The 72,089-nt window shown below is 38.5% G+C and overlaps 1 protein-coding gene and 1 long non-coding RNA gene across 3 annotated transcripts in view; one reads left to right on the top strand and one right to left on the bottom strand.

Annotated features, from left to right (window-relative positions):
* wscd1b (WSC domain containing 1b) overlaps positions 1–1,436 on the top strand; it is a 9,035-nt gene extending 7,599 nt beyond the window's left edge. Inside the window, exon 10 of the mRNA XM_084400453.1 lies at positions 894–1,436. Within this exon, the coding sequence (XP_084256579.1) occupies positions 894–1,246 (353 nt within the window). The 3' untranslated portion in view covers positions 1,247–1,436. The remainder of the gene's footprint in view (positions 1–893) is intronic.
* A 21,323-nt stretch (positions 1,437–22,759) lies between these two features.
* LOC311285310 lies at positions 22,760–70,611 on the bottom strand. Of its 2 annotated transcripts, XR_014626335.1 has the most exons (5): positions 70,272–70,611; positions 40,354–40,403; positions 23,510–23,630; positions 23,366–23,397; positions 22,760–23,007 (listed from the first exon to the last, which is right to left on the bottom strand). It is a non-coding gene; the product is annotated as an uncharacterized lncRNA (long non-coding RNA). The 2 variants fall into 2 exon arrangements; XR_014626336.1 differs by lacking the exon at positions 23,366–23,397 and having other exon boundaries at positions 22,877–23,007; positions 70,272–70,564.
* Positions 70,612–72,089: the final 1,478 nt, after the last annotated feature.

Raw genomic sequence — 72,089 nt, 5'->3', positions numbered from 1 at the left:
CTTGCCTTAGCTCGATTCAAAACGGAAAGCTTGTAATAATGTTTTTAATTCCAGTGGTACTGGTGGACTTCTGCTGGAAATTCGAGCATGTCTTTGCATCATTACGTCACATCTGTACACGTAAAGAAGGTGTCTCGACTAGTAGGCTATATTGCGTGTGAGGATGTTGGAGGTGGAGATTTATAACCTTTTCTCACAGCACTTGATATAATTAAACTTATCAATTTGACGTGTTTGACGTTCATCGGTGATGAATGATATGATAAGCGATCGTTAGATTTAATCAGCGCGATTTACTGCAATGCTTTATTTGCCTCAGTTGTGCAGAACAAAAGTGGATGTTACTTGTTCAGATGACATTTTCCGGTGAAAATTCTTATGTTGGTCATACTTCCAAAAAGTAGAATCTGTGATTCCGAAAGACAGTATCCACACCGGCGCGGTGACTGACAGCCGCACATTATCATATCATAATTCAAAACATTGGATTCATCCACGCTGTGCCGTGCCGAGGCACGTAAAGTTCATAATTCTGCGAATTACAATTGCAAATTTCGAACAGAGATGGCGACAAAGAGGAAAAACTACAGACTGCAGCTTTAAATGCTCATATTTTTTATTTTACATTTTGAATTTAATGTTTATATTTTCATTTAGTAAAAATGATATAATAATAATAATGGATTCATATTATTGTTATTATTTTACAGCCATATTGATATAATATACATATATCACAAATTGTGCAGCCCTACAAACAAGGACAGCCAACCTGGAATTTCATTTTAAATCACAATTCGATTTTTTATCCCAAATACAGTCCTAGGTTTAAGCATGTGGAAGATGCTAGTTAATTGTTCTATAATGCTGTTTTTTGTTTTGTTTTTTCACAGAGTGGTCTGAGTTTGTGGACAGCTATTCGACCTGGTGGGTGTCTCACGCTCTGGCCTGGTTGCGATTTGCCCACCGCCTGCTGGTGGTACACTTTGAAAATCTTCAGAAAGATCTAGTCCCTCAGTTAAAGACTATCGGCGCTTTCCTGAACATCAGCATTCCCGAGGAAAGACTCCTCTGCACGGAGAGCAACAGAGACGGCCTTTTCAAACGCTCTGGATCTCGTAGCCTGACTTTTGACCCCTTCACCCCTGAGATGAGAGCTCGTATAGACAATTACATCCACACAGTAGATAAAGCTCTCAGAGACAGAAGCATCAGCGGCCTACCACAGGAATACATGCCCAGGTGAGAGTACATGAACGCAGCTGCTGCCCCCTGCTGGAGGGAGGACACAGAACCACAAAGTGCCTCTGTAAAAAACATAACTGACATCGCTCAAAGTCTTTGAAGTGCGGTTTTGTTGTTTTATTTGTGCTTGATGTCTTATTGACAGTGTGTTTAGTATGTGTTATCATTAAACTGATTAATTCTCATTGTAACAGTTTCAGTCCATTTGAATATTATCCTCAAATAGCTTACACTACGGCATTTTGAGTAGCCTACCTTAATAATTAAAATCCAATATGTATTTATTTGACAATCACTGCTTGTCAACTGTGTTTCTGATGTGTATTTGGAATTGCAGGGTCAAAGCATCTTCAATTGACACAAAAAGGCATTCATTCCAGAGAGATGCATCAGGGAAAAATGTTCCTTCATAAACTAAGATAAGACAGTCTGTGTCCTTCGGTCATTTTATTACTATAATGAATCAAAAGCAAAAATATTAAAGGCTACAACTCTAGCATTAGCTAATATCAGAACTTCAAATAGACAAAAGGAAGAGCAACCCTGGATTTACCTGAGAGCAGAGGCCAAAACATAAGTGCTGAACATTCATTTGTACTCAAAACCACAATCATAAAAGGAGAAAATATTATTTTCAGCAGGGTTTGACTGGATAAATATAACTGGCGATGTACTATAAGCAGAAGTTCCTTCTTTCTTCACAGTGGAAATCAGGAAGACACCCATTTCCAAGTCGAATGTTTCAGTCTTTAGATAGTTAGTTGGAACATTAGCGCTTAATGTCACTGCAGGCCGAAAGAAAAATGCTGTGACTGCAGAATTCTTTCGTGAAAGACAGTTCACACATTACAGGCCATAACCAGTAGCTACATTTACAGAGAAGCCTAAAGAGCTGTTCACAGAGGACCAGCATGTTCCTATGTCAATCTGGGCGGTTTTAAATGGTTTATCTCTTTGATCTCAATGTTGCAAACTTGCCATCTTGACTGAACTACATTCAAATCTGCCGGCAGTCGCGAGTAATCTCCCCCTCACATTCGTCACGGTGCCACTGAGTGTAAAAACACGAAAGGCGAAGCTTGAATTTCCAGGTATGTCCCTCTTTGGCTAATGTATTTTCAAGATGGAGGCGCAACATGGCTGCCGCCATTCGAGCGACTCGCTAGTATGTATTCTAAATGGCAGATTCTACGCTTATGAGAATACTTGATTAGTTGGTACAAGTAATTACACATTAATGAGCACATATATTTTTGAAAGAACAAAGTGTTTTTTGCTAAGAATCAACTTAAAAAATTACACAGTGTAGCTTTAACAATCAGATTCAAAAATACCTTGCCTACAGAGTGCGGAATATGTAGTCATATTCATTGGGATTGGATTGATGAAAATCTATGCTTTTAATGCAACTCATGCCGTTTTTAAAAACTGCAGGTATTCTACATGAATCAAGTGTTAGCTGTAGTTAATCACTAAACTCACAAAAATAATGATTTAATTTGCAACTGGAATTTAAAACAACTGAGAAAGAAACGTGAACAAATTGCATTGAATAACAAAATATAAAAAAAGAACATTATAGATAATTCTGAGAAAAACAACTCCATGAAAAGGATATCAAATGTCAAGGCATTATGCAAAACCAAGATTTGTAATGACCTCAACAAAACATGGAAAAAGTAGCAAAAAAGTTACAAATTTCACACTTCAAAAGTCCTCAAATAAGAAAATAGCACTAATGATAAATATTTGTATTAACTATATTTTAATATTAATAATTATAATAAAAAAATTACCACTATAACATAATGAAATATTTGTGATTTATCTTACCAAAAACAAAAAACATTGGTCAATGTAAATGGTGCAAAATGGTACTTTGAAAGGCTGTCAGTGGAATTAAGACGCTTTTTTGCAGCCAGATGGTGTAGTTACGAAACTTACCAGCAGGGGCTAACTGGGCCTAACCTTGACCCTTGAGATTTGCATATTAAAGTTGCAAGTGAAAAAAGTAAGTTACAGAGGAACTTCACACTGGGTGCACTTTTTCTGAATTACACATGACTTCAGAGCATTCTCTATAAAGTCAGCCATTAAAATATGAACACGTTCCTCTCTCCTGCCGGGTGTTTGTTTTAATCTGAGAGAATGACTTAAATAACTTTGGCATATGGCTGCTGTGTTTGGTCTCTGCCAAACACATCCAAGACACACTAACACGTCAAGCAGTCCATCCATCTGTTAAATATTGCGTAGCGGTAAGCCTGCTGGAACAGTCCATCACACTGTGACACAATTCAATGATTTCATAACGTCCTGCTGTAATTTACCCCCTGCAGAGTATCAGTGCGGTCTGGGACTAGAGAAACAAATCTGTGAGTCATCTAATTACATTTTTTAATCAAAGGAATTGTGGAAATTATTATTATTCATGAGTGATTATGAGCAAATTGAAATGAGACACAATCGATCATGTACATTCATACACACACGTACCACCACCAGTGTGCAGCATGTACTTGGATGATGCGACAGCAGTCACGGTACAACGGCGCCAATGTGCTCACCAGTCACCACACACCAGCTGTAGGTGGACAGGAGAGAGAGATACTGTATAGAGCCAGTTGAGTGGATGGGGATTGTTTGGAAGCCATGACTGATAAGGGCCAATGGAAGGAATGTGGCAGGACACCCCTACTGTTAAAGGGATAGTTCACCCAAAAATGAAAATTACCCCATGATTTACTCACCCTCAAGCCATCCTAGTATATGACATTCTTCTTTCAGACGAATACAATCGGAGTTCTTCCAAGCTTTATAATGGCAGTGAACAGCCGTTTAAGTTTTGAAGTCCATTAAAGGGCATCCATCCATGATAAAAGTCCTTCACACGGCTCTGGGGGGTTAATAAAGGCCTTCTGAAGTGAAGCGATGCATTCGTGTAAGAAAAATATCCATATTTAAATTGTATCTACTAAAATAACTAGCTTCCGGCTATGCTTGAAGTCACCTTGATCAAGGGCACCAGATGACATTAAGATTCTCATCAGCTCAAAGTTTCATTCTGCTCTCTCAGCTAAACTGTCCTCTGAAACATATCTCTTCTTATTCACTTTAAATATTTAGGCCACTTACAAACAGACTGTAACGGGAAACACCACCAAAAATAATGACGGATTCTGTTTGCGTTTGTTAGGTTCAGTCGAGCGAGTAAATACTTCAGATAACAGATCAGATATTATTAGAGGAAAGCACAGACTGCAGTCTCACAGCCAATACAGCAGGTGAGGTGTGAGATTCATCCCATCCATAATGAATTCAAACTTATTTATTTGAAAATAAATAATAAACAATAAGTGTGGTTTTCGTCCCGGTCGTGGAACACTGGACCAGCTCTATACCCTCTCCAGGGTTCATGGGAGTTTGCCCAACAAATCCACATGTGCTTTGTGGATTTGGAGAAGGCATTCGACTGTGTCCCTTGCGGTCCCTGTACGACCGGAGCTGGAGCTTGGTTCGCATTGCCGGCAGTAAGTCAGACCCGGTGCGTGTTGGACTCCGGCAGGGCTGCCCTTTGTCAGTGGTTCTGTTCATCATTTTATGGACAGAATTTCTAGGCGCAGCCAGGGGCTGGAGGGTGTCAGGTTTGGGGATCACATGACTTCGTCTCTGCTTTTTGCGGATGATGTTGTCGTGTTGGCTCCATCAGACCAGGACCTTCAGCATGCACTGGGAAGGTTTGCAGCCGAGTGTGAAGCGGCAGGGATGAGAATCAGCAGATGGTGGGCCACTGAAGCGTGCCCTGTTTTAGCAAAACTGCAACAGTATGTATAGAATAATCTTATGTATAGGACAAAATGGTAATAGTGGTGATTGCAAGACATTGTTTTCACTTGTATAATCAATTGGATTTATTATGAGCATTATTAAAGTCCTCAAAAGTTTTCTAAAGAAAGGCTTAAAAAAAATATATATACATCCACTAGTTTCACGTGGATCGTTCCTTGTTGCAGCCATTTCATGCACCGAGAGACAGATTCAGCGGAGATAATGTTTTTTCAGTCCACTATTAAAGTCATCTGCAAAGATCAAAGGTGTCAAACGTATCTCAGAGCAAACGCAATCCAACTCAGAGTCATTACTGACCTTCTGTATGTGACTTTTAGTTGCAACTATTATTAAAGAGTGAAAGAGAGCGAGCATGCATTATTTATACTGCTCCAGTCACTCTGACAGTGGTCCTTTTACAAGAGAGAATCCATCAATATTGTTGCTTTTTATCATGTCCCCTGGAAGAACTTTACTGATGTCAGGAATATCGGCAGAAGAAACACTGTCCTGGAATTGAGCGTTATGGTACTCAAAAGGCCTGAGGTTTATTAAATTGCATGAGGTTCGTCCTGAACTCCCTTCGGAAAATATGCGTGACCCTTTCCAGGTCACAAACTTCTGCAAACGTCATTCCACCAAACAAGATCTGATTTACAAAGTATCTCGTCCACTAAACTTAATTCAGTCATATGGCATAATCAATCAATCTATCCATCCATCCAAGAATTTAATTCAGCAAATTTGATTTTCTGGTCAAAAGTTTGGAATGATTGAGATTGAGTTTCATTTTTTTTTTTCTCTTATGCTCACCAAAGCTGCATTTATTGAACATACAGTAAAACAATACTATTATGAAATATAATTAGGCTAAACATTTTTAAAAGCCGTTTTCTACACATAACACAGGGTGAGCACCCCCTGCTGTCCTCACTAACACCTCTTCCAGCATAGACTTAGTTTTTTCAGGAGGTCTCCCATCCAGGTACTGACCAAGCTCAACCCTGCTTAGCTTCAGTGGGCTTGGACTACAGGGTGATATGCCGTGGCGCCATAGCATCGAAAATCTGGTTAGCATTAGGACTGCACAATATATCAAAAGTATCGAAATATCTATATCACAATGGCTTGCTATCATTTTAATACTTCAAAAAGTTACGTAAAGTCAAAATTTTAGGTTGACAGACAGCAGAGAGTAGAACAAACAAAAGACCCCTTAACATCACAAGTGTTGCCGGTATTGTCCAAAAATAACTTTGTTTTTTTACATGCACTTTGCTGATCATGTGCAGTTTCACCAGAACAATTACACAACAGACAGCAGAGAGTAGACTGGACTCATGACTGTTACATAGGACTACGCGTGATATGCATAATGTTAAAAAGAGTTATAAGCCACGTAAAATAACTCAATGTGGTAGGCTACTTGCACGCACAGAAAGCCACCTCTCGGACAGCGCAAAAATCCCGAATTCAGTTCCAACGCTATCTCACGACCAATTCGTACAAATTCGTACGAGCGATAAAAAGGTGGCTAATTCGTACGACCTCACTCGTACGAATTTGTACGATTTGTCTAAACCCACGTGATGGGTAGGTTTAGGGGCGGGGTCAGGGGTAGGTCATTCGTATGAATTCTAGGGCCCTATGATTTCCGTGATGCGGAAAACGCGGACGGAATCACGGAATTTACACATGAAAACTTCTTTGTCGTTGTGGAGAGCGCAGTGCATGGTTGCATAGCAACGTCAGACGCCACGGGAAAATCGGACCGAATTTTACTATTAATAATAAAAGATAAGCTAATATGCATTTGTATTTGTAAATGTCAGTATCATTGTAAATGTTTATCTTTTTTGACACATTCTTTTTATAAAAGTGATTTAAAGGCTTAAATATGCGAGGTTTATCTTTTTATAAAACATTATTTGTGAAAAATGATTTAAAAGCTAATTTAATCTTTAATTTAATACTCATCAATCCTACCTTGTAACTGTTATTTTTGGATTCTATTAGATTTGTTGAAGGTTTGGCTGAATTTTGCTGAATTTTGAATGTGCTTTGCTGAATATATTAACAGTTTAAATAAAAAAGCTGAATTGTGAGTTTGTGTAAGTAAATTTTTAAAGGTCAATGCTTAGAAGTGAAAAGAAAACAAGAAAAATCAGAAAAATCCGAAAAGGCTAAAAATTATCAAAAAAAAAAAAAAACGGAATTTGAGAAAAAATAAAATGGATTTCATAGGGCCCTAGAATTCATACGAATTGGGCAATTCGTAAAAATATGTACGATTTAGCAAAAATCGTACTAATTCGTACGAGTGAGGTCGTATGAATTCGTACGAATTAGCCACCTCGTAGAATTTGTACGAATTGCCGTGAGATCAGGCTGCTTCCGCAGCTTATATGGCCAAATACACACAAAATTATGTCAAAATGCCTGTCTTGGTGAGTATTCACATAAACAGTCGGATTTGTCTTGAGTGAAAATAAACAGCTGAGAAAGAAAACATGCGTATAACAACATATTGGATCTGTGCATTAGCTCTTAAAGTGACAGCAGCCTAATAAACCTGCTGCTGTCTGTGTTATTATTGTTAATCAATGTTTCCATCTAAATAGCATCTAAAAATGTGGTTGTTGGAAATGGAGAAGCTGGTTGACCACTGTTCTAGTCATGCACGTAGTTATAGCTCAATGTAATGATGATGATTTAGAATCTCTCTCTCTCTCTCGGCTCACCTAATAAGGCTAATAAAGCACAGGCACCTTTTAGTCTGATATAGTCTCCCCAGACAGACGCAAACAACACATATGTCCATACAAGTGCGTCAGTCATAAATATAGCCTGAAACTGCCAGCCTTGAGATTTGCTGAAACAAAAATCACACAGCGTGTGAATGGCTGAACATGCAAGAGGTGTTTAGAGAGGTATGAGGTGAAAGAAGAGACAGTAAGGAACTGACATTCATTAACACAAGTCTCCGACACTTTTTTTTTCCATTGAGTAAGGCTTATAAAGCTCTGGGGACTGTGACGAGAGCCTGAGAGAGGCTATGCTTGAAGTCACCTTGATCAAGGGCACCAGATGACATGCAAGTCTTCATTAAGATTCTCATCAGCTCAAAGTTTCATTCTGCTCTCTCAGCTAAACTGTCCTCTGAAACATATCTCTTCTTATTCACTTTAAATATTTAGGCCACTTACAAACAGACTGTAACGGGAAACACCACCAAAAATAATGACGGATTCTGTTTGCGTTTGTTAGGTTCAGTCGAGCGAGTAAATACTTCAGATAACAGATCAGATATTATTAGAGGAAAGCACAGACTGCAGTCTCACAGCCAATACAGCAGGTGAGGTGTGAGATTCATCCCATCCATATTAATGAATTCAAACTTATTTATTTTCAAATAAATAATAAACAGATGGTGGGGCACTGAAGCGTGCCCTGTTTTAGCAAAACTGCAGCAGTATGTATAGAATAATCTTATGTATAGGAGAAAAGATGGATGATGGAAAATGTTAATAGTGGTGCTTGCAAGACATTGTTTTCACTTGGATTTATTATGAATCGGATCATTATTAAAGTCCTTAAAAGTTTCTAAAGAAAGGCTTTTAAATACATCCACTAGTTTCACGTGGATCGTTCCTTGTTGCAGCCATTTCATGCACCGAGAGACAGATTCAGCGGAGATAATGGTTTTTCAGTCCACTATTAAAGTCATCTGCAAAGATCAAAGGTGTCAAACGTATCTCAGAGCAAACGCAATCCAACTCAGAGTCATTACTGACCTTCTGTATGTGACTTTTAGTTGCAACTATTATTAAAGAGTGAAAGAGAGCGAGCATGCATTATTTATACTGCTCCAGTCACTCTGACAGTGGTCCTTTTACAAGAGAGAATCCATCAATATTGTTGCTTTTTATCATGTCCCCTGGAAGAACTTTATTGATGTCAGGAATATCGGCAGAAGAAACACTGTCCTGGAATTGAGCGTTATGGTACTCAAAAGGCCTGAGGTTTATTAAACTGCATGATAGGTTCGTCCTGAACTCCCTTCGGAAAATATGCGTGACCCTTTCCAGGTCACAAACTTCTGCAAACGTCATTCCACCAAACAAGATCTGATTCACAAAGTATCTCGTCCACGAAACTTAATTCAGTCATATGGCATAATCCATCCATCCAAGAATTTAATTCAGCAAATTTGATTTACTGGTCAAAAATTTGGAATGATTGAGATATTGAGATATGCATTTATTGATCATACAGTAAAACAATACTATTATGAAATATAATTAGCCTACATATTTTTAAAGGGATATTTCACCGCTGGAAAGATGAATGTGTATTTAAATACCCATACCCCTAAACCCATCACAGAAAACCTTCTGCATTTTTACAATAAAAATAATAAAAATAATAATCTGTGTGATTTATAAGCTTGTTTCCTCATGGGGACCTCAATTTAGGTCCCCACGGTGACTAGAGTCCCCATGAGTCAGTGTGCATTCAGGTTGAAGTCCCCACTGGGATAGAAACAAAAAACACACACACACACTTTAGGTGCAGGTACGTATCTCTGTAAGCATACTGTATGCTAAAGAAAATTAATATTCCTCTAATCTGCTGAAGATGTGAAGGGAAGAAATGTTTGGAGGCACATGAACAATAGAGCCACCTACAAACCAGCTGAAGATTAAAGCAATTCCTCCAGCGGCTCATCCCAAACATGGCTAAAGGATCTTGACACTAAGACACTGTAGAAGGATTAAGCATGCTAAGAGTCTAAGCTATATATGTATGTATATATGCATACATACACACACACATATTATATATAAAATGTTGTATCATTATTTACACCTTTAAGATGAATTCTTATAGTAGTATCACCTTCCTGAGGCAGTATCACCTCAGAGAAAAATATCCAAATGCATAATCTCTGAGCTTGAGATGTAGATATATATGGCATTTCAGCAAACGTACATCACGTCTAAACCTTTTACCAGCTCCCGGCTTAAATCACATATTCAGTTCTGCAAAGTTAAGGAGCAATGGAAAGGTATAAACATCAGACACCAGCTCTGATGCTACAAACTCTCAAAGCACAACCGCTGAAGAACAAACCACCTGCATTCAATCTAAACTCCCAACACAGGGACCACATAAGTCATTAAAAAAAGAAACAGAAGAGTTTTGAATACAAAAAACTGAATAGAACATCTGTCAGCTTGTGTAATTTCACGTGTCTCGCCTGCAACTACGAGAGCTCAGTCATGCTTCAGTCCTGTCAAGCTGCCTGCTCTGTTCTTCTGTCAGAAAGCGGTTTGATCACCATGACAACCGCATGAAAGCTGGAGTAGCCCACCGGCGAAGACAGCCGTCACTCGAAGTATTGACATTTTTCTCATTAGAAAACACATCCAGTGCTGCTGGTGATATAAATGAGAATCAGAGGAAAGATTTTTGATAGATAGATTTACTAATGAGGAATCTTTTCTCTGTTAATAGAAATGGCGGGTGTTTCATGGCAAGTGGAAGGACAGGCCATTCTGAGGTCTGATTAAGAAGCACAGTCGCTCATGAAAGATTGATTGCATGAAACACTGATCCATACAGGTTATCGCCTGTCATTCTACCTGTCTAGACTTTAAAGATGTGTTTGCTTATGAGAAAGGCTACAAGATTGTGCACAAATCGATCCAAAAATCTCTTTCTCGGAGGATAATAAATGACAAAACGTGTTGGGACAGAGCAGAAGATTAAACTAAAACCTTTTTGACTGGTTTCAGAGACAAAGCTGAAGTCTAGTCACAGATTAAATTGTGTGTTTGAGCTGTTTTAACTGAAAGCAACTTCAACTGGCATATCTTAAAATATGTAAGTGTCATTGTTTAGATGCACATCAGTAATGTTTTTTCTTTTTCTGAGGCACATTTATAAAAGCTAAATGACATAATTTATTTAAAGGTATAGCGGAGGATTTTTTACTTCCGGGTGGATCACCTATACTATTGGTCCTCCTAATTGTCAATCATTCTGGTGAATCAATCAAACTTATTCAAAAAGTGGAGAGGGCGGGTCTTATCTAAAATTCGGAAAGATCCTCCACTATACCTTTAAGGCCTAATCCTGGCTTAATCTAAGCCCTGTCTGTGAAACCAGACAATAAAGTCTTTTAAAATAGAATCACTCACAACAACAACAACAAAAAAGGCCAAATAAAGCATAAAAATAGCCTATTGGCAACATTACCTGGTTGGTTTGGCCTTCTGATAAATCTGAGGTGCTGTTTGCTGCCCTGTCACATGACAGCCATGACAGATCACATGACCAGCCCAACCTGAAAATGATGAGAGGCGTGTCTCTTTTAGTGTTGCTGCGTCCCAATTAGCCTACTTACTATGCCCTAAAAGTACTGTTTTTGAGAAGAAAAAGTGCATACTTTTGAGTGTGTAGCAGAATAACAGGGAAGCTCTTAGTTATGTGCATCCGTTCCATTCACTGTTTAAACTGCCCTGTCAATCATCTTGTCACAGCTAAAATCCTCCACATTCAATTTAATTTAATTTCTTACCGTATCACAGAGATGTGTACAGTAGTAGCATGTTGATCTGCCAGTCGTATGTCTTTCATGCGGAGACTCTCCTCATGCGTTTGCATAATTATGATTTTAAAAGTTAATGACCAAACGTGATTTTTTTTAAAGTTCAAAATGCTGTATCAAATGAAATATGTTGATAACACTGAATAAACATCTTTTCGTCAGGTTAGATTGATTAATCACTCAAACCCCTTTTTCTAAACCTCTAATCTAACCTCACATCTAAGAAAATGATTCATAAAACATAAATATCAGTTGACTTACTGACACAGACGAAAATGAAAAGACTATCAATCAAAGCTCAGCTTTGGGAAGGGAAGATATGAAGAGTTCAGATGCAAAAACCTCTAAATGCCATCTGAAATTTTCTTCTAGAATGATCATTTTTATCAAGCTCGTATATTTAATTTCAATAATTTCACTTAAATGGCAATTAATAGGTAATTTTCATTGCCATTTAAGTGAAATTACTTAACTTAAATATACGAGCTTCATAAAAATGATCATTCTAGGAGGAAATTTCAGATGGCATTTAGAGGTTTTTGCATCTGAACTCTTCATATACAGGGCAAGGTAAGGAGACTGAGGAAAAACAGAAAGAGAGAGGGTGATGGAGATGAGAAAGGAAAACAACATTTAAGGCCATTTCTGTTTGGAATATGTGATTGTGTATTGTCAACAATAATCATAAATTTCAGTTTTTCCACTTCTTTAGTGTGGATCATTCATTCCAACATTTAACCTGTTTTTCATGTTTAAGAATATGTTAGCTTGACAAATAATTCATGCTTCTGCACACTGACAGGGTTTTAAAGCTATTGTTATCCAATTTTTTGGTCTTCAACATTTGCACATCAGGAAAATCATGATAAGCAAGTCTGATAAAACACACATGGACAGAATGCAAAGTCCTGTTTAGCTGACCATGTTCAGCATTTTAAAAGTCATTTTCTGTTCATGTATTTGCTATATTTCTTCATTTGAAGGATATCACTGGCTGTGGTGTGTGACACCTGTGTTTGTTTGAATTCTGGGAACAGGAACAAGCCAACACACACACACACACACACACACACACACACACACACACACAAACTTGTGTTCTCCATCTGCCGCCACTTCAATCAGCCTGTATAATAATAATTTCCTCTTTGAATTAAAGCCATTAAAATGCAGCAAACTGAAGTGAAGTTGTGCAGCAGTGATTCTGAGTGCATCTGTCTTCATCAGACAGACTGACAGGCTGCATAAATCAGCACAACCGCTGGGAATGAACAGCCCGAGAGATCCGTCTCTAATCAATTCCTATTAGTTTAGCATTTCTCATGCAGCCAGGGGCCTCACGGGACACATAAACGGCAGATCAAATTTGAGCAATATGTTTGATGAAATGATGAGACAGTATGTGTGGTAGACCTATCTGAACTGCGTGTGTTTGTGTGTGTGAAGGGTTGCTGGCCATTTATCACCAATTTCAATTTTACAATTTAAATGTCTCATCCATGCAGCGATTCTTTTTTATCAAACCATCCTTTAACATTAGTGTCACATTATCAACGATGAGGAACGCGGAACATATTTTTCTTGCCAGGTTTCTCAGATTAGGTATTATTCTACATTTTATATTAATTACTGAAGACTGACGCGCTGCTGCCCCCTTCTGGATAGCGGGAGTGCGTGCGGCACCAGATGACATTAGGTCTGAGAGTTTAGTCTAGTCTATAGCGAATAAACAGTCACCACTTCCTGACAGATAGCGCTGAGGCCCGCGCGTATTAGCCGAAATAATGAATGTCTGGCGAAAGTTAGCAACATGAAATGTTGGCATACCCATTCATTTCTTTTCTTTGTTGACGTATTTCAAATAAAAACAGGAAGTTTGGGTAGGAATCGCAGGATATAGGGCTATACTAGGGCTTTTTATTTATTTTTTATATAAAAACCTACTGGTTGAAACTCTCTTTACTACCTGATAGCAATCAATAATAGAAGTGGTCTAAATATTAAAACATGTTTTTCTGTGGAAGTCGCTGGACTATACAAATGTTTGTCCAAACCTTGCATTCGGTCCGAAAGCAATGATAGGATGTCCTACCTACCTGTCGGCTTATGTATTTCCATACCTGTGCACCTGCTTGCTCAGACATCACACGTCATCAGCGTGTTCCGTCAGTACAGTCACTGAGCGCCACAAACTAACAGCAGCCATCTTTTACAGCTCTTCCTGAACCAAAACAAGCTTATGCTGCGTTCACGCCATGTTGTAGCCGTAATTATGAGATGGCAACTGTGACGTTCTAACCGAAGCTGTTTACTTCCTCAGACTCAAGCCCCTTTAGCCCCTTTCACACAGCGCATTGAACCCGGGAAATTGCCGGCAAATTGCCGGAACGCCTTCTGTGTGAACGCAAACATGACCCGGGTTTAAAGGGATACTCCACTTTTTTCGGAAATAAGCTCATTTTACATCTCCCCCAGAGTTAAACAGTTGAGTTTTACCGTTTTAGAATCCATTCAGCCGAACTCCGGGTCTGACGGTACCACTTTTAGCATAGCTTAGCACAGATCATTGATTCTGATGAGTCCAGTAGCATTTCTTTCAAAATGACCAAAGAGTTTCAATATTTTTCCTATTTAAAACTTGACTCTTCTGTAGTTAAACCGTGTACTAAGATCGACGGAAAATGAAAAGTTGCGATTTTCTAAGCCTATATGACTAGGAACTACTCTCATTCCGGCGTAATAATCAAGGAACTGTGCGGCTGTACCATGAGTGCAGCAGGCGTAGTGATATGACGCAGCGCCTGAAAATAGGTCTAATGGGTTAGACAAACTTAGTCCCGGTCACGTTGGAAGAAGTTACCGAGCTGGGGACTATTTTCAGGCGCTGCGTCATATCATTACGCCTGCTGCACTCATGGTACAGCCACATAGTTCCTTGATTATTACGCTGGAATGAGAGTAGTTCCTAGCCATATAGGCTTAGAAAATCGCAACTTTTCATTTTCCGTCGATCTTAGTACACGGTTTAACTACAGAAGAGTCAAGTTTTAAATAGGAAAAATATTGAAACTCTTTGGTCATTTTGAAAGAAATGCTACTGGACTCATCAGAATCAATGATCTGTGCTAAGCTATGCTAAAAGTGGTACCGTCAGACCCGGAGTTCGGCTGAATGGATTCTAAAACGGTAAAACTCAACTGTTTAACTCTGGGGGAGATGTAAAATGAGCTTATTTCCGAAAAAAGTGGAGTATCCCTTTAATGCCGGGATCGATGCCGGGTTGGGGACCTACTAGTAACATTGCCGTGTTCAGTCCCGGAACGCGCGCTGTGTGAACAAAAGCCGTAATAATGCCGTGTCGTAGTGATGACGCTGAAGCCGGGATCGTTCGCCAGCTGTGAAACGGTACGAAATGCGCAATTTTATGATCGAATCAGAGAAATAAATGCACAAGCGTGGTTTCGCAGCTCATAAGCAAACTGAAGACGCTGCTGAGACATTACAAGTCACATCGATGTCACGTGTCTTTCCGGGACATACACGGGTTGTGTGTGAACGCGCTCTCTGATTCCGGATGATCACTGGCAGTGTGAATGAACCAAAATCAAATGAGCCCGGGTCAAATCCCTGGTCACTTTATCCGTGTATTTTCCGGAATCTCGGTGTGAAAGGGGCTTTTCACACAGCGCGATGATCCCGGCAAATTGCCGGGAAATTGCCAGAACGCCTTCTGTGTGAACGCAAACACGACCCGGGACTGATGCCGGCATCGATGCCGGGTTGGGGACCTAGTAACATTGCCGTGTTCAGTCCCGGAACGCGCGCTGTGTGAACAAAAGCCGTAATAATGCCGTGTCTTAGTGATGACGCTGAAGCCGAGATCGTTCGCCAGCCTAGAGCCCCTTTCACACAGAGATTCCGGAAAATACACGGATAAAGTGACCCGGGATTTGACCCGGGTTCATTTGATTTTGGTTCATTCACACTGCCAGTGATTTTCCGGAATCAGAGAGCGCGTTCACACACAACCCGTGTATGTCCCGGAAAGACACGTGACATCGATGTGACTTGTAATGTCTAAGCAGCGTCTTCAGTTTGCTTATGAGCTGCGATTTCTCTCTCGAGAAACCACGCTTGTGCATTTATTTCTCTGATTCGATCATAAAATTGCGCATTTCGTACCGTTTCACAGCTGGCGAACGATCCCGGCTTCAGCGTCATCACTACAACACGGCATTATTACGGCTTTTGTTCACACAGCACGCGTTCCGGGACTGAACACGGCAATGTTACTAGGTCCCCAACCCGGCATCGATCCCGGCATTAAACCCGGGTCGTGTTTGCGTTCACACAGAAGGCGTTCCGGCAATTTGCCGGCAATTTCCCGGGTTCAATGCGCTGTGTGAAAGGGCTAGTGAAACGGTACTTAATGCGCAAGTTTATGATCGAATCAGAGCAAAAAAATGCACAAGTGTGGTTTCTCAAAAGAGAAATCGCAGCTCATAAGCAAACTTAAGACGCTGCTGAGACATTACATGTCACGTCTGTCACGTGTCTTTACGGGATTTTTAAGGGTTGTGTGTGAACGCACTCTCTGATTCCGGAAAATCACTGGCAGTGTGAATGAACCAAAATCAAACGAACCCGGGTCAAATCCCGTGTCACTTTGTCTGTGTATTTTCCAGAATCTCTGGGGCTTCAGATTATCAATGCGTCAACATTATCAATGCAGAAATTAATCTGCAGCAGTCAGGTGGTACAACTAGAGAACTGAAAGTTATTTCTGGACATTATTATTGTAATGTTTTGTGCTTTGAGACATGAGGTAGCCTAGTTTAACTCATTTTTTTAAATCTCTCCTGACACTTTGCAGACTCTGCTGTGTGCGTTCATGTGTTTTGAAGGAGGCGTGGCTTTGGAGACGCTCTGAAGGGAGGGTGGGAATCTAATGCTTTCAAAGCTAGCTTGCTATTGCTAGCCGTTCTGAAATTGCCTACCCTACCTTTCTGATTGCTACTCGTTGGAGATTATAGTCGATTAGGGGAAGAAACATTATAGACAGCGTTTAATTTTTTTTAAACAAAAATCTGTGCAGTGCTAAATGAGTCATCAACATTTTGCTCCATTTTCCCAGAAGGCAAAGACTGTATTTGAATTTAGCCAATGTTTAGAGGTATAGCCTATAGCTGTAGATCACCCTAAAGAAAATAAAAACATAGCAGAACATTTACACTTTAAAAAAGCCCTCAAGTTATATAAATAAAGAGTGTAGGCCTACTCAGGTCGAGCCACTCTTTGTCAGTAGAGATGAATGGCAGAAAAAGTGGCCCAATTTAACTGAATTTACCCCATTAATGACCAAGATCACAGAACACAGCATGACAATATCTTTAATTGTTGTATAGGATCTTAGTTGTGCTTAAATGAACCCCAAGTATTTATAAGTTTGTCCACTAGATGTCCCTAGTGTTTCTTTTTAAAAGAATATCAACTCTCAAGTGCCCCGAACAAGCCACTTCACTGTAGTGTACTGGATTAGTCGGTACTGATTTTTCTTGATAGTTACTTTTGCAGCCCAAGCAATTTAAGGATCCAATGTCAAGACAAGGAGACTTTCTTTACTATTTGTTATGTCCCATTCATATTCATGATCTCTAAGCTTAATTTGAGCTACTTCAGCAGTAGCTGCATGGATTTTATCTTTAAGTGTAACATCTGTGACTTTATTTAATAAAACACAGCATTGCTTTCTGAAAACATATGACAGCCAGACAGCTTTACCACAGTTTTGCTGTGACATATTGATAACCATGCAGGTTTATAACAATCAGCATGTCATTTAAAGATAATTGCTGTCTTTTCATAGGAAGCGCATTTGCAGGTGATTGAGTTTCATAAACAGTGCGTCACACCTGTCCAGTCCACATCCTTCTCTAATACCAGGGACATCTGTGAGGAATCCTCCAAAAAACTGATTTAATGTGTGTTTCAAACAGTTTAGACGTCTAAGAAACAAGGCGATAGGTATAAGCTATTAGAATGATTGCTCAGTGTTTATTAAATGTCACTTCACTAAACAAGAGACCGACTGGGCTGTAATTCCATATTACCGCTGATCTCTGCTGCATTATTGCTGGTCATAGGTTAGTGTTTCAGCTGGAGTGTGAAGAAATGATTTCTCATCAGTATGAGTGGTCAAGCAGAGCCTGGGGTCAGATAACTCACCTGTGTTGACCATCAACGCCGCAGTAGTTCCATTGCCATGGCAACGCAAACTTCATAATAATAATTCTGGAAAAGTGGCAGCGTAGGCCAACAGTCTTCAGGTTACTATAACCCACGTCTTGTATTCCTGCATGTTAGGATTCCTGTGCTCCTTTAGATTACCTTTACATTGTTATGATTTACATGTAGGCTACATTACCTTTTCTGTCATCGGACAAGATAATATTTAAAAACATTAGTCATTTATTAACACAGTTGGCTACTCTTTAGCAAATCTCAAAATGAATATACTTTTTCAAACTGTACATTATAATGTTGCAATACGTAAAGTCACTTTAATCTTTTTGGTTAAAATAGTATAACATTTAAAAAAATATTGGTCAATTATCTTTATCGGCCATATTGTGAAAATAATTATCGGCTTATCAGTATTGGCCAAGAATGTAGAATAGCTCCAGTATGTTGCTATTTTTGTTTAATGTGATCTGTTTACATGGGCTCTAATGCTCATTTAAAGATAATATTTAAAAACATTAATAATTTATTAATACAGATAAATGGAATATTAAAGCAAATCTCAAAATAAATATCCATTTTTCATAAAGTAGCCTAGTTCACTTGAACCTTTCAATTTTATTTTATTTTTTAACAATTTTTAGTATTTTATTCATTTAAAATAGTATACAATTGTCTTTAGCCTACTAGCAAATAACGTGAAACATAATTATCGGCTTATCAGTGACCAGGCTCCAATATCACTATTTTTGACTGTGACCGAACATGTTTACAAAGACAATATTTAAAACATTAATAATTAAACACAGTTAAATTAGGCTAATCTCCAAATAAATATGCATTTTCGTACTGTATATCTAAAGTTTGTGATGTCACTTGTGGCATTTACATTTTTATTTTTAATTTAGATAATATAGTATTCAAAAATTAATATCGGTCAATCATCTTTATCGGCCATATCGTGAAAAGAAAATCGTTTTGTCAGTATAGGCCAGTGCAATTTTAATATCGCCCATATCTCGCCCTGTTTTTGTTTTTTTCTGACTCTGATGTGATGCATCTCTTGTTCTTCAAAGCGAAGGTGCGAGTCAACAAAATGATGGACTTCATCTCACAGACCATTGAACTTTCCCAGCGGTCCTGTGGACGGGACACCCACTCCAACGAGCCTCGTGTCCGTCAGACGCCACAGCTGGGCGGCTCCATCTGTTCGCATGCTATATCGTATAGTTCCTCTCGTGTTCTGCTGTCAGATCCCGGTCTGCGACAGACGTGCGCGCTCATGTCTAACACACATCTGTATGAGTGTTTGTGTACGAGCTCCAGGAGAAGAACAGGCATCGCTGAGCAGCTGAGCGACAGAAGAAACTTGGCTTTTCTCTTCTCCTCTACGGAGCGCAGGAAAGCCCTCCTCCAGCCAGCTGTTGATCATGATGTCGATGCTATCATCAACTATCTCACTGTCTTAAAAGGAGAACCATGACACTTTAATATTACACATGCGGTCGTGAGACTGGTGCGATAACAAACCTCTTCAACACTGTGGGAATGTTAAATCAAATCATGGTAATAAAAATAAAATTAAATAAATAAATAAATAAAAATAATATATATATATAAGGGATAATGCAGAGCGAGGCGGTTGTTATAGCGAATACAACCCCGACAGGCAGATCAGGACGATGCGAAGCGGAGGGGTCTTGAATCAGCCTGAAGGGGTTGTATTCGCTATAACATTATCCCGCTTATTACATGGCTACCTACCAAATAAATCAATAATTTGACACAAAATATTGATTTAAAAAGGAGTTTATTGATTTAAAAAAACGATTGCATTGCTTCCGCTAAAGAAAATAGTCCTTTCCGTCTCTACGGTTAGAAACCTGCGTCCATAGCAACGCTCTGTTTTTCATGGCAATGGTGTGTTATACTTAGCAGCGGAAATAACAGACAGCATTCTACATTAGAATTCAACTAAGCCATGTAATATATATATATATAGATAGATAGATAGATAGATAGATAGATAGATAGATAGATAGATAGATAGATGTAGTATATATATATATATATATTCCTGTATTTCAGTTCACCCAACCCTGCAGCTGTATGACTAGCATCTAGCATTGGGTGAGCAAATTTTCTAATAAAAGAAAAAGAGAAAATCACTCACCGCTCATGACTGACCATTTTTGTAGCTTTAATAAATGTCATTGTGTATTTAATTCATACAGTGAAGACTTCTGATATACCTACCTAAAACTTCGCACTACCTAAAACTTCGCACTCTTTATTTTTTTATTTGTTCTATTGTATTTATTTGTCCTATTGCCTGTCATGTTTCTTTTTTCTTATTTTATTACTTATTGTTTACTTGAAACTGGTATTGAGAATAGTGAAATTCAGAAATTTCCAGAAAAAAATGACTATGTCATGATGCATATTGTTTCTGTAAAAATGACTCATATCATGATAAGATTTTGGTCGCTAGATAGCAGGAAAAGTTCCCACAGCTTGTGATTTATTTAGTAGTGTTCACCACAAATAATAGGCTGCAATGTAACCTGGTCAGAAGTATAGAAATGGTACACAGATGACACCTTAAATCCAGTCGTTTTGAAAAGTTGGTGGTAGAGGTAGGTGAAATAAGCAGTTGTACGCACCAAAAATGTTCTTTGCATTTAGAATAGGTCCATATAAAACGTGTTTTGTTCTCTCAGGTTAAAGAGTTTACTCAGACCTGAACTTCCAGATAAGAGTTGCTGTCATGCTCTGTATCTTCCTCCTGCTCGCCGCTGTTTACTTTGGACTCCAGGATTCATGCGTTGGGTTTGTTTCTCAGAGGGGATGATTGTTTAGTTTGCATAAAAGATAATCCAGTTTTTCTTTCCTCTTTTTTTTTTTTTCATGGCAGTTCCCTCGAGGCCAAACATCAGAAGAAAAGCCAGTAGATTTCGATAATGTACAAGCAGAGCATTTGTTTTACTCACCCTTGAATCAAAGTTTCCTTTGTGTGTGGGACCGGATCTGTTTCCCAGGCCTCATGCAGACTCCGTTGAGTTCAAAACAACAAAGAGGCTTGCGCCTCCGCTGACTTCCAAGAGCTACAACAGAATCTCCTGTCCTCGCGCACAGAGCTACAGGCAGATAGATGGTCAACAGCCTGAGTAAACAGATCACTGGATCTGAGAAAAAAACACACTTCACATAGTACAGATAGTACTACTCATACAGGGTATTCGGCCTGCATACTGCATTATATTCCATACAGATATTCTATGCAGAGAAAATTTGCATATGTATAATATATGTCTTGATTTACTATCAGTAACTCACCCATGTCAGGTCAGGCAACCAAACATTCTTATAGTTTTTTGGATTTATATTTTTGGATAGCAACATCAGCCCACACTGACACCATACCAGAGCAGTTTTTGAATCTTACAAGTGAAAAACACATTTTAAAGCAGCATTTTAAGGTTTAATGGTATCTAAATAGAGTGCAACAGCGAAGTAAAAACTCCATTCATTTTCTCCATAGGGAAATTGATTTTGAAGGATAAATTATAAACCTTTAAAAACAGACCTACTGCGAGCTACGAGGTTGTTACTCCATGGTATTTGCTTCAGCTGAAGATGTCAGCCCGTATTATTTCCTCTCATTTTTAAAGTAATTGTGTTTAACAGCAAAACTCCTGGTGAAAAACTACATTACCCATAATGCTGTACAGAAAATTACACCAATCAGTGAGCCAAAAAAAGCATCACCTGCCAAAATAGCTCTTTAGCTCCGCCCAGTCCCATGAAGCACTGCGAATGACATAACTCTTTTCTATTCTACCTCATTATAGCCAAATTCTACAGTATGAATCCTTCACAGAGAAGGCAACCCATGTACTGCAACAATCTCAGTGGGATTTATTTTGCAGTGTATTTGAATTTTTATTAGGGTAAGACTGCTAGCTTAGCAACATGCTAACGACAATATTGAAATCAATTGGGAGTCGAATCTATATTTTTGTTTGCCATGTATTTGTATACTTATTAGAGTAGCACACTATTAGTTTAGAGGCAAACTAATTGAAATCAATACCGAATCAAGTCTCCAAAGTAATACGTGAGATGCTCATAAATGTTCCAAATAATGCTTGAAAGGAAGCTCACTAGGTTTTGGAACAGAGATACTCTACAAAAACCACAGAAGGTGTAAATGTAAACACACTTTGCATGATTTCAGCGTGTCTCTTTGAGACTTGTGTTGGGATGTTTCGCATTAACAGCAGCTAGCTGGCTAAAGCTCTCTGCTTTGTTCTCCAATCCTGAGGTTAACGATTTTCCGTCGTGGGAGGCGGGGGAGAGGAGCGACGGAATTAGGATTCAGCTCCCATCCTCAGCGCCAAGCGCCTGTCTGCTGCCTACCCAGCAACCCCCGCGCTTTGTGACAAGGAGATGGATGATATCTGCAGCCTGGCCGGTCGCTCTATGGGTAAGACACACACACACACACACGTCTGCAAGCGCACAGGGTCGCACACACAAACACACACACACACACTTCTCAAAGCCAGCAAGGCTGTGCGCGTACACATTCACACATGTAACTAATGCTGTGATGCTGCTTTTGCTACAACCTTTAACGTGTAACACACAAAAGAAGAACCACGGCCACCTGCCACTGTGACTGTTTACTTCATTCCTGAAAATATTGCACTTATACATATGGAGGGAGAATATAAAAGTGTTTTAGGGTAATGATTTCATGTATTAGGGAGTTTAAATAAATAATTTATACCAGAGGAAGAGAGGGACACCAAAAAACGAGTCAATAATTAATACAGTAATATAAACAGAATTTATTAGGAAGTCTTAAACATCTACAGCATTTGAAAATACAAATATGCAAGAGGACAAACAAGGTGTTTGTGGGTTGAGTGTGTGTGCGACTGGACAGTGTGTGAGAGCAGAATGTCAAAGGATCTGTCACTCTTGTCCACCTCTAACGCAGGAGTGTGTTTGTGTGTCAAACTCACCTGCTGAAACTACCACTGCAAACTTGCACACACATACACACTGCTTCATTTCTGCAATACACAAGTTGGGAAAAGGGTTTGAGATTTGGAACCCTTCGGGAACACACACACACACACATATATATATCTGTGTGTGTGTCTTGTTTTCCAATAAAAATATTAAGACATCCTTAAAACAAGATACATTTACGGCATCAAAATGTATCAAATATTATAAAACTATATATACATATATCGTCCCTCTTTGGTGCTTTTCAAATACATTTATCTTGTTTAGAGTTTTTTTTTTTTTACTGGAAAACAAGGCAAATATACTGATAATTATATTGAAATTATGAAATTGTTGTATGGCATATGTTAGTAATTAGTAAGCATATATATAATGATACCTGCAATTATTGGGATTTACCTGCAAGCTGAAAATAACATTTTATTCTACACCTAAAAAAGAGAAAAATACAGTAATTAAAACCATTCATTCAATCTATCAACTGATACAAAACATCAAATTAATCTTAGGTATTGTGTGTGAGAGGATCGCTGGAGTGCTCACACAGCTTTTCGTGCAGGTAAAGGGAGCACCTGCGGCCATCGCACGGGTTAAAAGCTCTGACGGGAGGAAGACGCTCGGAGCAGCCCCAGGTTCCTCTGGAGTCCCATCGGCTGAGAGAAACCTGTGAGACAGAAGCTAATTATCCTCTAAAGCAAAAAGCCAGTTGTGGTTCAATAACTCCAGCACGCTGCCAGCCAGATACTGCGTTTCCTTGGCAACGCCTCCACAGCAGTACTGCAGACATCACAGAGAGAGGCAGGCGGTCACAGGGTACACAGGGCAGGATGAATCGGGGAGGGAAGTCTTTATGAGTGACGGGCCGTGTGGAGATACGTCCTCTAGACTGATGCAGGCCAATTACAGGCCATTACTCTCTGCTGAGATTGATTTACTTTCTTTATGTTTGGGGTCCTAGAGATGTATAAAAATAATGACATTTTCAAAATGACTTCTTATTTTCCCTTCAAATTTTTGTAATCACTCTGTCCGACCTAATCAAACCCCAGCAGGCAGATATTATTGAAGCTTTAGACGAGCATGCACTATAGGGACACTGTTTCTGTTTGGGCTCAATCTGAACCTAACAAAAACACAATCAGTTGTACCTCTTCTGTGTGTGAAAATGCATTGCAATGCATTTAGTTTTATACCAATTTGATGTTTAATGCATGTTTCAAATCAGTTTTCATAAGATTGGTGAAAATGATAAAAGAGCCTCTGGGTCTCTCAGCACTTCTGGCCTGGGACGATCAGCCCATTCACACCAATGACAATAACTATAATGATAAAGATATTGTTCTAAAAATAAAAGAATAGCAGTCAACACCACAAGTATATCAATAATGGCACAGAGAAACAATATGGTTGGAATTTTTTTTCAGCTGATGAACGATAAAAACATTGACGGCCAATCAGAATCCATCCTGCTTTAAAGAGCTTAAAGGCAGGGTTGGCAAGTTGTTCAACCAAAACAACATGCTTATGCTGCGTTCACGCCATAACTACTGTAATTTGGAAGAGATATAAACCCTCTATACGCTATCCTCGAAGCGGTTTGTGACTTGAGTATATGTGTTCTTAATGGCAACACTATCAACGCAGAAATGAATCTGCAGCAGTCAGGTGGTACAGTGCTCTTTTAGTTGTTTACTGTCATTATTATTGTAATATTATGTGGTTTGAGACATGAAATAATTGAACGCCGTCTCTTGTGACGCTCTGAAGACTCTGCTGTGTGCGTATATGCATTTTGAAGCTCTGAAGGGAGGGTGTGATTTCAAAGCTAACTTGCTACTGCTAGCTACGAAAATTGCCTACCCTACCTTTAAAGGTGCAGACAACGAAACTTAGAATAAACAGAACTGCACTGTGCACTGGTGTGGACGCTAATATAGTTATCGTTATTGTTCTCTGTGAAAACAGCATTTTGAGATTCTATCTCCATCACATTGAGCTCTTTTTAAGTGATGAAGCTGGTTTAACCATTAAAACAACACAAATGTACACTACATAATAGAATTTTAGGTTCATAACAATAGCCCATTAAAGGTAAAGGCAAAGAATGGTGTGTGATACAGTGGCTAAACTATAAATTGACTTACGAATGGCCTCCAATGGCTTATTGCTTTAAAAAATGGTGACAACAAACAATGATGAAAGACGCTAATGTTCAACAAAACTTAAAATTTATTATCAATAATCTGAATTACGGGAAGTAATACGCATTGAAGCATTGATGCATTGATGCATTTTACCCTGGCTTCAAGTGTCAATTAGAATTGAAACTCAGAACTATCAGTTTTATCAAATAATATTTAAGTTACGGCTGATGTCCAATATTATAACTCTGTACTGATTTCAGAAATCAAAATACAGCACAGATTCAATTGTTTTAAATTCAACCGCTTAAACAATATCAATAGTATTGACGCCACTATGGTCATTTCTGAATGAGTGAATTCTGTGGCATTTGCTCTGATACGTTTAAATATTCATCATTCTCTCTGTGTCTGGAAGTATGACTCTTTGTGTGTGTGTACACCTGTTATTTGTACCTGCGGTGAGAAGGGCCCACTGTTTCCTCTGACCTGAGCTAATAACATGCACAACAACAATCCCTGACAACCAATGGAAGAAAGATTCCTGTAATCCTGTAAATTCTCCCGGCTCCTGCAGTTTCTCCCGCCTGAGCTCTCAGTGCCTAATCTACTTTCAGTACCTTTATCCCAGACAAATGTTACGTTTATTTAACCCGCACACTGTCAGCAGGCTCTTTTAATTCCTCAGTGGCCGGTCTTTATCTCCTCACATTTATCACTGGAATCTTCCTTGCGGTCTATTTCAGATTATGTTTCATATTTCTAAATGTTTAGAATTTACTAATGAACACTGTTTCTCTATGTAAATTCCTTTAATACACACTTGATATATAAAGTACAACTAAACATTTTCTAATTTCAGTTCATTTCTGGATTGTATTGTAAATGATAAATATAACTTTTATCAGTCCATCTGTTTTATTTGTTGCAAACCTGACATCCAGGGAAATTGTATATAATGCTTTTGATCTTAAACTATTCCACATCGATTCATTTATTATTCTGTCTATCTTTCTGGAAGTCTGCGTCTGTCTGAAAATGCTGGTCAGACTTATCAGGCAGAAAACGAACCATTTCTTTTTTTTTTTGCTCTGATACACACAAATGAAACAGCCCGATGTGCTGTCAGCCAAAAATGTAAATTTGAAACCACGTCCGTGAGGCTGAGACATCAGACCCCGATGCTTGCTGGACCATTCAGAAGTCTGGCCGTTTATTAAATAACAAAAAATCTTCATTCCTGGCTTGATCCGAGTCTTTGTTCCTTTTCTCATCTAGCTGATGAAATGCTCCATGTGTGTGTGTGTGAGAGCGCGTGGGACGAGGGAGTGTTTATGTGCTAGCTCAGATGAATAGTGTGAGCAGCGCACAAGATTTTATCTGTGCATTGGCACTGCCAGCCTGTGCCGAGTGTCAGACGGATCCTAATAAAACTGTCTGACCCCGCGTTGGGCACCAGGCTGGCGCTCGCCGGTCGTGGCTGACTGCTTGGTATGCACAGAGCATGGCAGAGCTTCAGCTGTTGCTGGGAGCTTTGTGGCACAGACCCAGCCTGATTAGTTGGCATCCGCCATTGTTCAGAGCGAAACCAAGCAGGGGAAAAATATAATTAGAGAGAGAGAGCAATAGGGAGAAATCAATTGTTTTGAAACTACAATTCTAATATGGGTGATTTAGCAAAATTAGGTTTTCAAAAGTTAAACACTCCAGGGAGATGAAGAACAAAGCCAGGCGTAAGACTTAATGAGTTCACATCTTTAAAACAGGAAGGAACCCACAGCTCCGTGCCAACCGGACCCCTTTAAACTACCATCCGTCTGCTGTTCAATGTCATTTCTGCTCAAAAACAACATTATGACACATTGAGATCCATATAAACATGGACGCCTGTGCGTGCCTTGCCTACGGATGCAATAATCTGCAAGCCTCATGTTCTGCTAACACAAAGTCTGGGCTTCACTAGGTAATAAAGTCTATTCATAGAAATGGTTTTTGTGTAAATGAAGGTGTCAGCATATGTTGGTTCAATATGTCGCTCAGACTTGTTTGGCTATGCATCAGACAGATCTTACATTATTGGATTAAACAAAAAAATGACATTACATCTGGTTGATACATGAGGATAAAGCCGAGCAGACGTTTCATAATAGTGAAGGTGCCGAGATCTTCTATGAAGGGCGTCACCATTAAAGTGGTTGTACATTTTACGTTCATTAAAAAGAAAATCTTTGTTGCATCCAATATTCCTGAAATCAAGAGATTTAAAAAATAAATCAGAATTTTCGATAGCCGAATCCCGGCCCTTCTTCTTGCTGCCGATGTGATAAAGGTCGGTTATAGATGAGTTGCAGCGGCGACCAGACAGCCAGACGAAGCGATTAACACGACGACCCTCTCCTGCACCCCTCACCCCAAAGAAAAAACATCTCAGCAGACGTACAAGATCGAGTTTTATTTAAAAATAAGAAGAAACCATCATCATTATCATGTGAACATATTGAACATTCAGTCTTTCAGACACGCCAGTGCTGCATCCTCTGGCGTCTTCCACCGTTTCTCTTTCTTATCTCTCACAGACATCCATCCCACGTCCATCTCTGTCGGGACACGTCCAGGGGATCGAGTGCTTTTGCCCTCTGCCCAGGTCCCAAGAGCTTAACCTGTGATTTTTTAGCACACAAAGCTCACAAGTTAGGGTCTCAGGGACCAGGAGGAGTGCAGCGGTGTCCGCACAGGTTAGTCACACACATACACATACACATACATGTATATATTTGCGCCCTCACGTCCTCTTTTGTCCGGCGTAACGAATATTATTCTGCTAATAATGTTCGGCCTATGAAAATAAAATGTGCCTTTCCTGCCTTCATTGCAGTTCTCTCAGAGTTAAGAGTCACAGACATGCAACACACAGGTATATCATGCACCAAACGCCATGCACACAAAAGCAGACAAAAAAATCATCAGGTAAGAGGAAACCAGGACGAGCGGTCGGATTTAAAGCTTTCCATCGAGCGGGCAGGCGAAGCCTTTGTTGGTCGAGAAAAGCCTCCAGTCAGATGGTCAGTCTCTCTGTCTTTCTCTTTGTCCTGTGTTTCTCATCCTCAGGATCTCTGGTGAGCAGAACCGCTGGCCTCTGACTGCAGCTTCATATATAAACGTCTGTATGTGTGCGTGCGTGTGTGTGTGTGTGTCTGTCTGTCTGCGTCTCATCTCCCGCCACCGACTCCATTACACTGAAAAATGTGTAGCGGCAATTGATCAGCCACAATCAGAGCCGGTAAACCGGCATTGGGGCAAAATGAACAAAAAAACGGTCTCCGGCTTCCACACCTCCCCGCATGACCACCCCCTACCCACCCAGACACGCATCGCCTGACATTGTTCCTGACGGCTTTTGCATTAAGTTGTCTTTTTTGTGACTTTGTGAGCGCAGACGAGATCATGCAACCTCACAACACTGACCGCAAGCAAATCCAATAGTGCACATGGCAGCCAAAACATACATGTCATTTACACTGCAAACGCACATCTAATGCACACACACACACCTTGAAGACTCCCCCCACCCCACCAAATAAGCAGCATCGTTCATCCTTGGGGACGAGACGGTGTGGACACTCCCGGAAATGAGAGCAGCCGCCACGTGCCTCAAACACACACACACACACACACACACACACACACACACACACACACAAACACAAAATGTCTACCTTCAAACCTGTGTCAGCTTTGTCATCATCAAGGGGAAAAAAAAGAGAGTGAGAGAAAAAGAGGACAAGCGAAACATCCTGGACTTCGTCAGACAGTGAGATGTGACCAAAAGTAGACACTCGTGAGAACACCCTCATCTTCATCAGGACCATTGCACATCTTCTTGCCACTGTCACCCTCCTCGTCAGTCTGACACACACCTTACGCTAGCGACACACACTCACCCGCTCATCCTCATCCTCCTCCGGTCCGGACACCTGTCCCGGGCGTCTCTGTACCTGTACCTGGGCCGTCTATGAGACCCGCTCTCGCTCTCTCTGTGTGACTGAGTGCCAGCGAGCGGCAGATTCTGCAGCGAGAGCGCTCCCCCCCCCCCCCACTCCACCCGCCCTCCCCTCCGTCTCTCTTCCTCCCTCCCTCCCTCTCTTCATCTCAGCTCCGCTTCCCCTCTGCACTGATCAATCCCTCACTTTCTCCGAAGGCTCGAAAAAACGCAGCCAGCCAGCAGCCAGAAATGGCGCCTCGCTCTCCACAGCGCTCTGTGCAGCCACACGACAATCTGTCTGTCACAATATTGTGACAACATTTCCACAACTGACTATGGAGGGTCATCCACCGCTCCACCACCAAAGCTGCAGAAAAGTGTTTGACTGCCACAATAAAGTAATTTGTTAAAAGTAAAAATGATCATTTCATTCAAAATCTAAGGATAAGCAAGCAATACATCTTTAAAAAAAAGAAGAGATATTCAAAATAAGGCCGACAATGACAAAAATAAGCAAACAAAACATAAAAGCATCAAAAATCAAATAATAAATAGCCATTTAAACAAAAAAAGGAGGTGAAAACAAAAAAAAATGATGAAATCAATGGCAATTTAAACAAAACAAGGAGATGGAACAACAAAATAATGAAAATATTGCCAATTTAAACAAAACAAGGATTTGTAAATGTAAACAAAAATAAGGAATGAAACAAACAATGAAAAACAACGTCAACTGGAACAAAACATGGTGAACTCAAAAAAAAGCTATATAAACAAACAATGTTTAAAAATTGAAAAACAATGCAAACATAATCATGCAACTGACTGAAAGTCTCAATTTGAATCGATATAATGGGTCTCATGAGACTTGAGCAGAACACATTTCTGCATAAATGGTTTCTAGAAAAACATGTAATTTGACACATTCAGTTTATTAGTTCATTCTCATTAAATTGGAATGCCGTATGAATCAGGTCTAATGTACACAGGCATATATGTATAATTATTTCATAAATAACATGCATTAGTGATGAAATCATATGCACTGCTGTAAGTATTAAACGAAAATTTTAAATGACAATGTGCACTCCCTGTGTGGCTTTCTGAGCACCAGACGCATCTTTATCTGTCTGGCAGTGGCTCTGAAGGACCTCTGACCCCTCTGCTTGCACTGGGGTGTGTGTGAGAGTCGTGACCCCATCATAGAGGGGTGCTGGGCGCCGACTGCCCACCACATAAACCATTGATTACGAGCTTAATGCACAAACTCGCTACGTCTGTTCTACTGCAATGCAGAGCTCCGAACAACACACACGCATACATAAAGCGTGAGAGCTCACAAATCCACATAGATTCAGTGTTTTAAACTAACGCCACCTTGGGCTGCATCTGAACACAGGTTTGTCGATTTAAGTCTATCGCGCTGTAGAGTGGAGAAGCATTTGTGAGTGTGTGTGGGGAAGGTTGGTGGGATCAGCAGGGACCGAAAGGGAATGATGGTGATCAATCAACAGACACACACACACACACACTCACACCAGCAGAGTGCTGTCACCACACAGTACCAGACAGCGCACACACAAACGTAAAAGGCACAAAGAATGCTAGACAGAAGCAAAAACACCATAAACCAAAACCACTACACAAAGAAGCACATATTAAGTTTGAGATCCGTCTCTAATTAAGCTCTGACTTTACAAGCCTCCAGACACACTTAGAAGAAATCTCTTATTTCTCATATTTTCAAACACAAATCCAGTCATTTCCAAATGCAATGATTCATTTAATTCACAGCCAAACATTTTTAAATTACAGTTTTACATTTTGTGAAGAAAATTTGAGTAGAAGTTGCCTTTGCAAAACTCATCTCCACTATACCAGGGGGTTGCTATGCAGTGTTCTGGGTGGTTGCTAGGAGGGATCATGGGGGGGGGGGGGGGATTGGATGGCTGCTAGGGTGTTGCTAAGGCGTTTTGGGTGGTTGCTAGGGTGTAGCTAAGGTGTTTTGGGTGGTTGCTTACTATCTCAAGTCACAAATGCCAACCTGAAGTCTATATGGATCGGTCCCTTCTTCAATGTACATCTATGGAATTTTTTCACCCAGTTTATTGTCCCGCAGTTGAAAATTGTACGTCTGATTGCTTTGCAAAAGGAAACAGCACGTCTCTCCTCAAAATGCCACAATTTAAGATGTCATTCATACCTGTAGCACAAACAAAGTGGGATGAGCTACACGTTGAACTATAATACTTAGCGTTAGGGATTCTCATAGCGATGCTAACTCTTGATGCCAACACCTCAAGACTATGTCTCATGTGATGATGATAAACTCATAAATTCTGAAAAATTCAGTAGGGTTAAGTTTTACCCAACACCTTTCAACCATGAAAACCCAGAAGACCCTTACAGAGAACATCTTAGTGCACAGACACACGTACATGTCTGCTGAACGCAGGTCTTTAACCGCTGTAACATCTCGTCTGACTGGCTAACGGCCCAGCGCAAAGGCCCCGCCCATCCGAATCAAACTCATTGATCTCTCATGCTGGGTCAGAGGTCAAATGCGTATTGACTGGAAAAAGTGTCATCAGCAGCAGCGCTGCCCTGACTCCAGACAGATCAATAGCACCTCTGTCTGCTACGCTTAGATTACTCTTATTCATCTGTCATAAATCTCAGCACCTCATCACCACAGTAACGTCTGGCTGCTCCTGATGCAGCTGTGGCCCTGTTAAGGTCGACAGCGGTCTGGGACCAGTAGGTCATGTTCATCAGTACTCTGCTCTCGTGTACAGGGGGCAAAAGGGTAGACGGCCAATCACGGACCTTCTAATCAGAATCAATGAGCAGGGTTTGGTCACACGTCTGGAAGAATCAGACAGAATTGGAAGACAAAAGACATGCCGTCTTAGATAACGGCACAACGATGAATTTAAAGACGACGTAACCCAATTTATTTTCGTTGTATGCACGGTTCATCAGTGCATTATTTTTATCAATCAAAATTTTACATCGATCAAAATCTTTAATCAAAATGTATTACACTTGGACTTTTCTGTCTTGCTGACGTAACCAAGGCCACACAGGCTAGGAAATGAATACTAACCCATAATAACATCTAACATGTTATGAAATGAATAAAATCCAATTGGTTAATAAAAATAAGTCCTGCTCTACATAATTTCCCGCTGAATATTGCGCAAGTTAAATGGATTGCAAATGCCATTTCATGTTGTTTTTAAGGCAATCTGTGAACTACATATTGCAATACATTTTTTGCACACAAAGCAGTTAATTTCTTACACATTTATTTACTTCAGAAGTGATTTGAGCTTTAAGCATAACGTTTTATGATAAATGTGTTTGCTGATTATGATGTAAAATGTAATCATGATTATAGCAACCCAACAACGCAAGAAAATCATGTTTGCACAAGAAATGATTAGTTTGTCTTGACACCAAAATGTAAACAAATGTGCACGTTGAATAAGCCGACAGACTGGCAATAAATGTCTGTACATATAGAGCAAAATAGTGGTAACAGAAACCTAGGTGTGCTGGTCAAATCATTTACAAGCAAGACAATTTTTAAAACAATCATGATCTTATAATGGCATAATTGATGTACGATTGTGCACATAAACAAAAGCAATTTGATCGATTTGTCGAAACCTCAAATGACAATGTCGAAACAACAGTTCAACGGCTGAACTGACTAAGAAAACCCTTCAGGACACTAGTGTTCTCTGCCTTTCTGTAGACCCACGCCTCACTGAAACAAAAGCTTCAACTTTCTCCTGATCAAATCCACTAATTTATTTGTTCAGCCATCGCATAAATCTAAGCACAGCTGTAACCAACGAGTTGCAGCTCGACTCGGCTGCCAGCTGGACTTGGTTTTGCTGAACCAACAGGATTTCAAGCCGGGTTCGCGCCGCTACATCTGGAAGAGTCATCCGAGAGCAGAGGTGAAGGCGGAAAAATCCCTCCTAAAATAAAAGCAGCTCGACTCCCTCTGTCAGTTTAAACAGGAAAATGTGGAAAACAAAATGACGGGCTTTCCCTTCAATTCAATGTTCCCAAAGTTCACCCCAAAATGAAAATGTTTTACTCATCCTCATGTCGATCCAATCTCGAATGACTATCTTTCATCTGTGGAACACGAAATATGAATTTTTGAAGATCATCCAGGACACTCTTTTGAATTTAATGAAAAAAATAAATGAGGACCAAGGCTGTCAAGCTCCAAAAAAAAAAAAAAAAAATCATAAAGGACCATAAAAGTGCTTCATATAACTCACACATTATAATCCAAGTGTTCTGAAGTCATATGATAGCTTTATATGAACAACAGACCAAAACTGAAGTAGTTTATCATTGAAAATCCTGACATGCGTCTTAGATCATGGCAAATTCATGAGTCAAGTAATGATACATCACGATATTAGTCAAACTATGAAAACAAATTGAAAAGGTCAAGCGCAAAGTTTTCCAGAGTTTGGACGTGGCTGTGGCATCTATTATTTTACTCACACTGCTGTCCGTCATCCCGTTAAAAACCTCGTTTTCTAAGGCTACTTAACGCTTCCCTCATTCATGTGCTGAGCGCCACCTCAAGGAGCCATGAAGTAGCTACGCTGGGAGCAGGAAATCCTATTTAGAGGGCCTTATTTTATTAATTAAAATATCGATATTTGGTACCAGAGCATCGATTCTCGTATCGCACGGAGAAGGAGAACGATATATTGCTCTATCGATATTTTGTTCCACCCATTCATGAATGAATCATTCTTTCGAGACATATTTTTCAACGAATCAGTTGATCTAGTTCACAGAAGTGGTCTGAATGATTCATTCCCGAACCAGTTCTCGAATTCAACTCACTGACTTGATCCAGTCACAGCAGTTAACAGTTCCCTGGAAGGGAACATTATTAGTGAATAACAACAATTTCAGTCTTTTCTTCACATAAAGCACATCATATGACGTAAGATGATGTGGAATATACCGCAAGTGTCATATGGACTACTTTTATAATACTTTTTGCATCTTTTTTTAACCTTGACAGTCCATGTCCTCACTGACTTTTGTTATATTAAAAGTGAGTTTTGATCTTTGTGTGAACTATCTCTTCAGAGAGTTTCAACTGCTGTTTTCTATAAATTAAATCCTAAAAGCCTAAACAGAATTCAGATGTAAGCTGCATGAAGATTTGGCTGACAGAGAAAGACAGCTGACACCCAACTAAAGGGGGGTGAAGTGGACTTATGCCTTGGGTAGAGGAGCAGCGTCTTTTCAAGCTTTAGAGGGGCCACGCTAAGCTCGTTCCAACCCCGTCGTCGTGTGAGAGGGGAATCAATGACGGAGACTCTTACGCTTGCCCATTGAATCCTCGTTTATTTCACTGCTCATTTGTCTGTGCTTAATTGATAGCAGTTAAATCCCTTTCACCATGTTGGCTGCATTGCTGTGGGGCCTATGTGTGCTTACAGGGGCTTTCAGGCCAGACTAAAATACTTCATGAACACTGGGCCTCACAGACTGCAGGCGTTCACGCTGGAGACCCACCAACACAAGATGCAGGACAGACATATGAGGCTGTAAACTGCACAGCTTCGAAACACCACTGAAAAATGAGAACAAAAGCTTTTAAACCCACATTTTGGAAGCACACTTCATTAGAAAACCTTTTCTTGAGTTTTGAATGCCAAAGGAATGTCTGCTTCCAGATTCTCAACAATTCATTTAAAGGCACTTATTTTAGCTTGTGAATATTCCCAAACAAGGAATTCTGCGTTTTCAAATGGTTTAATCACAGTTCTAAACTACAGAATCATCTGTGGCATGCTAATTAGGCATAATCAATTCGCTTTAGGACATACAAGGCTCTACAACCGCATATATAATTCATACATATTTTTTCCCAGTTTGTTTGAGTTTAATATTCACTATAGGGTTCAAATTTGGACTCTGACCAAGGCAAAAACATGAGCCTGATGGACTTGTTCTCAAGCCACTTTTGGTTGTCTTTGCAATTTGGACAGGAGCATTGTTTTGTTGAATAATAACATCTGATCATTTCTCTTTAGATAACAACTTTTCATTTGTGGGAAGCAAGCCATTCTGCAATATACTCCTGCAGTCAAAATCATTAAACGCCTTTTCACAATGAAGTAGCACCAATACCAACAGCTAAAAAGTCTCCCCACACAATGACATTCTTCCTCCATGCTTCACTGTGCTAGAGATGCATTTATTATTATTTCTCAGCAGATTTCCGAAGACACCGCTCTGGAGCATCACCATACAACTTGTGTTTCATTGTGATTCCTCACTCCACACACAACTTCCCATTAACTTTTTCTGAAAGAGCAATGGCTTTTTAGTGCACTTGAGTGTAAATTTAGCTGATTTCCTGACCAATAATTTGTGATTAAGACAATGAAAATTTGTGTTTATCCATTTTGGGATTGGCCCATTTTTTTTTGCCCAGGAGTGTATGTTTGAAACAGCATTCTAACATACTGCTCTATTTAGTATGCATAGAGTGCACAGAATGTAAATATTCTGAATACAATATAAAATAACCAGATGACCTACTAGATTTGACAAAATGAACAGTTCATCAAAGCAATGTGCTTGACTTGACCGTCCATTTTTAGAGTTATGGATGAACCATAATTAATTCCTGCTGCACTATTTAGCATCTATTTCTTGGCTCAGTATTTAACCAGAGTATAATACATTTATGAAACTTAAAAAAAGGTAAATACATGTTATATTTTTAAAAATATAAAAAAAATTGTAATGATTTTATAGAAAACTGGCTTAAAAAAATACTTAATAGCCGAATGCATTACAGAATGCAACTCACTCAATTAAACATGCAACATGATGTGCATAATGCAGCATACAGTGTTTCCAATTTAGCGACTTTGTTGCTAGATTAGCGACTTTTCAGACCCTTTAGCGACTTTTTTTTTCTTCAAAAAAGCCACTAGCGACAAATCTAGTGACTTTTTGGACTGCTCGCTAACATGTAGCCAGTCACTGCATCATACTCTTTTATCACTATATCATACTCCATTATATAACAGAATTTTTTTTGGACATTCGGCTATATATTGTTTTAAAATACAGTGTGTAAGTACGGATTAGTGGAGAAAACAGGTGTAAAGTGTAAAGTGCCAATAGTTGGAGCATTACGTCATCAATCGACATTTAGCCACTTTTTTAACAGGCTTTAGCTACTTTCTATTGATAGTTGGCAACACTGGTAGCATACGACTGTCAGAATTTTTTATCAGACATGGATAGTCCTATTAAAAATCTATTTACATTATACGTTATATACTGTGCCGCATTCAGGAAGTAGTGTGCTAATATTCCAAACATTCCCCACATCAACCACTTCTCCAACTCTCACATGAAGTGGCATCAGTGGTAATTATTAGAAAGGCCACTGAATCCAGAAACCAACAACACTGGTGTTGTACACTACAGTTCAGATATTCCATTTCACACACTATTTATGTCTTGGCCATCTAAAAATCCCTACAATCCTCAATGATTCAGGGAGCAAAATTAAACTTCATGGGACAGATCATGGGAAACGAATGGTCTCATTCTAGCAGGCAGCCAATATTTCATGTTATATATAACCAGAACAAGAACAAACAATTCTAGTTCTCTAAGGGGCTGTTTACACCTGGCCACTTCATGCGTTTTCTCAGATCGGATAGCTATCCGATCGTGAAAAGACCAGGTGTAAACGCCCTCCAAAACGCATTCGAGACGGATTTGAATCCGATCGCTCAAACCACTTCAGGAGGTGGTCTGGGCCACATTCCAGACGAAACTGGACAAGTGTAAATGCATCTGGTTGTTGAAACCACATATGCAAATTGTACTCCTCCCAGAAATGCTAAAAAAATAAACGTGTGAGAGTGTTATATGCTATATGTAATGTTATAGCCAGATATGACGACGCTACTGGAACACGCATCACCGCAGATGAGAAGCTGAGCATCTCTTCATTAAGCCAACGTGCAAACTATCGCAAATCAAAGTGAAAGTAAGTCGCAGACGCGTAACACACAATCATCATCATTAAAAGTAAAAGAAACGAAATGATCTTACCAGGGCTGTTGCTGCTCTCTCTTATTGCGGACTTTGATTTTGAAATTTTAGCTGATGATCAATAAAATGCAGTTCATATCTGTTGCTTTTGGTGACGTGCACTCCAGTAAATCTGCATATAGCGCGGGAATTGAAGATCGGATTTAAATCCGTTTCGCAAAAACACATTTATGTGACCAGGTGTAAATGGAATCGTTTTGATAAATCAGATATAGCTATCCGATCTGTGAAAACGCATGAAGTGGCCAGGTGTAAACAGCCCCTAAATGTGGTTCATACACATTTACAGTATACAGGTTTCCTGCTTTCTAGGCATGTTCAGAACTACATTTAGTTATTATGTTGTAAAGAATGAAAGATGCAACTTTTCCAAGAGGGTTTTTCAGTGCAAGAGCTACAGCACAGCAGCTGTCAACAGACTAATTAAAACACTGTTGCAAAAAATATCAGAGATAAATATAAAAAAACATAAAAAGATAGATAAACCAGTTCACTAGTCAACCACTGTGACCAACCCCTGCTGTTTTTTCCACAAATATCCAATGCAGTCTGATTATAAACAGCCATCACACGCGTCTCAGGGGAAGACAGACTGATGTGTAGCAGTGATGATAAAACACAAGACAATTTGACATCACACTCTGTTAGCTGAAAGGGATACTGGGTGGTTTCTGTGGTGGATCCTGCTGTCATTTTAGTGAAGGTGTATTATATTACTAAAAATATGCTGCATGTCTTCTGTCCAACAGCAGATACGAACAACACAGTAAATGACAACGAAACTGACAGTCCTGGAGGAACAAGAAACCTTGATTATCCGTATGATTCTGAATAATCTGTGCGCTACTGCATTTATCTCTTGAATTTATGTATTTAAAAGTGGAAAAAGCAAAGATATTCTGTATTACTCCAATGCAAGCCACTTTAAAGGTTCCCACTTTGTGGAAAGAAGGAGTCTTGCTTGATGAAATGAGTGTACTCCAGGGAAAGCTAGAAGGTTGTACAGTTAACTCCCATGGTGTCATTCGAAACCATACAACCTACTACCTCAGCCTGGATGCACACGTCCACACTGCTGTTCCTCTGGACCTCCGGGAGCAAAAAACATCTTCTGCCCTTTCAGAAAAGGAATTCATCTGTTTTTTTATTTGGTTGTTTTATATGATATGACACATTTGCAAATTGTCAACATATTATCCATTTACAGCAGCATTTACTCAAACCTTGAATGGTCCATGATATGATTTTCTCATTAAATAAAAAAAATAATAAAAAAGTAAAATTGACAAAAAGCACCAACACTGAATTTATCGACTGATTAATCAAACCAAAACAATACATGGGTTGATAGTGTTAAAGGGGTCCTATTATGCCCTTTTACAAAGTCTTTTTTGGGGGTGTAATAGAATATGTTTTCATGCTTGATTGTCAAAAATACAACTCCTCTTTCCCCAGTCTGTCTCTAACGCACCGTCTAGGTCCTGTTTCGATGAAGCCCCTCCTTCCGAAATACGAAATGTGCTGTGATTAGTTGGCCCAGTGTGTCATGATTGGTACAGCGTAGCGAGTGTTTGGGAAATGTCCCGCCCCTAACCATAACTGCGAGTTTGATCTGCTCAGATGTAAATATTAAGGATGACATCAATTTCAAACCTATTCGAGCCCGATTCAGACCCTGACAATGTTATCGAACTAGAGGATCATGCAGAACAGTGATCGGTAACAAAACCATGGTTAATTTTCCTACGGACCGGTGAACTGTCTTACAGAAGCGAGAGATTACAAATGCAATAGAAAACAAGCTGTTCTCCATAAAATGTGCAGCGGACAGATAAACATTGAGGTTATAATGTTCAGGAACAGTGTTATATAACAGTGTAAAATAAATTTTAACCACTCTAAGTTCGTCAGCCTTAGGAAGGTCAAATAAATGAGTTTTGGAAACGGGGTGGAAAAAACAGTGTCTCTGTGACATAGTGACAACACTGTCTTCTCTAACGCAGCTCAACCAGGCCTTGTCCCCCCCTTTTTTGCATATTCCGTAGGCGTGGATTATTTAAATGAGTAACATTGTGACTTTATAAGATCCGGAACAATTGTGTTGTAGTCCAAACAAGCCGTTCATTGTAGATCTTGAAAAGTGGATTCTGTTAAATAAAATATCTCCCTTTGGAGTGGACTTTGAGCTTTGTAACTTTGCATATCTTATTTATGCTCTAACAGCAACATTACACATTAGCTAAAGTTGAAAAACTGGAAAAGCATAATATGACCCCTTTAACATTAATGATGTTTCTGTCCTAAAGCATAGCAAATCTGTAGTAAAGCATGCAAGTGTACGCAATTTTAGTTAGCAAAGTAGCAGTCTGATTCATTTCAATTAAATAATAATAAAAACGGTAACACTTTAGTTTAGGGTCCAATTCTCACTATTAACTAGCTGCTTATTAGCATGCATATTACTTGGATATTGGCTGTTTATTAGTAATTATAGAGCACATATTAATGCTTTATTCTGCATGACCTTATTCTACATCCCTACCCAATACCTGAACTTAACAACTACCTTACTAACTACTAATAAGCAGTAATTACGAGTTTATGAGACAAAAGTCATAGTTAACAGTTAGATAATAGTGAGAATTGTACCCTAATCTAAAGAGTAACCCAAAAAAACAGCAGTCTGACAAAATTATGGATTGGTAAAAGTGAGGCTATTAGGAATAAAATATAAACTGAGTGTAATTTGTGCATTATTAAACCTGGCAGCTGTTTTATGGTAGTTTTATGGAAACATTATGGAATGTTTTAATGTTGTGGCCTGAAAATATTTGAGAACCACTGCGAGTTCAAAGAGTGCGCTGAGTTCACCACAGTGACAGAGACCCACAGAATCGAGCTTGGGTTGCCGATAACGCCACAAGATCGGATCTACGGGTTTGTGACAAGTGGTCAAAGCTTCTTATGAAACCCAATCCCGGGTCATACTCATGTTCCCGACTCTTTGTGGATGAGCTATCAGGTGAGATAAACCACAGCAATATTCCCCTGCATGAACAAAACACTGTCATGGAGTTACAGTAAATATAGAAGGTGGGAGAAAGACAAAAACATCATCCACTGACCTGGTTTTAGTAGTGGTCGTGTACCTGCATATCTTCTCCTGATTTTTGTGCTGTGAAAAGAAAGAAATCACATTAGGAAACATCTTCAAAGTCCATAGCAAATGCATACAGTAATTCAATTCAGCACTGTATAGAAAACGTAAATTAAATGTAATACAGTTAACCAATTTTGTTTCCATAATATGACATATCTCCGAGTGAAACAGGATATTTACTGAGAAAAAAGATAGGGAGGGACTTTATTTTATCCGTCAAGAATTGACTGAAAAGTGGTCTCTACAGTACAGGTTGTTGTAGGAGAGGAGATGAAAAATAAGAGGGCTTGATGATGTCATCTAAAAAAAGAAAAGTTATTTCAGAGGCAGAGCAAATTATTACATTTTGATGAATGATTACAAAGACAAACTGTTCACTGGTAAATGAAATAAAATAAGACCAGGGACAAGCATTATGAAACTATATTAGGACAGGTACTTCGTTTTAACAATCTGACAAATATCTAACACAAAGGTACCTAAATAAACCATAAGATAGTGCTTCACCCATCATATTTTCACTTTAATCACAGTGAATGATTAGATGGCTACACAAACACTCTGGCTTGAAAATATTGAAAAGTTTGGTGAAAAACAGCTTGTTCAAACACATCCCTGATAGAGAACGCCATGCGTGACTGTCTGCGAGATCAGGGTGAGCTTAGACAAGAACACGGTGGTTTTAAAAGACAACACACAAGCTGGTGGTAAAAGAGAGCATTTCATAATCAGCTGCTGTCTTCTGACTGCCTCACCTGCTTGCTGATGTTCATTGGACGTAAACCCTCAACTCACAGTACACTTGAGCCAAGCCAAAGTGGGCGGCGGCTTTTACACCCATTCATTCGCAGAATCATGACTTTTTTTGGAGTTTCGGAAACAGTTTGAGCACCATTTTTACTCCGCCTAAAACAACCTTTGAGATTCAAAATTAACAAAAGGGAGCTAAATCAGAAAGTCTGCGGAGTCCGCCATTTTCTCAGCAAGTAAAAGACGAGAGGAAAAAAAAGAGAAAGAACTCTCACTAGCATCGCTTTCCAAGTTTCTCCCTTTCTGTCCTGGCACCTTCACAAAACCTTCACCGGCGGGTCACATGATGCTGCTCGAGCCCAGAAGCATTCAGCTGATGTCGAGTAGACATCTTTTGTCTAAAATAAAACCTTTCGCTGAGCATTCCACAAAAAAAAAAAACCTTCCTGGGGGGCTGAAAAGGGGTGGCGCTGGGAGTCATGGCAACCTTTACCTGGCACGATGCCCATCGTAAGAACAGGAGGACATAGAAATCAGCTGAATTCAAACAATGATGCCAAGGCACTCTGAAGATGAGAGAAGAGGAAACGTCTCAATATTTTAACGATGCTTTTCGAGTAATTCTTGAACGAAGCTGCACTGGAATGCAGCGAAGAGTGCATTCGCTTGCAGACGGTAGTTGAGAAAAAAACGCCCCATCGGACTACGTGTCTCCTGTTGTCTGTGAATGGAGTGACTCAGTGAAGCTTTATTTCAAATACACAGACAGCGATTCATCATCCATCCGTGAGTCATAATTGTAGTTTGTAGATTGTAGTGGGTTTATGTAGTTTCCCGCTAGGGCTTTATAAAGTGTGATAGCAGCCTACGGGGCAGATATGTGGGCGTTTCCTGCATCTTGTTAAAGCCGCGCACATGAGATCACAGATGACCTCTGTCTCTCAACAGCCTCAGAGTTGAGGTGAGTGCAAGAGGAAGTAACTGTAGTTAACAGGGGAACTTAACTATAATTTCACTTCAGAGTAAGGTCTGGATACCAGGGTTTGAACTGAATTAACAATGCCTCAAATTCCTAAATTTCAATTGAGGTAGGATGCAGGATGCAGAACTGCAATTTGAATTAAAATGAATCAAAATTTAAAGACATTAATATAACACATTTTCGACTAGAAAAGAAGAATTTGTCAAGACAAACAAAAAAGCAAAATGTTAGCTTGACAAAGCCTCGTTTTAAAGTTTTAAAAGTTGTGAAGTTTAAAGGTTTATAGACATTACAAACAGAAAGAACAATAGACAGAATAATCGATAAATCGATAGACAGAATGATCGATCGATAGATAGATAGATAGATAGACAGACAGATAGATAGATAGATAGATAGACAGATAGATAGATAGACAGATAGATAGATAGATAGATAGATAGATAGATAGATAGATAGATAGATAGATAGATAAAACTTCCTTTGCCAGAATCCATTGAATTTCGTGTTTTGAATTTCGAACTGTGAATGCAATGATATTCAGACATTTTGTGTGGCTTAGTGTCAGAATATTGTATGGGACCACTTTAAGATTCACCATAAAAGTCAAGAACTCTAGATTAGAAAGCTGACCTGTTGGAACTAATTCGGTTAAAGGCCAATCGCAGCTCTTTTGAATCTTTTTATTATTATTTTTTGGACACACAAGTGCACTTAAGAGAAGCGTCTCACTGAACTGAACACAGAATATGTCATGACACCCTGATCTCTCTGTCCAGAGCAGCAACAGACCAAGATGAAAATGTCCACACAAAAATACACACAACCCTGAGTTTATACTTATAATACTAGATTAACGCTTATAATACTAGATGTTTGGATTTGATCACCCTGAACTCATCCACCCTTGTTCCTGGATGGATGACTTTCTCAACACACTCTGACAGCAGACAAACAGTCAGCAGATCTGCATCAAACCACAAGAGATGCTCTGTTCAAGTTGATGCATGCGAGCATATATTGGTGTGGCCCTGAGCACACAAGTGGGAAAGATGATTTCTAAAACTAGTCCTTGTCTGCAAATTGAAACTCAATTTATAAAATAAGTTAAAGGCAGAATGTACTCTTTCTGTATAAAACGACTTGCTGCAGTTCAGTGCCACAAATAAATTACAGGTTTATAATTGAACAAAACTGTGCGCTACATCATTAGCTACATCACAATTGCGAACCACATTTAGCAAATTACCAATGCAAGCTTGATCTCTTAAACAAACCTCTGTCCAAATCTTCTATGGTGATCAACATGCAGAGAACATCTGTGAATACAAGATGTTCGAGCTTCTTCCTCACACTAAACTACAGAGAGAATCTGTCTCATAAACGATTTAATACAACGTTAAGTCTGTTTGTGTGTGTTTCCTAATGGTGCACAGCGGGCTGATATATTCCCTGAAAATGCAGGTCTGTGAGGATAAACTATTTTCACGTCACTCTGGACCAGCAGGACCAATAAATTCTGCCACAGGGTGTGAGACGCTCCCCTCATCCTGAGTCAGACAGTCACACCACAGCACTCAAACACAGCCCGCATTCAACAGGGGAAGGAATTGAATTTATGCAGCGAAACGCGTGTTCTCCTCACATCATTTAGCCAGGCTGTGTCAGCTCCATGCATGATTGAAAAACACGCATGAGGTGGGCGTGTCTGTCGCATGTCATTTGGCTCTTCCAGCTTGCTGATTGTGGCAGTACCGTGGTAGAGTGATATATACCGTGATACTGAGGAATTTTTGTATTTATGTACTAATGTATTTATAATGTGTGTTTAACTTTATTATAAAGCATTACTGGTATATCAAAGAATGACATGGTGTGAGTCCAAAAACAAACAAACATGGTAATACCATGGTACATGTTTAAAATACCATAATGTCAAAATGGATGGTGACCACAGCTGCTCCTGGTTCCCATCTACTTATTAATTGGAAATGCAGCTCGGACATTCTGTTAAATGTCTCCTTTTGTGTTCTACAGAAGAAAGAAAGTCATACGGGTTCGGAACGACATTACTAACCCTAACAACATTAGGATTAGTATTGACAGAATTTTCATTTTGGGTGAATTATACATATAAACAGTTTATCCATCTCATCACCTCACAGAAGGGCAATTTCATATCCGGAGAAGGAGGACGCTGAGGTCAAAGATCAACTGAGACTGGCAAAAAAAAAAAAAAAAACCCAGAACAGAGAAAGGTTTTCCTGCAAGACAGGTCAAACCACTGAAAACCAGACAGGGGGGAATATCAGACAGACGTCGCAGTAATGTGAAACAGTCGTAATGCGGTCCCTTCAGCGGGACGAACCAACTGCATGCGCTACTCACAGGGGTGAAAGAACCAGATGGCTGCGGAAAATCAACACTGGGCGATCTTCTTAATGGCAATTATTCATCGACTCTATAAACAATGTCAGTGAAGGTGACGGAATAGTCTGACTTTAATCTTCCACGTATGATATGAGAAACCAGAACAGCGTTAGTCTGCAATGCAGAAGCCTCCTCAAACCACTGACCTCCCAATATATGTGAACCGAGTCATTCCTGCCAAAAGTAAAATGTCAAACTTTATTTCGACATGTCTTATTAATCTGCACGGCAAAATTGCACCACTGACTATAAACTCAAGGGACAGATAGTTCGTTTTAAAGCCAAGAAGACATGCGGCGGCTCTTCATCGGAACTGTTCTCATGCCACAAAAGGAGCCGCTGCACATGTTGATACAGACATACACAGCAGTCTATCTACATCAGAATTTCATGTTTAATTCAATGTGTTACTTGCTGGTAAATTTCACAAATAATTACAAAGAAAAAACAACACCAGTTTTATTTCAGTGTATATGTGCACAAAAGTTGCCTAAGAGCACTAGAGTTTTAAAATTAAGTAACGTGACAGAACAAAAAGTGATTTGCATATGCAAACAGATTTGTGTAACAGTAATGAAATGCAACTGCAGGCTGATTAAACGAACACAATAAACAGATCTGCTACTCTCAAAGCAGTTAGTCGTTTGCTTTAGACCCTCAGGAGATTGAGCCAACTAAAAAAATAACAAAGTTGAAGGCACAAATAGGTTTTGTGCAGTGAGATTTGAGGTATCCCAGTGCAGAGAGGCCAATGCCTTCTGCTTTTCCTTAAATGCTTGCAGAGTTTGCCAGGCAACGAGCCAAGAAAATGACTTTGTTTGACCCAACTGCCAATCAGTTCGGCTGGGTGGGTCTGTATTAAACGCCGACACCTTTTCTGCGAGCCTTATTGGCCGCAGCTGCCTCCTGTGGGCGGAGACAGGTTGAGAAACAAGGCTGTTGACGGGGAAAAGGAAAGCAGAGCTGGTGCAGAGCACACCGACAGCCAATGGGAGCAGAGCAACCTAACGCATAGAAAAAACAGTTAAAGGCATTGATTAAACTAAAGCTCATTTCATGAATTTATTTATGGGTACAGGCTTAAACTTTAATCAATAATCTTAATTTAAAGTCTTTACAAAGAATAAGAAATCATAACTGTTGCATGTTGCTAGGCAGCTTTTAGAACCGTCGGATAGGTCATCCAATCACAACGCAAACTCTAATTTGCTGATTTGCAAAATAAAGATCATGCGAAACGCATCAAAAAGTTTTCCCACTCCCCTCTGAATGGCAATTCATCAACTTAAATCTAAAAGAGAGATGCAGCAGTACCTCATTTTGAGAGGAACTTATGCTAATCCTTAAAAATCAAATATAATAAATACTGTACAGGGTTTTGCTGAGCTCTCTATTAAATTATGATCAATAACATAATCTTAGTCTCAGAGCAGTTCAGGAACCTTAAGAGGGCTTTTAATTAAATGACGTAATGCGTGAAGAGAGCACATTGATTACCGAAACCCTGCTAACCGTGAGCGACAAGCATACATAGATCGTGTTTACCATTACAAAGAATCAATCAATACATTGAGACTTTTGAATATTAAACTTTGGCAGAGTAAAAAGTATTCCACATGTGACAAGGCAGGAGCCGATCAATAAAAATTACATTAAATAAGACTTGAGAAAGCAGCTTGTTAATTGCCCAAGACCATTAAAATGAATTTAAATGACTTCAGGCTTAATTAGTCTTGCTTACTCTCAGGACCGCCAGGTAACGAGCCAAGGGGAAAAAAATGAATCTCAGCATAGCTCATCAACTCTTCTGAAACTCACCGGACTGGACACAAATAGGATTTCATGTTCATTATAACTACAGAGATGGAGAATTTTACACAAAGGAAGCTGTCAGACTGATTTCGGCTTATCAGACACGTCCAGAGAACAACTTTTCCTTGAGTATGAGAATTGATAGGTATTTTTGCATTTATAATTATTCTGGTTCAGATTCTGACTTCAATTAAATGTTCAGTTTCTTAATGAACAACAATACTACTTGTTGAACATGTATTTTAAAATCTTTCTATTATCAAAGTACCATTAATTGTGGCAAATGTAATCTGAATGTGTATTTCTAATTATACATTCTCATATGAACCACCAGTCACTACAAGTCATAAAGTCAACAGGAATTGCAGATTGCAATCCATTTTACTTTTGTATTGTGATGCACTTGAACAAAAATGAAACAGAATTTAATTTCTAAAACAATTGCAATGCTTAAAAAGCAAGTTGGCTTTTGGCTAGCATTATCCAATAGACAGCAAGTCCTAATTAGCGTCAGCAAAAAAGGAAAGAGGTTTAAGAGAAAGAGTAAGTAATGAGGAAAGTGAATAGGGACCATTTGGATTTCATGTTGACTTTAAGCACAACACACTATTAAAGTTATTGGTTCATTTCAAGTTGGGCATGATGAAAGTATATGTGAATAAATCAAGAACCGCTCTGACGGAAACAGTGAGTGAGTCACTGAAGTGCTAACTCATAATCAGCAGTGCGGAAAACACATTCTGAAGTATATTAGTAGGGTGTAACATAACACAATGTCCTGAAAATCATTCAGTTGCAGTATTTTCTATATCAAGAATGCACTTGAATCTTCTGAACAAATGAGGCATTCTATATATTCGATCTAGAAAAAATCATGACTAAATGTTTGCTTATGGCTAAATGTTTCCAGCTTCATAATGTGACAGTGTTGGGGAATTAGACTGTTGTTTTAACCTGCCTTTCTGCTTCCTGTCTTTTCGGGGAGCGTTCATTCTGATTTCTCCCTTAGTCTGGCTTTTGTTGTCTTAGAAAATACACCACAGACATGGACAGGAGACCTCAGACACCGCTCAAATGTGTTGAAGCTTTTAGAAAAAATTACACATTTAAAATACACATTTAAGGCTCATTTGAAGCAATCATCTACAATTATAGAGGCCGGCAAAAAGCTAGTCTTTACAATCAAGTGGAATATATTAAATTCCATGCTTCTAAAATCACCATGGAAAGGATGTTTTATTGCACCTCTAACATCATCTCAGGCTTTCACAAACCAAGAGAATAAAGCTCTAGGTCTAGACGTTTAGCTGCAGCCTGACAAACAAACATAACTGGGTGAAATTTATACAATTGTATGGACTGCAGTGGAATATAGACACACTGTCTGTCCTGTTCTTAAGCTCATTTTTCTGCAGCCATGATAAAAAGCGTTAAGCATGAAAATCACGGCATTTTATGCTGCCTGATCCATTGCTGATTCAGCAGAACGCTGGAAGGGCACAGCAGGAATGATATGGAAAGGCATAATTATGATTCACCCCTGCACCGTGCAGGAAATTGCTGAACCAAAATTGTTTTGCATTTTTGTGCAACAAAAACCAACACCTCAGACTGAACAAAGACAGTGAGACTGGGTGCTCATTTGCATACAAAGAGTAAACTGATTTCTTTAATAATAACAGAATTTGCAAACATGACACTCTGAACGGTATGCTTATTGATTATTAGACTGACAGGCCATTGAAAATCATTTTTAAAAAGTCCTATGAAGGTGAGAGAAGCTTATGTATAGGAATTCTCTGTGGCACTTTCATAGAGTCAATGGGATGGTCATCAAAACAAGCCAATCAGCATCATCTCTTTAATTAGCAACCTTTCTACATGAAAATTGTTTATTTAAACTTCTTTATTGCAATTTTATGCACAAAAAGGGCATCAAATATGACTTTCTTTCTTCCAAAAAAACATAAAGAAAATATTTTGCAATATACGTTTAAGCTGGTCTTTCCACAGTGAAGTAAATGGGGTCTGTCAAATTCAAATATGATAACAAACCACCATAAAAGTGACTCATAAGTCTTTTGCAGCCATACAATAGATTTGTGTGAGGAGCGGACTGAAATGTTAAAGCTTTATTTGGTGAAAATCCTCCCCCCCCTTGCATACTTGCACATAAATCAAAATCTGCTAAGGGGTAATTAAATGTAACAAATCATGTAAAAATGTATCATCTTTTATTGGAAAATTAAGCATTTTATCGATCTTTATCGAGCTAAAATTATGGAAAATTATTGAAAATATTCAAATTAGGAATGTCAGAATCAGAATGTGTAGTTTGTGCATAAAAAATGTCCGTCAAAACCAACACGTTGAACAATGTTCTCTAATCCGGCAAAGTTTATCAATTGGATTGGCGTTCATTCTTTTTAGCATGCAGTGTTAAGGTCCCTGATCATTCTGATTCAATTTCAGCGAGTGGAGAACAAATATATACTTGCATGCCTTATGTATTATGAAAGTTATTGTCTCTAACAGACAGCATTTACTGACGGTTTTTGACGGACGTTATAACGTGCACGAGGGGTGAACTATGTTTGATTTTTAGTTAGTTATAAAACATGCTGGAGACATTAGAAATGCTTTTGACGTGGTTCATTATAAGTATTTTACGAAAATGAAGTTTATTTCATGGATCAAATAAATTACATGTAACTGACATGTTTGGCTACACTGATACATACATTTTTCACAAGTAAAAAAGTTGTTTGAATGATTTGTTCATCAAAAACGATCGACAAGTTTCTACAAACATACTAAGTAGAACAGAAAAATAAATACAGAAAAGTAAAAAAAAAGTAGTTCAAGTCAAATCCTCATAATAGTGCACATTAATATGCTTGGGGATCAATGTGTGGCTGCCAACTTGAATTTAGCCCTGTGACAGACTCCTGATTCTGGGTAAAGCAAACAGGAAGTGACTAGGTCGAGATTATTGCTGCCTGGAGTTTCCATAGGGCCCCCTGCTGAGTTACATGTTCTCAGTTTCTTTTGTTTGCCGTTAACCCGTTAAACCCCTCATGAGAGGCCTTTGAGAAAAGTGTCACATACCCCGGGGGGCCATTTTGTTTGGAACAATGATCCTAAAGGAGTTACACACCATTGCAATGGTCCACTTCCCAAAGGCTGAGACACTTACGCTCTAAAACAAAACAGAGGTAATCCATTCACATGCAAGGAAGCTCCGGCTTTAGCATCAAAGCTATGAGTGATCAATACAGACAACCATTAACCTTAAGCAAAACACTGCAGTGCTGTCAAGAGCAAACCTTCAGTTGCCAAATCAAATCCTGAGTTTGTTTCCATCAAGACATCTGCATTTACATGAGCTTAGTTGCAGACACTTAACACACAACTATAATCGCAGCAGAGCTGTGTCTGTGTGATGGATAACCCTGAGCCTAGACACTGGCGTGAAATTACAAACAGGTCAACAAAGTCTCTGTAACACAGGTACGGTGTATATTAATATATTAGGTTATGTCAGATTAAAGCAAACAAGGCCCAGTAACCATGTTAGCACCCTATCTGATCTCTCTCCAAATGAGGAAAATATTACACACAGTAAAACATGTTCTGATTGGACCGCACCATTCGGGGTTGAATTAAGAAATTCTAAACTGAATTTGAATTTAAGTAGCAAAACAGGATGCAGAGTTGAAATTCAAATTTGAATGCAAGGAAGAATTAAAATGAACAGAAATTCATATAGCTGTAATTTTGAACTAAATATCCAAACTATGCCAAGACAAGTTTCGAATGCTAGCTTGAAAAAGCCTTGTTTAAAAGTTGATAAAAAAAAAAAAAAAGCTTTGAAGGTTTATTGACATTATGGACAAATAGAAAGTAGATCGAAGGATACACTGTAAAAATGATCTTTCAAAGTTGCAAATAAAACAGTTTCTGAATGAAAATTGATGATAGATAGAACGTTAGATAGATACAACGATAGATAGATAGATAGATACTTCTTCCTGTCACACCAATTCAAATTCAAATTCAACTCCCTGTGGTGTGAGGCTTGTTAATTGCGTAATTTGAGTGAATTCAAGTAAGATTCACACGAATTAAAAGGGAACCAATTCTGAGTTTTGCACAACCCTGCGATGTGAAAAGACAAAATTGATTATTACTGGAAACTCGCCATGTTGTGCCTGGTTATACTCACAAAACTCTAGTGGTCGCTGAAACGCTCGAGACAAACTCAGGCTCAACTCCAACAAGAGGAATGCAGTTTCAAAGAGAACAACAACAACAACAACAAAACAAAAAAGTTTCCACACTGATTTATGTAAACAAACTTACTTGACAGTTAAAACCAGAACGCAAACAGAATCATCAACTACAGCAGAAGTCAAACAAATCTAACGCCTGTATGGCACAACTCAAGAGATGCTTCTTAAACATTCCCAGAGTTCAAAGTGTAAGTCAAACAGTACATCATTACTCAGCATCATGTGGATGTGTTTGATCTCTCAGCTGCTGGAGAGCTCTTGAGTCTGACCCACGATGCCCCTGTGCTGTCAGCAGGCAAACGCCCCGTCACGGCTTCTGCGTTCAGCTGCTTTTATGAAACATGTGGGAGTTGGATGAAACACACAAAGATGAATGTCCTCATGTGGCTCTGCTAACAGAGCGCTCTCTGTCCTCACCTCAAATCCCTTTTGGCCCAAATTTCTGACTGCACGCCAAGATCCACCTCTCACACTGAAGAACGACAGAGAACCCTGAGGAGCGGCTGAAGAAATCAGCTTCAGCATGAGACCAAACACGAGACACGTCCTTGTATCACTTTAGTCAAACGACAGACAGCTTATGCGTGACTTGTGTTTTCAAGCGCTGCTAGCGCCGATCACAACACCAACAGCTAATGGACCTGCCGCCAGACATTTTATGCAAACCTTTAACAACGTGTTCGATTTTCTCATCTGTTTAAAGGGGTCATGAATCGAAAAATCTAATTTTCCTTGATCTTTTGATATATAAAAAGTCTAGTACTATAAAAAAAAAATCCTAAAACTTCCTTGTTAGCTTTTATTGAAACCAAGCTTAGAAAACGACTCGTTTCGGATTTTGTCACATTATTATGACCACCTCTGCAGAAGATCACTGCCTCTTTAGCTCCGCCCACAGATTCGTGCATGTCATGTAGTAGTAAATATGAGACAAACACAGGATTACCAGAAACAAAACAATAGAGATGCCTCTGAGGAATCCAAGACGTTTTGAAGTGCCAAGTTGTGGAAAAACTCTCTTTGCATTGCCATCCTTGTGATCCCAACATTAAGAAAGCGTGGATGAACTTTATTTTTAACGAAGTTCCAGCTGAAAATGCCTAGCTGCGGGAGCTTGAGAGCGCTTCGGCAGCGCAGTGTTTTTTTGAGACGCTTTGCTTGCTATGATGCGGAATATCCGCAGTGTTTTTAGTATTAGTATCTCATTTCACAGATAGTTTGATTCTGTATTGTTTCTATATAAAATGTCGATACAGCGTAAAGTAAGCTCTGGCTCTTGTTTTTAAATTATTTTGTTCCGTTATTATGCTTCTTCTTGTTGTCGTCTGTTGACGTTGTACAAACAGGATGTGGCGGTTGGTCCGTGTGGTATTTGTCCCACCCCTCCTCAACTCTGATTGGACGGCTGGGTAATAAGTGACAGTGATGAGCACTGTGTTTTACCCAAAGTTAAAGATTCTTCAACTCTCGGCGACCAGCAAAAAACGCAGAGCGTTTCAGCGTGAAATAGACGCTCAGCGCCTCATTACGCTCCTGGCCGCTCCCATTTAAAACAAATGAAAAAATACGCTATAGCCACGGGAAAAAAAACGCTTTGGTGGACACACGGCCTAAGACACTGTTCGTTTGTTCGACTGCGAATTCGTTTTTAGACAAGACACAATTCGATGCAGGCTTTTCAGAGAGACTGAAAATAAAAGATGATGCTGTGCCATGGTGTAATAAAAAAAAAATACTATGGAAGTCAATGGCTAGCATCAACATTCTTCAAAATATCATCTTTTCTGTTCAACAGAAGAAAGAAACTCATACAGGGTTGGAACAACATGAGGGTGAGTAAATTATGACAGAATTTTCATTTTTGGGTGAACTATGATCCCTTACATGCATTGGATTATCGGATACGGAAGAAAGAAAGAAAAAAGAGAATACTGCTTTTTTTTCTTTTCTTTTTTCTAAGCCAATCACTGTAATCCTGAATAAAAGCTTCAGTGAGTGACATCTGTTTTGTCATCAGTAAGACATTACAACACGTTTCATTTGATTTAAAACACAACACTGCAAATGTTTACTTTTTAACTTTATCGTAAAGGATGAACTATGAATAGAACGACAGACAACAACTATGACAAACACTGTAAGCCATCCTTTGTCAACTATAACTAGTAACTCCAACTACTTACATTTTCTTTGCCACAACCAAGACTTATAAAGCATAGTTAATATGCAGAAATGTTTCACATTGTTGGCAAATGTTTCAACTATGTCAGAGATATTTTTTAATCATAGCAGTGGGCGTTTACAAAACAGTGTTCGAAAGAGAGGGTCAGAAACAGGATTGAAAATATCTTATTACTTCTAAATTAAGATGTTTTTTTTTAGATAACAATCTTGATAACAATATAAGCGGACCTCAGAGAACATTATGAAATTAAAAAAATAAATGCATTTTATGACCCCTTTAATTATTGAAAATGTGATTGTAATTGAATATTGAACCATGCTTCAGACAATACCACAAATCTCATTCAGGTTTCAAACAGATGCTTAATTTCAGGGTTGAGGCGGGACAGGAAAACAGCTCGTCTGGCTTTTAAAGGGGTAGTTTACTAAAAAAATTGTCATAATTTACTCACCTTCATGTCATTTCAAATGCATAAGACTTTCTTTCATCTGTGGAGCATAAAAGATGATGTTCAGCAGAATGTCTGAGCTGCTCTTTTCCATTCAGTTAAAGAGAAACAGGGGTTGTCAAGCTCCAAAAAGGACTAAAACAAATCCTCTTAAAAGCAGTATTATGCTATATTTCGAGTCTCCTAAAGCCACACGATAGCTTAGTGTGAGGAACAGACTGAAATGGAAGTCATTATTCAATAAAAACCTTACAAATTTTTGCTGGACAGTCAAGGTCATCATTCTCTTTTATTGCATGGAAGAGCAGCTCAGATCTTAGTGAGTAAATGATGACTGAATTGCCATTTTTAGGTGACTATCCCTTTAACACAAATGGCTGTGATATTTTACCATTTCTATCTACATGGTAGACGATATAATAAAAAACAACAAATGACAGATACGTCAAAGGTGCACCTTTGTCTATAAAAACTGATAATTTGTTTGGGATTGTTTCATTTAGATGATCCCAGATTAACTCTGCAAATGCATTTACAAACAGTTCAATTAATGCCAAAATGCATGTTTTTTTTTTTATGTGCTCGTCTGTTTTTGTAAACTTGAGAAGTGGGCATGATCTGAATGATGTGACATCTTTTAAATATTGCTGCTGCATGTGAATGTGTGTGTATGTGTGCACACGCGCACACAAATCTAGACAAAGCAAACAATCTATTACAATTCAAACATGAGAATTTTAAACATCCTCATTAATGACATACAACTCAGAAAAAAAATGACATATAAAGCCTATATATACTTTTCATTTTATATATATATATTACTATAAATATCTAAAAAATTATATTTTAAGTCCTAGAATTCTAGATAAAATTCCAACCTATTCCAAGTAATTCTAAATTATTAACTCTAATTTCTTTTTCATTACTATATAAATATTATTATTATTACTACTTTGCTGCGCAAGACTTAATCCTTCACAGCAATAAATAGAGTCAAAGCAATCCGTTCATCAGATCTACTCTCTATTCTTGAGTATAAAAAAAAAAAAAAAAGTTTACCAAAAAGAAAACCCAGGTAGTGCGATTTCAAACGAGACACATATATTCCAGGGTTCTGATTATCTATTTGTGTTCAGGACTGCGGGTTAAATCTGGGCTGGTGTTAATCCTGATGCTGCTCTTTGAGCAGGTGAACTCAGCCTAAGACTTTCCCACGGTCCTCCGGCAAATCCTCTGCCCTGAACCCTCGGTAGACCGCTGCCATCTGGCCCCTCTGTGTTCTCACTGGGAGGGCAGGCGTCAGCTGCACGGCCAAATTCTGCGTTCCACCACAACCCCCACAGAAAGACAAACAGCAAACCGTCCACACGCACCCGACATCCACCACCATCAAATACATTTGCCTGCCTTTCCGTACGGCACAATTAAATGCTTTAAAAATAGCATTATAGGGAAAAGACTCAACTCTTAAAAAGTACAAACATCAAAAATAGGCTTTTAAGGACAAAACTTTCTAAGTATTCAAATGAGCCGCATTGAAGTCAAATTACATAAATATGACCTCCATACAACAAAAGACCCCCCGACTTCACAATATAAACCTTGACCTTTGGCCCTTTCCACGGCGATCCATCATCACAACATGAGGCGCACCCCCACCCACCTCCGGATCACCCCAGACAGAAATCTCACTCCAAATATCTTACTCCAAAATAAGATTTTGATTTGCGATCATGTGACAAAACCCCTCCCTCAGTTTCTCGCGTCTCCTAAGCTGCCATGTGCTATCGTCTGACTACAGTCGGGAAGAAGAAGAAGAAAAAAAAAAAGCGCCTGGCTGATGAAGAGAGCGTCCCGGACCGGCCGCTCTTAAAATGCGTGACATTTCCATGGTGGGAGCATGAGAACAGATTCTCCACAATAGCGAGGTCTCCATGCCCGGCCAGTAACCATGGAAGCAGATGCTGTCGCTCTCCCCTGCCCCTTACCTCCCAGCGGCCACGGGCTGCTCCACACTCAAAAGAGGGTCCGCCTCAATTTCTCTTCATCCCGACCGAACTTGCGTGCTCTTCAAAGGGAGCTATTCAGCAGGTCACTGGTCTAGACTTGTTTGCACGGTCCACAGAGCAGCCTTGATGTAACCCTTGCTCTCCGCCTGCCGTGGAACTGCAGACTGCGGGGAACGCTGGGGACGTGGTTTTGAAAAGAAGCCCGTCCGATTTTGCCATTGTGCCTTTTCATTCATCGATCGAATGCGTATCGAACCTTCTGTCGGTGCATGTGTGAAACAGTTAGCTTAGCCAGCATTTTTTTTTTTCTTCTGGTCAGACTTGACTGCTCCTTTCTCATGTTTAATTTCATTTAATAATCAGATTTTTTTTCTACAGATTTAAGGTCTCTTTTTATCTCTTTTCCCCCCCCGAATGTATTAAAAAACATTTTTAATGAATATATATGTATATATATAGTTCTGCGGTACTACTATTCTTCTCCTCCACTTTAATGTTACAGTAAAGAGGAAATTAAGAAAGATAAAAGGCCACAAGAAAATAAAATGAGGTTAATGACAAAATAAAAATGTGAATTTAAACAGTCTAAATGAGTGATATTTTCAGGTGTATTCACCTTTAAAATGACTTTTTTTCTTCTTTTTTTTCTTAATTTCAACTGCATATTCATCCAAATCAATTTTACAAATGAATTTAAACTAATACGACATGAACTACTGATAAAATTAAGCAACACATTTTCTTACTAAATATGAAGAGTCTGTATTTGTGACCTTGGAGTTTTAAACGACTCCTTTGTCATCTTTCAAATGTTTTCTTCTGTGAAGGACGGCAGAGACGGACACACACACACACACACACACACACACACACACACACACACACACACACACACACACACACACGCTTAAAACATCCATAATTAATATAAAATACAGACCAGAAAAACAAGCAAATACTATTTAATTTTGTACATGTATTTTCTCTTTTTCCAGGATTTTATGCCTAAATCTAGAATTAAATTTCTATTTTCTAGAATTGCAAGAATTATATTTTAATTAACAATGACCCTAAACTGATCTTCACAAATGCTAATATTTTCAGCAGGAACAAATAAATAAACTTTCAATTATTTAAAAAAATATATATATTATTTAATAACATTAATCAATTATTCGAAGAAATGCCTAATATGTCATCAAATAATTTTTTAAGCTGTCTGGAAGATATTTTTGTAATAAATGTATAGGTTGCATTTCACTTTAAAGAATAAAAAAAAAGAAAAGCAGTCAGCAGTGAAACACATTTTTAAAGATCCATGTGTCTCCCTGTTCTTATTCAAATGATTTAGACACACAGAGATGAAGAGACTCGCTGTCCATCTGACACAGAGACGTGGAGGACGGACAAAACCACAGCAGAAAGTGAGCAAATTCAAAGGCAAAGGACGGAAAGAGATCAGCCAAGTGAGAAGACAATGTCATTGTTGTCAGGAAGCAGAAAATCAATGGCGTAAAAGCAGAAAGGAAAAAAAATGAGATCTGCCATAGGAAGAGACACACACTCCGAATAAAGAGCTGGGCAATTTTACCGCAGCTCTCGCAGATATAAAATGCGCTCTTTTACATCAAATATGCAGCTCGACGCTTCTGAAAGGTGATTTGTAAGATAATTATAATATGATATTATTAATAAGCATTTCAAACCTTTACATTTTCTATATGCATTCACCCAATTATTTGATACAGGTTTGCAGATATTGTTATAGCTATATAAGGCTACAAAAATATATGTTGTATGAATCATTTAAAAATACAAATAAATTGCATTTCAGACAGCTTACATTTAGCATGACAGTAGTTTATGTATAGTTCTGATAAGCCTATTTTAATACATTTGACTGTGTAGTGAAATACAACACTTTAATCTTATACTTTATGTATAAATAGCATTAACAACGATGATGCTGATTATTATTTTTAAGAGAAATTATAAATAGTATTTACAATTATAATATTAAATATGTTTTATGATTAAAGTTCAACAGCAAGAAAGTCTGTGTGCATATTTAAGTCAATTATAGGGAGGAAAAAAGAATATTTCTGCTTCAAATATATTACTGAATTGTATAAAAAAAAAAATATATATATACACAAATACAAAAAGGTTTTCTGTATACAGAAAAAGCCAATATATAACAAAACTGAATTTCCAATTCAATTTCAGCATAATTATTATTAATCATCTAATTCTCATAAAACGTTGCATACAGTAAATCTTAAAGGTGAAGCTTAAAATTTAACAAGCAAGATGTAAAGCTGAATTCTCCTGCTAGTTTGTGAGAAATAAATGTGGCGTTCAGGAAGACCACATGCAGAGATCCACCTGGGTGGGAAAGACAGCAGAAAACACGCCGGCAGCGCGGAGACGGAGAGTTTAATCTCTTCCAGAGAGACGCTGAACTCTCCGACATGACCACAACTAACCATTCAGGCATTATACATACCAGAAAACAACATTCTGGTAAGTCTGCAAAGAGCCTTACTGGTATTAATTGAATTGTGGAATGATGCTGGAAATTAAACGAAAGATTTGATGCGAATTAAAAACACAAATTTGCACCAGATGCCTTTCTTAAAATCAATTAGACCAAAATAATCCCCAGTCCGAATTCTGATCTACATCTTTATACGGGGCTGTCGTTCATCCATCACATCTGTGCCGTAACTGAATGACACCAGGACAGGACTGATTAAATGGTGCGGCTAGAGGAGGGACAGACTGTCAAAGAGAGACATTTAAAGGGCGCCGTAAACATGGAAAAACTATGGTTTTAATGTTAGTTCATAATTGTTGTTGTACTGCTGAAATGATTAACGCTGACAAATAATAAACAGCAGAGACGAGGGATAGTTGTCACAGTCTTCATTCCAGTAAATATTTCTCAGGTTAGATTTATTTTTGAAAGTCAAATTCAGAGTAGGCACAACCCTTAAAGCATAAACCTTTAAAACTATTTAAAATGTTTTATTTAAAACCATAAAAACAAACAAAAAAGGCTTTTTAACATTTAACACCATTATTGCCCGGAGGAAAAAAAAACACATAAAATATTAAATTATATTACAATAGTTAATAACAAATTAAGCAATTTTAAAGTATAAAACAATTAAGTTAATTACAAAATTAATTAATAATACAATATGACTGTTAAATGTTAATATTAAATGTAATGTTAAATACTTAAATAATATTCAAAGTTAATCAAAGTTAATCTTTTTTCTTTACAGAAATTGCAATTAATAAATAGCATAAAAATGCATTAGAAGAATCATTTCACATGAACACAAGAACCAGGTAACTGCTTTTAAAAGATGCTCATAGCATCCATAAGAACAAGTGAATGTACTGAATGTGTCTGTTTGGGCTGGAAAGGGGCAACACTGAGTGTCTCCTTCGCTTTATAAAAGCTTTCTTGTTTGACATTTGGAACCCCTCCCACCCCCTACAGGTCAAACACACACTCACCTGCTTTCAGACGCTAGACTCATTGTTCTTTAATGCATTGTAAAATGACCCTATTGTTAACTTAACGGAACACAATAGCTAATTAACAGCTTTATTGCCCATTACTGCCGTCAGGTTTCACAAGTGTTTTAACCATCAAGCATTTTCTAATTAAAAGATTTATTGCAAAATGACGTGCAAAAAACACTACAAAAAAAAAAAAAAACACACACATAGCCTATATGAGATTCTTCAATTGCCCTGACAGAAAAAATGCAAGCTGAGACGATTAAGCCCCAACATTCTCAGATCAGCTCAACAGGAACAAAAGAGCGGCTCTATCATTACGGCTATCACAAAGAGCTTTTAATTATGTGCAGACCAGTAAATGCTCGTCTGTAAGGCGGCGGGATGCTCGAGATCATGGAGTGTCTAAACACCCACATTTTAAGAACGAAGTAACGCTCCAGCACTGGTCTTTTCCTTGAGAAACACACACACACACACACACACACACACACACACACACACACACACACACACACACACACACACACACACACACACACACACACACACACACACACACAGCTTTGAACATGAGAATCTGCTGATGTTTTTTTGGCAACACTTTACAGTAAGATTTCATTTGTTAACATTAGTTAATACATTAACTAACAAACAATGAGCAATATATATTTATATAGCATTTATTAACCTTTCTTAATGCTTTAGAAGCATTGTTCATTCTTAGTTCACGTTAATAAATGAAACCTTATTAAGTGTTACCAATGTTTTTTTTTAGCTCGAATATCACACTGACACAACCCAGATATCCTCTGCCAAATGACACATATGATGTCATATGAAGGGAAATTCCAGTGGTTTCACTTGTCTATGTATGGGCTGTGTCAGAATATAACTGCAGAATGCTCAGATGCATCTCTACAGCCGGGGAAAAATGAGTTAGGTGTTTGGGGTCACCTGCAGTCCCGACCTACAGATCCATATCTGGTTCGGCCTTTGGCAACGCCAACGAGAAACAATAAGCAGTCTGTTCATCGCTGGGAAAGGACATACTTTTCAAAACATTTCAAATGCTTCTTAACCGATATTTTTCAAGCCCAACGAGTTCAATGGTTGAAATTAAAAGTGACTTATTTAACCCATTATAGCACCTTACATATTGCATCATAAAATACTGTATATCAGTATTGTTATTTTGCTAAAAAAAATATTAAGGTTAATGTTAAAATAAAGTGGGTTTTGAAAAAAATGTGTCTTCTAATCATCAGTACTGTTGGTTGAGATTAAAAAAATATAAAATATAATAAAATCAATTCAGATGATTTAAAAATGTAAGAAATGCACAAAAGCTTCTAAAGAGACCTGAGGCACTAAACTTCACAAGTTCAACAGTCAGGAAGCAACTAATAGTGATAATGAGAACCATTAGAAGGGAAAAAACGTCTACGAATTGTGTGTGTGTGTGTGTGTGTGTGTGTGTGTGTGTGGGGGGGGGGGGGGTATCTCTGATTAACACATAATCAGGAAGTGTAATGTGATGTAGCAGACCAGAGCCAATCAGGGGAAGATTTTAAACAGGACAAATGTTGTTCACAATAGCCTGAGGGACATTTATCTAGAACACTTTTTGTGTTCAGAAACAGGAGAAACGGCCAATGAGATTAGATTTGTTTCTTCTGTACCAGATGTGTTTGGAACTGATAAAATAAACAGAATATTATAACAATTGAACACAATGACTGAAAAGTGACCCCCAAAACATCCATTTACATACGATTTTATTTGTAACTAATTTTTTATAGCTATTTATTAATCTTTTTTTTTTACAATGTATTTTATTTTACAACTTTTATTGTAAAATATAAAATTAAATGATTTATAAAATATATATATATATTTTTTATAAAATACATTATTTATTCATTCAATTAATTTAAAAACTGATCATACACATTTTTTTATTTTATAATAGTCCCACTGTCAATCAGTCGATAAAATGATATAATTAAAAAAATATTATTTTATAAAGTATAACATTTTTGAAATTTAAAAAAATATTTTTATTAAAATAAAAAGTATATAGTATAAAATCTTTTATTGTTTTATTTTAAATTACCACTGTCAGTCAGCATAAGGGATCAGTTCAAAACAAGCATCCAATTAATTAAGACAAAAAGAGGAGGGAAATCAGAGGGAAAAAACCCCCTGATCAGATCCCACAAAACTTGAAAAAGTGAAACAAACAATATATTAAGAGACAACAATTGTGGTTTCTTAGACAATGCTGAGCTGTATGTGTGTGAGGGAGAGAAAGAGAGAATGTGTGTGTGTGTGTGTTTGTGTGTGTGTGTGTCCCGGGAATCTGAACGGGTCGGGGTAGTTGGTGTCTCCGGGCAGTGAAGAGGTCAGGACAAACACAAGCTGCTATTCATGGACAAATCAAGTTTATGTGAGAATCCCCCCCCCCTCTCTCAGCCCTCATTAACATCTGAATGCTTCATAACATCAGCGCCTGAAAGTGCAAGATCCTGTCAGAGTGGAAGTCAACAGAGGGACCGAGAGTAAAAAAAAAAAACCTTTGCCTCGTCTCTTCATATAGAATAGACCCCCAGAACCCCCACTCTCTTAAACAACACCTCCGCCATATGTAAGCCAGCCACACACGGGTCAACCCCAATGTCAAGCAGAGCAGCTTGTCAACCCATACACATATGCACACACACGTGTGCACACATGATCACACGCATGTGCAAACACACACACACACGATTAATATTCCGCCCAGGCTGTACCATCACAGATCTGGTGGGCTCGTCCGGCTTACACGAAACACACCTCATTTCCTGTGACGCCATGTCTACGCTCACAGACCCGGAAACACAGGGATGTAGAGATAAAAAAACAAAAAACAGACACAGCCTCTGCTCTTTAAGGTGGACCCATGGAGTTGAGGTCATCCAGAGCAGGACGGGGACAGAATGGAGCAGGATACTGAGAGGAAAGAGACGGGACGCGTCCACATTAAACAGAGATGACAAGCTGCCTGAATGCCATTAGAGTGAGGATCAAGCAACGATAGCAAGAAATTAGTGTTTAAGCGGATCCCTTTAAAAATAGGTCTACAAATTCTGCCATCTCATTTTTATTCAAACATTTAGAAATTATATGTTTTATATAAAACAATATGACAATTTAACAATTTTAAGATATCTCCACATTTATATGTGTAGCTCCTTTATGTGTTCTGTGTTTTGATTTAGTTTTATTAAGTTTTGATTAACAGTTCTATTTTATAAATCTGTGACACATTCATATAAATAAGCATATTTATTAACTCTTTTAACCAAACATTCTCTTTGCCTCCAATTCATTTTTTTTTTGATTCCCTCAATAAAAGTGCAAAGATACAAATTTATTACTCTATACAATGATAAGGAAAAATACCAACAACAAAAAACATTTAATATAGGCTATACAGAGGAAGAATTTAGGTAAATTCAGGCACTTTTTGAAATTGAGATCAAAAGTGACCTGATTTACCTGACCTGTGTGTGTGTGTGTGTGTGTGTGTGGTAAGGAATAACTGACTTTAACTATTATTAAATACTACAATAGTCATCCCATTCAGTTTTTGCTCAGCTTCTAAAATGATGCTTATTAAATTAGATATTACAAGAAATTAAGTAAATTTACCAGATTTGCATCTTTTTGTGCTATTTTTAATTAATACTAACAGTTTGGAGAAAATAAAGGGTGAAGTGATATGCAACTTTAACATATTTAACAAATCTGGAACTACATTAAAAAAAGGGGGGGGGGGGGGGGAAGAAAAATCTACAACGTTGCAATAGATCTCAAACAAACAGAATTAAGAATTTAACAATGACACCAAATAAAACTATATTCACATTTTTCTTTTTTTTTAGAGCTTTAAACATGTAACAAACAACAGTGGAATAATTCTGTTCAGAATGTTTAGAATTATTCCATTTAAATCATAATGCTGAATGTAACCAGCAGACCAAAGTAATCAGCGCGAGATACAATCAAGATTTCCGAAACTCAAAGCACGTCTAATTGAATCATAGTAAAAGTTCCCAAAGGCAGCTCTTGCGGTCTAGGGACATTAATAACATTTGTGGATTGAACCAAAGATGCCATTCCAACAGAAAAGAGGCCTGAGATTACACAAAATAACAACATGACTCAAACCTCTGCTTTCCAAAAAGCCCAGACTTATACAACTGACACTCCAGACAGAGCCAATATGGACCCGAGCTCAAATATACCCTGACCACCATTAAGGTCTGATCTTATTACAGCGTGGTCTGGGGATTTGGACCGACTCCCCCCCCCCCCCCCCCCCCCCCCCCCCCACACACAACACCAGGGCACAGAGTTCACCGCGCTCGGCTGCTGGCAGACGGCTCTGGTTCATACTTCTGAATCCCTCAGCTGTGTTACGCTCGCCCTCTGCTCCGTCGGACCCCTCAAGAGCTTTCCGTCTCACGAGCGCACGCATATGTTTGTCTCTCCGGCCGGCCGTTAGTGAAACCAATCACAGAGGCTGTAAACAGAGACCCAACCCCACTCCCTGAAGACCGGTCCCGGCCCAGATCGGGTTCCCACTCACAGAGAAAGCCTTAGTGTATCGTCCTAGCGGAGAGGTTTTTCATCTGTAGAGGAATCAAATTCTGCTCAGTTGAGCTTCAAATATAAAGCCAGAGAATCATTAGAGAGAAAATGTTCAATTGGCACATTCACCGAATCATTGTCATTTAAAATGAATAAAAGGACCATTAGGGCTGCACAATTAATAAAACTAAATAATTAGGATTAAGATTACAGATGGCACAATGAACGATCACGAAAAGTAACAATTATATCTGTTTATGTGCTGTTACATAAAAATACTCCATTGCAGCAGTTGAGCATTGCAACCAAATCACAGACATGTCTTGCGATGTAGACAATTTAACCTCCATTGTCAAATAATTTAGTAACACTTTACAGTAAGTTTTCAGTTGTTAACATTAGTTAACTACATTAATTACCATGGACTAAGAGTGAGCAATACTTCTACAGCATTTATTAATCTTAGTTAATGTTCATTTCAACATTTACCAATACATTACTTAAAATCAAAAGTCGCATTTATTAACATTAGTTGATGCACTGTGAACTAACATGAACAAACAATGATCAGCTGTATTTTTATTAACTAATGTTAAGATGAATAAATACCGTAACAAATGCATTGCTCAATTAATGTTAGTTAATACATTAATGTTAACAAATGAGGCCTTATTGTAAAGTGTTACCAAACATTCTACTCTATTAATCAATTATAATAATCAAAATTAATGATAGAGATAATTATCAACATCATTTTTAATCATAATTGTGCAGCTCTAAGTAACATAATTAACTTGCTATTTATTATAATATAATATAAATATTTAACTAATTGACATTGTGTCATTAAGCCAGTTAAGTTGTGCCTTTTTTGGTAAAACACCTGCACTTTAGAAATTGTGTGTGTGTGTGTGTGTGTGTGTGTGTGTGTGTGTGTGTGTGTGTGTGTGTGTGTTTGGGGGGGGGATCTTGAGACGTCAGGGTGAAAAAAAATCCGAAAGAGAGAAGGAGAGAGCTTGGTTAGCAGAGCGATGGCCTCATTTTCAACCTCCATCTATTCATTCCCTGCATTTCAATTATTTTAGATGTGTAATCCTTTCACTCTCAATAGCAAATGTAATCGTCCCCATGGCCACCGCACCAGACCGGTCAATATAAACCTAGACGACTCATTACTTCACAGGCTGCTGTCTACAGATGCTGGAGTCTTCATGAGCATAATAGCAACACAAGCCCCTGCCGCTATTGAGTTTCCACTTCCCAGATCTCCCTTTATTGCCTCTAAACCTGCCTCTCAAGGGCGCTTTAGTCCAACACATACACACACACACACACACACACACACACACACACACACACACACACACACACACACACACACGTCACACACTTTGGCAATGCATACGTCCCTGTGTCTGCCCTAGAAAGTGAGGATCCTTTTGTACTTTGAGGAATTCTCTTTTTCCCCTCAAAAATGCAAATCAAAAATATACTTGACATTTGAAAAATGTAAAAAATAATAATGCTCATTATGCTCATTTTCATAAAACTCGACGGAAGTCAGTTTTGTAGCTAGAAAAGGTAATAAAGACAGTCCAAGAACTAAACACAATATAGTTACAGAAAGAACCACTCAAACATTCATAAACACTTGTAAAAAAGTGTTTTAATAAACAAATAAATAAATGTAGGAGACTGATTGCTTGTGAAACCTACAGCAGCTTTGTATTTGAAAATGAATCGCATGAAAACATGAATCACACTTCACTAGAAAATCAAAGGATAATAAATCATATTTTGTTTTGTGACATTAAATTAATGTCAAACAGGCAAATTTTACAGCTACTGTACATTCCAATTATTGTAATGCTTCCAGGCATTATACATCTTTTTTTAATTCCAATCATACTGGTTCTAATTATAGTCATTTTTTACTTTCTTGCAAAATTATTATTATTATTTTTTTATATATTGAGCATTACAATAAAAACTACCATGATCCATAAATATTTTGCAATTTAATTATGGCATTATTGTTTTCACATAAGATTATTATCATGATCATTTTTTATTTATTTTTCATTACAGTAAAAGGGGGTTAAATGTGCTTAACCCTTTGTGAAAATAATGTCTAAAAACATAATTTCTAAAAATTTACTTAAATATATATAAATTAATTTCTTTTAACTGTATTTTTAATTTTGTGGAGAATTATGTCCCAAACACATTCTTGGCAGGTTTCTTGAGTATCAATCTAGACTTGATGACACGACAAGTCAAACTAGTGATCTTCTAATTGCATGCAAACAAAAGGAGAGTTTAACCCCTCACTGAGCTGCCCAGGACAGCCTTTGTCTCACACTAAATATGTGTGTTTGCCTTTTGTGCCTGAAATAGTCCCCTCTCTTCAGACAGCAGTCAAAAGCCCTTGATGAAGAGTAGCTCTCAATGCAGTCCCACCCCGTCCCTTTAGGACATCAGAAAGGCAAGAATGGAAGACTGCTGGACATTTAGCAAGTAAACAAGGACGAAACAAGGCAGCCGTAAAAGCAAGGAGATGCATTTCACCTCTAGAGCCCTGTCACCATGCAGCTGCCAGTGAGTAGGAAGTGATGTCACATGAACTAGGGGACTGTAGTGAGCATTAACCAAACACAAATGTTTCTTTTGTTCTGTAAAACATGCACACACTCTGAAAGGTCACTAACAATATCAGTAAAAGGTTCAAATAACAACCATCACACCTGCACAAACAGTTTGTCTTTGTAGAATTTGTGGAAACAGATAAAAATGCATGTGAAATTTAACACAGACATAGTAGCCCTCCACTGCTTTTCACAATAGATTTGTCATATTGTCAAACCTGCATTTTTTTGTGTGGAAAATATCTCCCTGAAACAAAAACGAATAGTAACAAAGAATAGAAATACAATAAAATATCTTTATTATAAAAGTTTTCTAGATAGCATACTAAAGTAAAATATTGCCTTTCAATGTTGAAACAAGTTACCTGTTAAAAAGGAAGCTGAAGAGAGAGAGAGAGAGAGAGAAAACATTTCCAAAAGGCTTTTTGAAAGATTCTGACATTTTTCAGATTATTATTTTTTTTTTTCTTATTGTTCAGTCTTACAATCATCATAAATCCTCCTGGACAAGGTATATAAACCTTTAAATGTAGAAAAAACCTGGTCTGCATTTTTTATAGAAGATTGAGTTAAATTAAATTTGACTAGAATAGGGAACTTTCAGGCTGTCTGCTGGGGATTTCGGGGCTTTTTTTGGTCCTCTTTCAGAGCGATCTGGCCCATTCAATGGTTCTGAATGAGAAACGGATCAGTGCAAACACACACAGTCTCCAGTTCAGACATGACATCATCTCTTTTATGGCTCTCCAGGACACAAATTATGTGTGTGTGTGTGTGTGTGTGTGTGAGAGAGAGTGAGAGAGAGAGAGAGTTGAGTGTGTGAGAGAGTGTGAGAGAGAGAGTGAGTGTGTGTGTGTGAGAGAGAGAGAGAGAGAGAGAGAGAGAGAGTGAGAGAGAGAGAGAGAGAGAGAGAGAGAAAGCTTCTTAGTGCCATTTCTCGATACTGTAGTCAAACTAATAATTTGTGGAGTGTCAGAATCCGGCTAAACTAATGAACTAAAGCCTAAAGGAATGCGAGAAAGATTTATGGTTTAAACACAATGTCTGTAACACTTGAAATCGTGAAAACATAAATAAAGAATTATTTTTAAGTTAAACCAAAAAATGCTGGATAAAAATGTATCATTATAATATTAATTTACACATCATAATATTTCAAACGTAACAAAACTGTTATAAATAAATAATGAATATTATCTAATCCTATTAAATGCATAATAAATGGATGCTTGAATAGATTTTTTTTTTTTTTTTTACCTGGAAAGTCTGCCTAAAATTACTTTTATTTAATTAAAATAAAATGATTACTCATTTGAATATGATAATAATCCACACATTATAGAAAAAAATGTGATGAAAACTAAAGAACTATTTGAAAAAAATAATAAGCAGAAAGTTAATCTGAAGACAGCGGAGTTTCTATCCACAAGTTGTCCAGAAAGTTTTTCAACTACACAATCCAGACCCATCTAGTTATGATCTTTATAACAAGAGCTTCTGAGGAAACCAAATACCTAGAAAAAACATGTCTCAGGCCCCGAATCCTGATCACCAGAACTGTCTGACCACATAGCACCTGGAAACTCACAGCCCATAAAGCTCTGTGGCAAACTGCGGTTTTCACTCTACTCCCGGAAAATGACAGTGTGACAAATTTATAGCCTGCGAGGCAGTTAAACACATTCGGCACTCAGCGTTCTGCCTGTCAACCGAGAGCAAGTACGCATCCACCTTTTAGTCCGTTAGAACCGCAGCAGAGCGATTGGAACACACACACACACACACACACACACACACACACACACAGAATAACAGTGTTCCTTTCCTCCCTGTCAAAATCACTAAGTTAAGAGCAGCACTGCTCATTAAGGGCTGAATCAATGCTCTCTCTAACCAGCGTAGACCAGAAAAAAAACGTGTGGACAAAAGACTAAAAACAAAAGCTAAACAAATGGAGATTGTTTCTACAGTCCAATTTAAGAATGAAATTAAAGTCATAACAAATCTTGTGGAAACTGGTTAATTCATGAGACAAGGACCGCAATCCTTTAAAGTACAGTAAGAAGAGTTCAAGTTCATAGTGGTACAGTATAAAACTGCAAAAGTAGTGACTGTTTCCAAACATACGGAAGCCCACAGAGGTCATGCACTTTTTCTCAGTCAAAAGTCATCTTTTAGCAGAAAAAAACTGAAAGCAATAATGGCACTATATACTGTAACGGATCTACCAATATCAAATAGCTGTCATCCTGCCTATATGCAACTATAGATATAGATATAAAGGAAGCTGATATTAAATATTACTATGGGGAAAACTGAGATTTCCTAGGATGTGACATGCTATATATTCCTAAATTTTCTGAATTATTTTGCATGGAGCTTTAATTATGTCATATTAAATGAGACTTTCTATTCTTCATTGTTATAAAATTTAACCTAAAATATTGCTAAAAAAAATAATGTGGTAACTATATATGAAAATATGGTAACTAATGCAATATAGAACGAGAAAGACAGAGAGAGAAGCCTAGAAGTTAGGCCCAATAGAAATAGGTTTTCCTCTGTAATAAACCTAAAATTAGATGGAACATTTGTCTAAACTGAGGACTGGAGAGGAGAGGAGATCAGAGACGAGATATCTGTTTTTTAAAAGCCAGGCCATCAACTTGATGTGCCCTGAAGAAACTTTAATATAGAACAGCAAAGAGCCAAAAATAAACCATCTGCCACAAAGACTTCAGAAGGCCTCATTAAGAAGGTGTGCAGATCTGTTACTTCAGAGGATAGTGACCTACATACCTAAAATAGAGAACTAGATTCAGTGGTGGCCCCTCGCTCTCTCTCTGTGCTAAGTTGACAACTAAACTGCAGTATCCCACCTTACACACACACACACACAAATGGCCTGCAAACCGTAAGCAGCAACACAACCCATGCTAAGCTAAAACTACTCGACTCCTTTGCCATTTTGTCCTCCTGCTTTTTTCTTTTTGTGCATTCCCTCTTTTCCATGCCTCTGGCCGTGCTTTGAAACAGCACTCTAGAAGAGAAAGCCGTACGATAATGCCTGTCCAAACATCTCATTCCTGTGACACAAGGTCGTCTAAGTGGGCAACAGAAAAAGGTGAACAGAGGCTTTTCTTAAAGAAAAGGACATTTTCCAAGACTCCGGCTTTGGAAGAACAGGTGCCACAGCATCAGACAGACAGGTTGTATAAAAAACTAAATAATGTGAATACATGTAACCACCAGGTTTCAGATTGATAAGAACCAAACAAAAGATACTTTGTGACAAAAAAAATTTTGTGACTAAAATTACTGTACACTGAGAAATACCTCAAATAATAAAGCAGACATTCATTAGTACAAATATGTATTTTAGGCCTATATTACAACATAAAGCACATTTGATCTATTGCCAAAGTTCCTGAATAAATTACCAAGCAAGTAAATTTTTTTCGCTTGAATTGCCCATTTCAGCTAAATATTGTCCATTAATTTAGCCTGTTAATGAAATCGCTGCTTAGAAAGGTAAACAAAAGGGCCTCTATATATTATATATATGTATATATATACATTTCTTTAAGATTAATGCACTCCCTGAAAAATATTCTGTCAAAAAATGAATGAACAAGTTCAGCGATGTCCTTAAATACTGTGTGAGAGCATCACAGATTCAAAACCCGGCAGCCATAAGTATGTAACAGTGCGAGCGGCTCTCCGTACAGTCCTTCCAACAGTTTACGCAAAAGTTTCTCACTCTCTGCCAAGTTCAAAGCATGCCGTCGAGTCCCATAACTTCCATAAGCAATACTAGAGGATTTACAAACATTCATAAACGGTCTTTATCAGATCGTAGTCCGTATTTGGTATGTACGTACACACACACACAGCACCGATGCCTCCGGCCGTGACCCTTTAGCCCAGCTGCAATTCAAAAGCACAAAGCTCCCTTTTCACGAAAACCTGCAGCTCAATGCGAGTGATAAACTGCCCGAGTTGTTTCTCACAGGAAACTGAGTTCTTGACGGTTCAGAGAGGCAAAGAGAAGCCAAACAAAACAGCACAAAAAAGAACATCAAGGACTGTACGATCCTTTGTGTCCATGCAACTTTAGCAAAAAAAAAAAAAAAAAAAAAAAAACAGCATAGTACTCACAAGGAAAGAATCCTACTTGTTCTGGTCCATTTCGTGTTTCGCCGCCACCATAAAAATCTCCCTCCTAGCCGGAGCACCGGAGACTGTCGAACCAACCCGAGGGCCCCCGGGAAAACAGCCCCGGCGCTGGCTGCCTCTCGCTGCCTGTCAGGCTAGGAAACCGGCTTCTGTGTGGGGAGCAGCTGTTCCCCTCCACCTCCTCCTCCTCCCAACCGCAGCAGTTCTGTACAACCACACAAAAGCGGACGGAACGCGGATGCCTCCTCCCAGCAATCGCACAAGCGCAGATGAGCGGGGCTGAAAGGCTGGTGGTCAGAGAGGCAGGTATTTAGTTCGCACCGTTTTCTAGTTTGTGGACTCGCTTGCTTTTTCAAGAGTGGGAGGGGACAAGCTGAAAGATTATGGGCGAGGAAACGGCACATAATCCCTAACGGCAGAAACTTCCTACTCGCTGGTAATAAGCAGGACATCCCCCGTCCGAGGGAGCAGGAATGCGAGGCCCACTTTCAAAGAGGCCCAGTTACAAACAGGGCACAAAGTCACTTCAGCGTGACCTGGGGGTCAGACACGGCAAGTGTGTGTAAGAGAGCCTGTGTGTGTGTGTGTTTAAGCAGACATAACCACTAAACAGACGTGTGTCTAGAGTAAGTACAGCACTGCTGAAAGCAGAGAAGAGAGACAGACATTCATTTGCCATTTTTAAACTATTAATTATTATATATATTAACCTTCCTGAAACATTTGAAAATATATGAATTTTCTTTACTCTTCTTGAAAAAACCCTTTTATGTGAAAATTGCTCATCTAAACTATCAAAATCAACTTGCGCTGCCTCTGAAATGACTTTTCTTTTCAACTGACATCATAAAAGCCCACTTGTTTTTGTACTCCACTGCTTTAACCACCCGTCAGAATACCATATTAACATACTACTCCCACTATCACTCACCACGTTTGCGAAAATGAGCAGTTTACAACACGGAACATTGTGCACTTGACAGCAACGACTTTCATTTCCAATGTGACAGATGAACTGCAAGTAATATCAGCTGTGATTTTAAACTCATTCTTGGCATTATTTTATTAACAGACTGTATTAAAAATGCAGAATGACCATTTTTATTTGCAAAATGAAAACTTGCCACATGCCGAAAACAAACATGCGATTTACATTTGCGTTCAGCAGACGTTTTTATCCAAACCGACTCGCATTGCATTCAAGGTGTGCATTTCAACAGTTGCAGTTCTGGGTATCAAACCCATAACCTTGATGTTGCTAGCACCATACTCTACTGTTTGAGCAACAGGAACACTCTACACAGCAACTAGATGAGGTCACGCGATTACATTTTACTGTCTCACTGTTTGAAAAATATATAGAGGAATACTGTTTAATGTTTCATTTACTATTTAAACAATTTTTGTAGGCAGCATGTAGTATATAGTGTGCAGCATTCAGTATGCTAGCATTCTGTTCTGAACAGAGCCACATAGCTTTTCACAATCCCATACATTTTACAATGGATAAAAGTTCTGCGCACACATTCTAGCTTCAAGTTTCACTTGAAAATACGACACATTACAGAATTAAGATGTTAACTATGAGGAAATGTGTTCAGTGTTTTAGTCACCTTCTCCAGAAGCTCTTAAACTCCAGATATCAGCTGCTGTTCTGGCTGCGTCTCTTGAGGAGAGGCGAGCTGAGAATGTGGAGAATTCAAATCATGTTTGACGAGGCTGCTGATCTTTTCACTCACGTCACCATTTCAATTGTCTGCAGCAAAAAATTATAATAAAACATCAGAAGTCAGAAAATAA

Source organism: Rutilus rutilus (genome assembly GCF_951802725.1).
Source record: "Rutilus rutilus genome assembly, chromosome: 25".
NCBI lineage: Eukaryota > Metazoa > Chordata > Actinopteri > Cypriniformes > Leuciscidae > Rutilus > Rutilus rutilus.
The sequence above is the reverse complement of the archived record's forward strand: the minus strand, read 5'-3'. Positions and strand labels throughout refer to the sequence as shown.